Below are 72,089 nucleotides of genomic sequence, written 5' to 3'. Positions count from 1 at the left end.
TCTCATTCCGCATTGCACTACACAAGTTATTTATTTGTTTTTTATTCATTTAATATTGTTTTTTTTTATTCTCAAGTCCAATCTCTGAAACTCTATAATGGATTAACTTTCATACTGTGTCCCAGGGATAACAAGATACAATTTTTTTTTTTTTTCTCTAAAACAACCTTCATACAATTCACTTTATTGTTTTAGGGTTCCTGCACTTATCCTTTCTCAACACCAGCCACGCTCGTCTCTGTAACCTAATCACACTCAAGTTATAGTCAAGGAGTGGACAGCACCTCTTGCTCCACCAGAGTCTATTTTGTCACACAACCACAGCCAGTAACACAGACACTTACATTAAAACATAGATAAATACAGAGTACTCTACACTCCTTCTGAATGACCTGTCAGCTCTACTCGCTCTTTCACTGATGCACTTCCACAACACAGTAAAAAAGCAGGATTTCTTGCAGGATTTCTGCCTTCCCGTTTCAGACCTCTGTATCTTACGACATATACAGAGCGGTATCCAAAGGATTTTACCACTGTTTCTATACTACATCTGTTTCACGTTTATTGCTGTCCCTTTTAGGCCCAGTCTACAATGAACACAGACCATTGCATGCGATGTATTTCTGCTTACACTATCCAGATTAACATTAGGCCTTTTTCAAAGATCTTTCAGTAAACCAAATATGTGCATGCAGATTTTCTTCTGGAAACAAAACCCCACATTTTTATTTATTTAATTAGTTCTAAATTTGGAAGAGCAGATTTTAAGTGACCTTACCGCTCAGAACTGACCAGTCAACAACACACACTAATTATATAAGCAAAAATGCTTACCTAATTCTATGGTGGCCACCACTGTGTGTGTGTTGCTCATCAGTCAGCTCAAAAGTGGTCGTCCACTCTGCTGCTCCTTTCAAGTCCCTGTTCGGGCGCCAAATGTAGTGTATTTTCGTCTGCCATGGATCTGAGGATTCTTGGGGTTTTGTTTCCAGAAGATAGACTTTATTTCAGAGAGAAACTAAGCCGAATGTTCTCTGTGACAATATCTCCCGATTACTCGGTGGCATGTCATTATATACCGTATACAGGGCGTTCCAAATAGTCAGACTTTTCCTTATGCTTACAATTTTGATACGTCCCTAGGGAGAAGGGGCCCCCTACTTGTTTTTGAATAGATAAAGGCCCTCTCTGTATGTCTGACCAGATGTTTCTCATCTAGTCTATACAATCTGGCGACATAGACAAATTCCTTTCTATACTTAACCTATGGGATTATAATGGACTAATAATTAGCAACAAAAATGGCTAGATTCACATTGATTATACTTGATTGATTAAAATCTTATTAATAAAAATCTTCCACAAACCGACCACCTGGTACCTTTTTTAGTACCACTTCAGTTGCAACACAAACACAACAGAACCACTAAATTTATATCAGCACAGACAACGAAGGAGCGGACACAACTGTTTTGAACGAGCGCACCTTTTTTAATAACCAAAAAATAGCTTTTTCATTGTCTGTTGAGGAAGTACAGACATTCCTCTCATTGATAGCAGAGGAAAGGATCCAGCGAGAGCTTGATGGGGTGACGTGGAATGAAAACGTTTTTCAGAAGTCACGGCAGTAGAGCCAGCACAACAATAACAACATGTGAATAACCTCACCCACTCTAAAGCAAGACTAAATTTCAGTGGAATACAAAAACCAAGCCAATTCAAGCCGTGCAATGCCGTACTGTACTGAGCTGTACTGAGCCGAGTCGTACCATGTTGTGGAAAAGCACCATAAAGTGCTTAAGAAAATTACACACACACAAACACATACACAAACAAAACATACAACTCTGAAAGGTCCTGTAAAATTTTTGCTTGCAAAGATTCTGCACAATCCTCTTTTTCTAAGGATGATCCAATAAGCAGAGAATACTTAACACTTATGTATTGAAGCACAATAATAAACACAGTATGAGTCGAACAGCTCCAGACCAGCTCTGAACTAGGGGGAGACAGGAAAATGGTCACACAGACAAGTGTCCGAGTCCAAGGCAGTCCACCAGCTTCCAAATCCAGTATGTAGAATGAGAATCAAAGAGTGCAGCTTGCAGTCCTCTGTAAAATTTACAGCGAGCGGGACTCATGCTAGTGGCATGGATTTATCTTTGGATTTAGAAAAATTAGTTTGGCCGAATGGATACAACGTATTGATCATGAGCCCAATATTCAATCTACCTGAAGGAAGACGATGTCTTTCACTATTGTAATTTAATGCTGTTAATAAGCAATAAAAAAATACAATAAAAATAACTTCCAGCATATTCTTAAACTTGGACATTATTATTAAAGAACAAATTCAAAATTTTTAAATAATATGCATTTTTATTTATTCATAGGCTATATAACGGTTGCAATAAAAGTTTAGTTCAATTGCTTTCAATGTTCATGCCATTTGTTTGTCATTTTATAGTTTCTAAAAACTTGTGCAATCACAGTTCTATAATGGTACAATTTACAAAACAAAAAAAAATTCTGAATAACTTTTTATCCTCAGGCAGGCATACACTGCAGTACAAATATTTTGAGAGTTCCTTATTATGTCCCGTATTTGTTAAAAAAAATTACATACATCAACAACTGGTGAATGGAGGCCACCATGATCGGAGCTATTTTTGTTGTGTGTTTTGGGTTTCATGATAATGGAGATGGAATGTAAATGCACAATTTACTTAACTAATGGAACACAGCTGGAGGAAAACAAAACTAGAAGTATTTCGTATTGCTTGGCTGGAAAGTAACCTATCCTACAGAAAAGCATTAAAAACTGCTAGATTCGATTACTTTTCTTCTCTTTTAGAAGAAAACGAACATAACCCCAGGTATTTATTCAACACAGTGGCTAAATTAACGAAAAATAAAGCCTCAACAAGTGTTGACATTTTCCAACATCACAGCTATAATGACTTTATGAACTACTTTACTTCTAAAATCGATACTATTAGAGATTAAATTGTAACCATTCAGCCGTCAGCTACAGTATCACATCAGACAGTGCACCCCTGAGGAACAGTTCCACTCATTCTATACTATAGGAGAGGGAGAATAATATAAACTTGTTAGAGATCTAAACCAACAACATGTATGTTAGACCCTATTCCATCTAAGCTCCTAAAAGAGGTGCTTCCAAAAGCCATATATCCTCTTCTGACTATTAATAATTCCTCATTGTCATTAGGATATGTCCCCTTCCAACTGGCTGTTATTAAACCCCTCATCAAAAGACCACAACTTGACCCCAAAGAACTAGTTAATTATAGACCAATCTCGAATCTCCCTTTTCTGTCCAAGATACTAGAAAAGGTGGTAACCTCACAATTATATTCCTTCTTAGAGAAACATGGTATTTGTGAGGATTTCCAGTCAGGATTTAGACCGTATCATAGTACGAGAGACTGCTCTCCTTAAAGTTACAAATGACCTGCTCTTATCATCTGATCGTGGTTTTATCTCTCTATTAGTTTTATTGGATCTTAGTGCTGCGTTTGACACAATTGACCACAACATTATTTTGCATAGACTTGAACACTTTGTTGGCATTAATGGCAGTGCATTAGCATGGTTTAAATCATACTTATATGACCGCCATCAGTTCGTAGCAGTGAATGAAGATGTATCATATCGATCACAAGTACAGTACTGAGTACCTCAAGGCTCAGTACTAGGGCCACTACTCTTCATGCTTTATATGTTACCCTTGGGAGATATCATCAGGAAACATGGTGTTAGCTTTCACTGTTATGTTGATGATACTCAGCTCTATATTTCTTCGTGGCCCGGTGAAACACACCAATTTGAAAAACTAATGGAATGCATAGTCTATATAAAAAAGTGGATGATGAGTAATTTCTAACAGCTAAATTCTGAAAGAACAGAGGTGTTAATTATAGGACCTAAAAACTCTGTATGTAATAACCTAGAACACTAAGGCTTGATGGCTGCTCTGTCAATTCTTCGTCATCAGTTAGGAACCTAGGTGTGCTATTTGATCACAATCTTTCCGCAATATTTCTAGCATTTGTAAAACTGCATTTTTCCATCTCAAAAATATATCTAAATTACCCTATGCTGTCAATGTCAAATGCAGGAATGTCAATCCATGCATTTATGACCTCAAGGTTAGATTATTGTAATGCTTTATTGGGTGGTTGTTCTGCACGCTTAGTAAACAAACTACAACTAGTCCAAAATGCAGCAGCAATAGTTCTTACTAGATTCAGGAAGTATGTCCATATTAGTCAGCACTGCACTGGCTCCCTATCAAACATTGTATAGATTTTAAAATATTGCTTATTACTTATAAAGCCCTGAATGGTTTAGCACCTCAGTATTTGAATGAGCTCCTTTTACATTATAATCCTCTACATCCGCTACGTTCTCAAAACTCGGGCAATTTGATAATACCTAGAATATTAAAATCAACTGCGGGCGGCAGATCCTTTTCCTATTTGGCGCCTAAACTCTGGAATGACCTACCTAACATTTTTCGGGAGGCAGACACACTCTTGCAGTTTAAATCTAGATTTAAGACCCATCTCTTTAACCTGGCTTATTACTGTGACAAGTGGGGTGGGACCGAGGGCCGTGGGAACGAGGCCCGAGGCCAGTGTAGTGATTGGAGATGAGCGACACCTGCTCGACCAACCGGTCTCGAGTCCCACGGAGGAGATGGAAGGATATAAAACTGGAGCGACGACAGTGAAGGACGAGAGAGGTCCAGGCCTGGGCTTTTAGTTGTGTTTGCTATTTATTTGTGCGCATCAGTCGTCCGTGAGGGGCTGATTGTGACGATTCGCTAAGGGGAAGTTAGCCCACTAGTAGACACCCAGGGAAACAGAGACTAGACAGCGTGACATTACCCTCTCCTCCACAGAGCAGCTGCCAGATGCTCCACCCAAAACCAAGGGAAAACCAAACAGACAAAGAGACTAGGAGGGAGGTGGAGCGGCGGAGGACTAGGGGGAGGAACGGAGGGCCAGATAACATGGTAAAACTGAGACAAGAGGACCAGGTAGAATGGGGAAACAGAGACAAGACAACCAGGTAAAATGGGGAAACAGAGACAAGAAAAGTGCAACACAGTCCAGGACGCTGGTGGATCGGCAGAGGATCAGGGGGAGGAGTGGAGGGCCAGGTCCTAGAGGGAAACGGAACGACAGACACAGACTAGAAACCCAGGAGGGAGGTGGACCGGCGGAAGATCAGGGGGAGGGACGGAGGGCCAGGTCCATAGGAGGAAACAGAACAGAAAAAACAAAAACACAAAAACATAAGTCCATGAAGGACATCACGTGACACCCACCAGGGTGGAGCAGAAGACCACCACAACCATGTGGTCAGGGCGGAAGCCCCCCAGGGCAGAGCAGAAGACCACCACCTCCGTGTGGTTGGGATGGATGCCCCCCAGGGCGGAACAGAAGACCACCACATCCTTTTGGTCGAGGCCGGAGTCCCCCAAGGCAGAGCAGAAGGCCACCACAACCGTGTGGTCAGGGCGGAAGCCCCCCAGGGCGGAGCAGAAGACCACCACATCCTTGTGGTCGAGGCCGAAGGCCCCCAGGGCGGAGCAGAAGACCACCATGTCCGTGTGGTCGAACCAGATGCCCCCCAGGGCAGAGCAGACGACCACCACATCCTTGTGGTCGAGACCGAAGGCCCCCAGGGCGGAGCAGAAGACCACCACATCCGTGTGACCGGACCAATGGGAGGACAAAACTCTGGTAATCCCATGGTGTTTATTCTGGATTCCAGAAGATCGATGCTGACTTGACTCTGCTCATGAAGATTATTGGTGACTTGCATTTGTTCATGAAGATCATTGGTGACTTGTATTTGTTCATGAAGATCAATGGTGACTTGCCTTTGTTCATGAAGAACAGTGGTGAGTTGCCTTTGTTCATGTAGATCAGTGGTGACTTGCCTTTGTTCATGAAGATCAGTGGTGACTTGCCTTTGTTCATGAAGATCACCGGTGACTTGACTCTGTCCTTGAAGATCACCAGTGACTTGACTCAGTCCTTGAAGATCACCAGTGACTTGACTCTGTCCTTGAAGATCACAAGTGACTTGACTCTGTCCTTGAAGATCACCAGTGACTTGACTCTATCCTTGAAGATCACCAGTGACTTTACTCTGTCCTTGAAGATCACCAGTGACTTGTGTAACATTATGAGCTGATGGTATTTCAGCCATCTGTTCCATACTAGGTAATCCTGACTCTTAACTCATTCGGAACTCAAAAGACCAGAACTTGAGTAAACAAGGACCTTCGTTGTTTACATAATTCACCATTTTGGCCACCCTGAAGTCGGCCACATCCTGTCTTAAGTGACAGTTATTTACGACAAGAAATTCCAGAGTCACGTGGGCGAGCCTCAAAGGAGACACTAAACCAACCACATTCCAACATACACAAAAGGAAACCTTTCGTAAAGTTCCTTACTTTTGTAAGTCCTTATTAATATGTATTTTTAATGTGTGTGTATTGCATAAAAATGGTTAATCCTGGGTAAATGGTTAAAGTGCTGACTTATAAGTGGAAATGTTCTCCTCAGCCTAACTCTTTCTCAAATAGTCATGTGTATGTAACCCCCACCTTTGCAGGTCGTAAAACTTTACGACCACCCTGGACAACAGGAGAGGAGAGAAGCCAAATCACTGTTTTTTTTCCCCAATCCCCAATCGTTTTGTCAGCAATCAATCTGTGTATATGTTTTTTAATAATTTCTGCACGTGTGCGATGAAATTATGTAACGTTACTTGTGAGATAAGTCGCAAGACGCGAACTCACTCAACTGACTGAGGCAAAAAGCTGGTCAGTCAGCGCGCTAGGTATTCGTGGTAAACCACATGATATTAAAAAAAATAAACGATAAAAACTCCTGGTCTAAAATTGGCTTATTTTGATAAATGTTTATTGGAGTCAACAGTTGGAAAATTCCTGTTTTTGTTACATTTGTGATTTGGAAGTGAATGGGTCCTTCCTTCACCCTATGTTTAATATAGCACCTCAGAGATTAAAACCTTTGGTTTGTTACTTGTGATTTTTGATGCAGAAAATCAGCCTGACAAACGATCAGATAATTTCTAATTCATATTGAAATTGTAATTCCGCTATCTAAACACCAGAGGGAACACATGGGTTAGAAATTTCAGGGTACGCCCTGCTTTCTGATTCCAGCTTGCATGAGTGCAAAGCTGCCATCCTGTGGCCGTTTCAGATAATGCACTCTGATTGCTAATTTATAATCCCCTGTGATGTATTTGAATTAGATGTCTAAATTCTCGATAATTATTTGCACTTACAGCTTTGCTCGTGCGAATATTATTACAGGGAAACAAAAGAATGTTCCCTGCTTTTGACTGTTTACATTTACTTTGAGTTTGGTTCAAACATGATTTGAATTAAAATGTAATTGTTTAAAAGTGGAAATCTAGATGTTTCAGGTCAACTACTGTTTGACCTACTTAGAAGGTAAGCCATCTAGTGGCAGTCTCCTGTTAAATCGACTAACAGACCTCTGTCTTTTCAATTCTGTTTTGAATTGCATGTCCACTTTTACCCTTTTTGATCAATCTCAAGTTTGATTAATTTCATAACTATTAATGATAACTTACAAGCTATTATCGGTTATTATAGGATATTATTCAGATTTTCCTTTTAATTCACATGCTTATTTTAAATTTTGATTTAAACCAGTTTTGAATGTTTAATTTGAATTAAGTTTTCTGCTCAGCAGGTTAAAGACAGAGAAGCAGTACTCAATCCCCCCCCACCCCCCCTTGTGGTGAAAACCAGCTACTCCTACTCCCTTGTTTCATTCCTGTCTTTTAATTTGATGTTTATTATTTTTCTTCTCTCTTTTGACTTAGGTTATTTTGATAATTACCATTATTATCATAATTCCTTTGTTTTGTTTTATTATTATTATTAGGTAAAGCTGTTACCTTTCCTCTATACATACATAGTTACTCAATTGATGTTAAACAAACCAAACCTTAATTAACTTTAAGTTTCCTTTGTTCATCCTTTGTGTATTTGATTGTAGAACTCCCTTGGTGATTGGACAGTCATCTCAGGTTTCCAGTGAGCAAGGCTGCCCGACCGGTGTTACCGATACTGGCTGCGAGTGAAACTCGGTTCCTCTTGTCTCAAGAGACATCAGCAATTTTGGCACTCCAAAGGTTGTGCTAAAAGTCACAAGCCGTTCGAGACGGCGCCACGCCAGAGTAACGGAGGACCGGGGACACTGCGGTTGAGTGTTTGGGGAGCACCGGAGAGGTTGACCAAGCCACTGGTTCCCACCTGAATGACTTCAATTCAACCAGGTGAACCAAAAGTGATAAAACCTATCCACTTATTATAAGCCACAGAATATTAGATATTCCCCCGGATATATTTTAAGTGTTTGACCCTTTTGCTTCTTTAAGCCACACCATATCTCTTGGTTTCCTACCCAGATAGCCCACTCACCTGTTGGCCCTATCTTAAAACCTAGCAGTAGGCTTAGGCCTCCTCATTCTCACTAACACATTGTGTTTCTATTGTTTTTATCTCATTTCAAGTGTTGTTTCACTTTGATCTTTTTCTATCCTCTGTTCTGTTATGATTTGTTTCTTTCATTTCACATAGAGACAGTAACCTGTGAGCCACCAACACAAATTTAAATAGTAGAGCGACCACCAGCAGCCGGTGTCATCACACGACCCGCTAGGCTACTGCCTGTCAAATCTCCATTCCAGGTCCTTCGTTGACCCAAGCTAATTGGCTACTTAACTGTCTGACTGTTTGCATCAGTTAGCCCAAAATTCTCATAAACGGCACAGCCCATATGAATATAGCTCGTTAAATGTAGAACGAACTTGCATTGGTCTTTTTGTGTGTGTGTGCTGTGCTTCTCTCACCGACAGAGAATCAACTTCACAAGCTAGCCAGAAGCATCTCTACATTCAATCCAGATCCTGCAGGAGGACATGGCGTTCATGCTTCTTTACAAGCCATTGACTTTCATTTGCAAACTGTCGCCAACGTGACAGATGTGAACACATTGTACCTGTTAAAAATCACGTCCAGCCGTGATGTGCATTGCTTTCTGGATCGTCAACCAGAGACTGTCAAAGCATACTACCAGCAACTGCTACAGACTTTGATTCTTGAATTCTCTGATCCAAACTCAGACCATGGGCTCCTTATTGCTATGGACCTCAAACAGGGCCGATTTGAAAACCCACAAACTTTCTGTAGTCAGCTACGAAAAGCCTACGTCGGAGCATGCAACGAACCAGGTATGGAACAGGATGTCAACTTAAAAACTCTGTTCCTCCTAAACCTACATGCCATTTGGAGTTTTCATCTCAGAGTCCTAGCGTGTCCACGTAACAGGACTACACAAGAGTTACAGAACTTAGCCCACAAAGCTTGCACCAACAAAAGACTATTTGTGAAAAGACTGTGGAAAACCCCAAAGTCTCTGTCTCTGAGCACTGCTTGGAGTTAACCCTAGATGGCGCCCTACAACGCCACAGTCACAGACATTTTCACAGAGAGTTAATACCGTTCCAAGCCAGCAGAGGGCAACACAATCGTAATGGTGCTCATCCAACGCACCAGAGCGAGCGATTCCTACCATCCAGGACACAAAGCCCCAACATCCGGCAGTGGAACCACACTCGACTCGACACTGGTAAGCTCAGTCCTGAGCCCACGTCAGAAAAACACAGTGCAGCCACGTCTAAGACAGCAGAGATCCTGAGGGCGCTGAAAGATCTTCTTCACATGAAAACTAGCAAGGAAGATGAACCAAGCACCCAGAACACTGCCCATCATCTACAGACCACAGAGCTAACTGTCACAGCACAAAGTGACAACAACACCCAAGCTCCACAGTCAACAGCTGCACACCCTGAACGAGACAGCACAGGTCCTCACACCAGGTACCACAAACACAAGGTACCAGAAAATGCTGTTTTGACTACCTGCCTTCGCAGCGAGCTACACAAGACAGGTCCTTACCACCCACCGATCATCACACCTGCCCTGATGCCAACATTCCTGGGCAGCCTTGTCAAAAAGGGGGTGGGCCGAAAAGGAGTCAACAGGGAAGACCTGATCGACACAGGATTAAACCTGACGGTGATCTCATCTCACCTTTTCAAAAGACTCCAATTTGAAGCTAAAAGACAAGATCGAACTCTTACACCTCAAACTTATGAACTGAATGTACAGGTGTACAGACAGGATGACATCCAGTTTGAACAGGTTGTTTCCATTCACCTGACAATCGTTCCGATGAGTCTAATACATCCCATGTTTGTCCCACCAATGAACACTCATACATTGCTCATCGACAAAGACCTGCTAGAACACTTTGACCCTTTTCTGAACTTCAAACAGCTAAAAGACTTTGCTCAAGTACGAGAACCTTTTTCTCTCCAGCCACACAGGTTGCTAGAGCCAGACTGTCAGGTTGCAGAGGTCACGGGAACTGCCACAGAGCCAGACGGTCAGGTCACAGAGGTCACGGGAACCCCAGCAGCCAGCCATGAGTACAAAGCCCTAACGACAGGCCCAAGTTCAAGCCTCTGTACCTTAGTCAACAAACAGGGTACGGTGGTACCAGCTTACACCAAAGGGGTCGCTGTTCGGCTCAACCTGCAATGTGGTCAAACCTTACACCACACGCTGGGTTTCTTCCAATCCTCACCTGAATGTGTGGAACTCGGACTCACACTTGCAAACAACAAGCATGTCAAACACCAACACCTGTTCCAGCAAGGTGATAACATCACAAAAACACACAATGTGATCGTGTACTGGAAGAAGGTAAAAGGACACTCGAAGCTACTAAGTCTAGACAAGGACTTTAAAGATCACACTGACACCCTTGCCAAAACTGGCACACTAAACAACATTCTGTGGTCACTCCCAACCCACCCACCCACATTCAAGGTTGAAGTGATTACACACAGCATAAGAACTTTGCTAGCTAAACTGCCTACCTCAGAATCGCTTACGCTGGCTCCGTTGTCTACACAGACCACCATAGCGGACATGCGTGCTTCTGAAAACTCGATAATGACTTTGCTTTACCACCTCTCAGACCCCTCCATCCACCCTGGCAACCAGTCTACAGTCACTGACAACCAAAGCCCCAGACCACTGCATGATACACAAACCATGCTGCGTGCACAGAACAATATTGTGGGTTGTGCATCGTCTGACATCACAATGCCAGGGCTTGTAATGCCACGGAGCAAAAGGGGGATAAGGCCAATATATTTCCATGACGCAGCATGTGCTGCACCACGAAGCACCAGAGCCACTGACAAAACACTGAGGCAAGCGTCATGCCAGCAGCAAGATGTGGCAAAACATGGGCGAGGGCGAGCTAAACCCAGTCGCCGCCCACTAAGCAAAGAGGCTGCCCTGTCCAACCAAAGACAGCCCTCGTTTGTTTCTTTCTCCCCTTTCTCTCTCTCTCTCCCTATTATCTGTACCAGGATGCTGCTGTAGTTTGCCGTGCCGTGCTGTCAGCCAAAGAGAGGACAGCTGACACCGAGAAAACCGCTGAGACTCCTGACTACCGATGACTGGGCACACTACCCCAGCACTGTAACCGAATACAGCTGTTCAAGGTTCCGATGGAGAGAGGACTCCCTCACTCACACTGAGGCCGATGTAAAACACATGTTCAGCCAACATGAGAAAGTGACTGTTACACAAATGCAGTTAAGTGGACACCACCACCGCTCCAAACAGTTCCCGGGTGCTTTGCTTTGAGCCGCTGCTGCCGCCAGAATGTTTAACATTGTTATGTCCAGTGTCAATGCAGAGAACCAGACCGTAAACTCCTTGAAACTACTGTTTACTGTCTTCCAGAAGGACTTTACCCAGACTCAGCTGTTTACAGCGTTAGCAACAGATATGCTGTGGGAGGTTAGCTCCTCCAATGACAGCCTAAAACCCCACCATACGTGACACCGTTAAGCCTTGTGTTAACTGTGCTGTCTTACACCATCACCATGCCAGCTGACCTGCTACAAATACACCTGGCCAACTCTCTGGATAGCGCCTTCCTACGGCACGTCAACCCCAAACAGGGAGAAGTGAACGTCCTCCTGAACCAACCCATCAGCGAGTCAAGCCAAGTCTTCAGACCTAAAGACATTGTCAGTGTCAGGATGTAGAAAAGCAACACCCACACCAAAACACACATTGCAAATGTGGTGGCCTACCACGACAGCGACACACAGCTGTACCTGGCCCCAAACATGCACATGTGTGCTTTGTCCAAAGACATTCATTATCTCTGCCTTAGCAAACCCTTCCTCAGACACAACTCTGAAGGAATCTGCGAGCTGCAACCCTGGGTCAGCGATACGCGCTGCCCTGCCGAAGCCAAGCCTCGTACACAAGTCACAGAAACGCAAGCAGAGATTGTGGGTAACAGATGGCTCGTCAACACTCCTGTGCGCTCAGCTACGCTGACCTATGACCAGCATGACACCGCCACCCGTGCCAACCTGCTTGACCAAGCACTGAAAGGTACCACCCAACACATTGACATTACTCCTGTCGACACAGCCCTCCAAGCACAGCCTCGACAGCCCGTTCTGAACCCGTCATCTGCGGTCCGAGCCTGGACTGCTGCCGACACTGCACGGGGAATCTCCACTGTCATTGGTCACACCCTGACTCTTGGCGTGACCTTCATCCTATACAGGATACTCAACGAGATGCAAACCTCTACAGCCAAACTCACGAAAACTGTGGCTGGAGGTCTCCGATGGAATCCCCGGAAAGGGGGTGCCAAGTCAAAAACAACACCGTACCTCACCAAGCTGAATCCTCAGCTCCATGAACCACCTGCCATCTTGAACCACCTGCCGTCATGATCCACCTTTCATCTGCCCACAGTGAGGATTGCCGTCCGATGATGTCCACACAGGGTCTTCATCCGACGGAAAAGGGGGAGATGTAACACTAATGAGCTGATGGTATTTCAGCCATCTGTTCCATACTAGTGAATCCTGACTCTTAACACATTCGGAACTCAAAAGACCAGAACGTGAGTAAACAAGGACCTTCGGCCACATCCTGCCTTAAGTGACAGTTATTTACGACAAGAAATTCCAGAGTCACGTGGGCGAGCCTCAAAGGAGACACTAAACCAACCACATTCCAACATACACAAAAGGAAACCTTTCGTAAAGTTCCTTACTTTTGTAAGTCCTTATTAATATGTATTTTTAATGTTTGTGTATTGCATAAAAATGGTTAATCCTGCGTAAATGGTTAAAGTACTAACTTATAAGTGGAAATGTTCTCCTCATCCTAACTCTTTCTCAAATAGTCATGTGTATGTAACCCCCACCTTTGCAGGTTGTAAAACTTTACGACCACCCTGGAAAACAGGAGAGGAGAGAAGCCAAATCACTGGTTTCTTTTCCCCAATGCATTCTATGGAATGTATTCATTACCTTTTTGTTTTTATGTTTTATAAATGTATTACGTATTCCTTTTTGGTACATTAGATGTTTCCCATATAAATTGGGACTATCTGCAATTTAGCAGTGTGTGTTAATCTTTAATGTGTGTAATTCTGCATTTAAATGTACCTTCGTGTTTCTACCAGTTATATATATATATGTACTGTTTGGTGTTCTTAGAATCGTCATGCTGTGACAGACCCACTTATCTAGGGCAAAGTAATGAAAAATGTATGTAATCTGGAATTACAAACTTGCTAGAAATATCCCTGAGGAAATCTGACAAGCCCTAGATCACCAGGGGGTTGTTTTCTACAGGGACAAAGGAACTTTTTCCCGCTGCAGATCGCGGACGTTCATTGGATGTTCCCTCGAAAAGGGGTGTGAACCATTTCAAGCTATAAGAATCGACCGAACAAGGTCCGCCCGCTCTTCTTCTCGTTCTTCGTCCTCGGACACGCTGCTCTCCTGTGCGACCAACGTTGCTTCCGCCAATCTCACGCCACGCACACTGGGCCATGCAAGTATCTTTCTCTATGGAGATTTAAATGCTGCTTTAAATTGTTGCTATGATCTGATTGTTGTTGGCTTCCAAAAGTTACTGACTATGATTTCCATACCTGAGCTCCTTATGTGATCTCATTCTATTTTCTCTCTCTCTCTCTCTCTCTCTCTCTCTCTCTCTCTCTCTCTCTCTTTTATTTGGATTCCGTTATGTCTTGTATAAAGCTTACTGTTTGTAGTGTCGTACGCATATTTACTCTGTGTGATCATATGGAGCAAGTTTCCTGTATCTCCGCTGGTTCCGCCCAGCCCTGAGTTTCCTGTATCTCCGCTGGTTCCGCCCAGCTCTGAATCTTCTGTTTCTCCGCTGGTTCCGCCCAGCCCTGAGTTTTCTGTTTCTCCGCTAGTTCCGCCCAGCCCTGAGTTTTCTGTTTCTCCGCTAGTTCCGCCCAGCCCTGAATTTTCTGTTTCTCCGCTGGTTCCGCCCAGCCCTGAGTTTTCTGTGTCTCCGCTGGTTCCGCCCAGCCCTGAGTTTCCTGTTTCTCAGCTGGTTCCGCCCAGCCCTGAGTTTTCTGTGTCTCCGCTGGTTCCGCCCAGCTCTGAATTTTCTGTGTCTCCGCTGGTTCCGCCCAGCCATGATTTTTCTGTTTCACCACTGGTTCTGCCCAGCCCTGAATCATCTGTGTCTCCGCTGGTTCCACCCAGCCCTGAATCTTCTGTGTCTCCTGTATTCCCTCCCAGCCTCCCTCTCCCGCCTCCTCCCAAACCTGCTGGTCCCTCTACTCCTCTTTCGCTGGTTCCGTCCAGTCCTGATCCTCCTGTCCTTCCTCCCATCCTTCTCCTCTCTCCTCCTCCTAGACCAGCCAGTTCCTCGCCATCCCTGCTGGTGCCAGTCAGTCCCGCAGCTCACCCTCAGTCCGCGCCATCGGGGCGCGATGGTTCGCCGCTGGACTGCCAGTCTCCAGCTCCGCCTTGGCGCGTTAAGGCCCTGTCTCCGCCTCCAGCCTCCGAGCCCTGGACTCCTCCTCGGTCCTTCGACCCAGCGGCTCCGCCTTGGCTCTTAGCTCCCTCGTCTCCACCGTGGCCTGTCATCCCACCTGCTCCACCGGGCTCCCTCGTCCCTCGGACTCCACCTTGGTCAGTCGTCGACCATCCGCCGCCTCGGGACTCCACTCCTCTGGTTCCACCTCGTCACTCCATCCCTCCGGCTCTGTCAGGCTCCTCCTTCCCTCCGGTTCCACCTCCATCCTCGGTCACTCCGGCTCCACAGCGGTCTGCCAGGACCCCGCCTCCACCTTGGTCGCCTGAGCCTTCAGCTCCACCTAGGCCCTCCGGATCCTCGTCGTCACCCTGGCTCTGCGGCTGTGCTGCTCCATCTTGGGCTCCTCACCCACCGGTGCAGTCTCCGCCTGTCGGCCCCCTGATGTCGTCAACCCTTCCTTCACCATGGCTCCTCCCGCCGTCGACTCCACCTTGGATCTCCGTCCTGGCTGGTCTCTGGTGGACCATCTGGCTCCTCCTGCTCCTGTCTCCTCCCTGGCTCCTTCCTCCGTCTCCTCCCTGGCTCCTCCTTCTGTGGTCCCTGTCTGCTGGCCCCCTGCTGGGAGTCCGTCCTCCACCGGAACCTCCTCCCAAGTTCCCACCCACGCCTCCCCCTGTTGTTTCTACGGTGCGAGGACGCACCTACCGGGAGGGGGGAGTACTGTCACACCTGGACTCATTTAGTGTGTTTTTGCCCGTGACCCAGTTTCTGTCTTTCCGTGTTTTGGTTTGATTAGTTCCCAGGTGTGTCTATTCTCTTCCTCATGTGTGTTAATTTAGTGATTCCATCCACCTGTGTTTCCCCATTATCCGCTGTACATAAGCCTTGTCCTTTCAGTTCTGTTTGGTCGGGTCTCTTCATTTGCTACTAACGTGTGCCTACCTCTGTGCTCCATGTTGGATATCTCCTGTGTTGGATATATGAAAGCCTTATTTCGTTTATCCTCGGCTCCGTGTTCCTTCAGGCAGCGAAAACCGTTACAGCGGGCAATTTACTCAGCAAAGATCAGAGGGTTTAGCCATAAATAAAGACCTTTGACCTCACAGGTGTGAAGATAATAAAAGCCCAGGGGGATAGTGTGGAAGATTTTTATTAATTAGATTTTAATCAATCAAGAATAATCAATGTGAATATAGCCATTTTTGTTGCTAGTTGTTTTTCCATTATAATCATATAGGTAATGGATAGAAAGGAATATGCTTACATGCTGGAATGTTCAGAACTAAGGAGAAACATATGGTCAGACAAGGGCCTTTCCTTATACCAAAACAAGTAGGGGCCTCTCCTCCCTAGGGAGGGATCAAAATTGCAAGCATAAGGAAAAGTTTGACTATTTGGAAACGCCCTGTATAGGGTATATAATGAGACGCAACCTAGCATTTCGGGAGATCTCCTTGCAAGGACCTCTCGGCTTTGTTTTGCTTAAAATACAGTCTTTTCTTCTGAGAGAAAAATCCCTGACTGAGTTCGATTCTTTGGAGAACCGGCAAAATACACCACAGATTTGGCGACCCAGATGGGACTGGAAAGGAGCAGAGTGGACGACTGCTTTTGAGCTGACTGATGAGCAACACACACACAGTGGTGGCCACCATAGAATAAGGTAAGCATTTTTGCTTATATAATTAGTGTGTGTTGTTGACTGGTCAGTTCTGAGTGGTAAGGACACTTAAAATCTGCTCTTCCAAATTTAGAAAAATAATAGGATATCTAAATTGAAAAAGGGGTTTTACTCCAGAAGAAATAACTGCATGCACATATTTGGTTTATTAATAGGAAAGCCTTGGAAAGCAAACTTGATTTAAAACAAATATGGTGTAGGCAGAAAGACATAGTATGCTGTGATCTGTGTTTATTGGATAGCTGTTGCCAGGTAGGACAGTGATAAACGGATAAGCAGATTAGTTAAGGAATCGCGAGGAAAAGTCCCACGGATACCGCTTTGAGAAAGTATAAGTGAAATTCTCGGAGGACAGAATAGGTGGGCCCTTAAGGAGCTCTAGGTGAGCTGTGTTTTGTTGTGTGGATGTATCTGTGTCCGGACTAATTAATGTGTAAACAAATAAATTCTGTGTTGGGTGGGTAAAAGTTGCGCACCATTCTTGGACCGTCACTTCAGGGTGGCTGGGTGGAGTTGGACGCAACTAGTATCCACTTGAGAGGGATGAATGTTTGATGAGCCTTGATAATAAAAGGACAATTAATGACTGATTATCCCTTAGATAAAGGGAAAAAGTATGCAAGAATAAGCACTCTGGCTCAATAAAGAGTGCAGAAAGTGTGAATGGAAAATAGTATCAATAAAGTTTGAACCAAGATCTATAATCGATTTTTGCATTTTGGATGTCTGTGTGAAAGGGGGAGAAAATTTTCTGAGCCCAGCGCAGTGGGAGTGAGAGCAAGGGAGGAAGTTTCCACTTTAAAGTTGTATTACATGGGTGGAGCAAGAGGTGCTCTCCCCTCCTGGACCATCACTTGGGAGTGATCAGGTTACAGAGACGGGGGTGGCTGGTGTTTAGAAAGGAGTGCAGGAGCCCTAAAACAATAAAGTTAACTGTATGAAGGTTGTTTTAGAGAAAAATAAATACAAATGTTCCAAGACATGGACTAATATAGAGATGGCAGATATGGTGGAATATAGAAATAATAATAAATTAATTAAAATAAGATATGCATTTATTATTTAATAACTTGTCTGAATAGATTAATTTAAAAGATGCACGTGCTTAAAACTTTATATCTAATATGTGAAGACATCTAAAAATTTGTATCTTGTTATCCCTGGGACACAGTATGAAAGTTAATCCATTACAGAGTTTCAGAGATTGGGCTTGTGTAAATGTAAAAAATAAAAGAAATAAATTGTGCAATGTGGAATGAAAGCAAGATTGGGTGACCAAGTTAATAGACACTTTGATTTAAAAGCCATAGGCATTTATAATAGGAAGGGAACTAGTTGCTTAAAGAATTAGATTTAATTATTTTATTTACAATAATAGGAATTATTTTATGTTGGTTAGGAAACATTAATTCACAAATACCAGATTATTCTGAATCATGTATGCAAATTTAGAAGAAAAATGATGATTGAAGTCCTTATTTTACCATATGCATGTCTGACTGTAATAAAAGGAAGGTTTATTTTATTTTATTGCAGTATACGTAGATAATAAAAGGTAGCTGATTTCTGCCTTATATGCGCAGCGTATAACATGGGAAGGCAGAGCAAAGCAAGCTTGCTCTGTCCACCCCACATCTAACTTTCTTTTCAGCATATCATGATGGAGCTGATTGTGTCAAAAGGATGAAATATTATCTTTCTGACTGTTAAAATAAATACAGTGGGTTGAGTGTTTTCCAGGTCAAAAGACCTATGCTACTGAGCAAGATAGGACTAGATAAAATATCCAGTGATATAGTGGAACTCAGTTTACAAAACAAAGAGATAACTAAATAAACAAATTGTTGAGAATAAAATTGAGAAAAAAAAAAAATAGTAACTGGAATTGTGAAAACTCAAAAAGGGGCCAAGAAAACCCTCAACCCACATTACATTTCCACAGGTCACACCAAGAAGGACGACTGGCAAGATGAACAAATTAGCATGCTTGATAACACTAACAAAAAATTCTTAAGTTTTCCATTTACAGGTGACAGCAGTTCCAGTAAGACCAAGGAATGCTTCGCTCCATCAAAGAGAACCAGTGAGGGTGCAGAAATGATCTCAAGAGCCTTGCATGAATCAGAAAAAACGGTTACAGAGTGACACCTGAGTTCACATCTCTAACCTTAAAATACGCCAACCAGCTTCAACAACTCCACACAAAATGAAGTGAGGGATGAAGGGCGTGCTAGTAACGACCCACCCTTGCCAACGAGGGAAAGACCATTGCAACGACTCGCAAAGAGTCTCCCTGGTGAAGATGGAATGAGAGAATGATGGGACTGCTACTGAGATCAAAACACTTGGGAGCAGATATGAGCCAACAAATAGAAAAGAAAAAGTGGAAAGAGAATTTTAGGTAATGGTAGATGAGGAATTTGAAGGTTATGAGAAGGGAAATATGGATGTAGGAAGATTTGAAGGGAGAACAGAATGAAAGGAGAAAAATAGAAAAGCTCAAGATTTGTGAATTGAAGAAGGAAAAGTATGTGTTATGTTTGGTGGACAATGCTGTATTTATAGAAGGAGCATTTAATGAAGAACTGATCAAATTGAAAAGGCTAAGAATGGTAGATAAAGAAAATGTTGGAAAAGATAATAAATGGGGAGCATAGTTTATAACTAAATAGGGAAAGTTTTTAGGAATTGCATTATTGACAGGAGATTTACTATTTTACTGTATACTTCCTATATTGAGGTCACTAGTCAAAGTCACAACTAAGCAAGTTAAATTCAAAGATGTCAAGATAATGGGAAATTGATACATAAGGTATCTAAGCTGAAGTTCAACTCTTATAATCTTGTGATATTCAATGTGTGATGTGATTTGTATTTGTATGTGTATGTATTTTTATGCCTTTTATACATAACTGTGAGAACCAGGCAAATGCTGAACCAATTGCACATTCGTGCTTTTAACAATGTTTACTATTAAAGAGGGGTTAGGGAGACTGGATCTTTTACTCACTCCATGTCAAATTAGGAGAGAGATGTTTGGTCCAGTAATCCCTCAGAGTGGAATTTCATAATCTAGTCACTGGTGATAATACAATGTGACTTATTTAGTCACTAGGTAGTGTAAATAATATGACTGGATTATGGAGTAGCACTCTGGATAAGAATAATCAAATGTGAGACTTATTAAGTCTCAAAGGGGAGAATATGTGGAAGATTTTTATTAGTAAGATTTTAATTAATCAAGAATATAATCAATGTGAATCAAGCCATTTTTGTTGCTAGTTGTTTTTCCATTATAATCCTATAGGTAATGGATAGAAAGTTGCTTACGTGCTGGAATGTTCAGAACTAAGGAGAAACATATGGTCAATTATACAGAAAGGGCCTTTCCTTATACCAAAACAAGTAGGGGCCTCTCCTCCCTAGGGAGGGATCAAAATTGCAAGCATAAGGAAAAGTTTGACTATTTGGAAACGCCCTGTATAGGGTATATAATGAGATGCAACCTAGCATTTCGAGAGATCTCCTTGCAAGAACCTCTCGGCTTTGTTTTGCTTAAAATAAAGTATTTTCTTCTGAGAGAAAAATCCCTGACTGAGTTCGATTCTTTGGAGAACCGGCAAAATACACCACAATAGGAGGACCATTGTGTTTTCTGAAAACAGCTAGTTTTGGTTTACAAGGCTAAGTGGAAATTAACAGTATAATAAGGCTGTCTGTTTTCAGTGTGATTCAGGTTTGTTGTTTCAGGGTAGCTGCTGAAACAGTGAACGCACCTCTTTAAGGAAAATAAACTTCTTTCCTTCAATATAATTTGATTCCTTGTCTCTTACACTGAGCTGCTATTTGTTGGTAATTGTTTTTGCCACAACACGCCTCTGGCTTGCTTAGTAGGGGTCATTTCATCTACAGCGATATCATTGACTTGATTGCAAATAAATGCACAGACACTATTTAGACTGAACAGAGTACATCACTGAATTCAAAGATGAACTGCCTTTAACTGTCATTTTGCATTATTAACACACTGTTTTGCTAATGCATGTTGTTCAGTTGCTTTGAAACAATATATTTTGTTTAAAGCGCTATATAAATAAAGGGGACTTGACTTTACTTGACTAAAGAAGAGCAAAACGTTCAGCTAAGAGACAAAATCTCCTATGACAACTTGTAGTGTTACATATCAAGGCTGAGAAAAGAACACAACAGGTAAATGCTGTTATTGCTACTTTGCTTCCTTCTGGAGCATCATTCATTCAAGTTTATTTATAAAGCACTTTTTACAATACAAATCGTTAGAAAGCAACTTTGCAGAAAATTATGTTTCTACAATATTTAGTAGTAGCTTATAAGTGGTGACTGTCAGTTTGTGCACGTATGACAGTATTTTTCAGAATTTTTTTTTTTTTTATACAATACAAGTCGTAGTCAGCACGATGATGATCATTACTAACACCAATTATTATATGATGTAGTCACACTTGTAGCAATGTTTGTTAGTTATGTTTGTTTATTCACGTTTAGCATCATCTGGGGTCCTCTGAGGGTCAGCATCATCTCTTCTCAGGTGTTCTGGATCCAGACTGGAGCTTGTGTAAATTCTAGATGTAAATCCCATGGCAAAACAGAGAAACACATAGAGACATCATTAGCGTAGCTGCTGTTCCAACAAAGTTACTAATTAATTTAACCCAAGCTAAAGAATAAAAATGAACATTTGATCAGATGCAACTACACTCACAATTTAAAAGATACATTATTCGAATGCTTGGCGAAAGAGATGTGTTTTTAATCTAGATTTAAACAGAGAGAGTGTGTCTGAACCCCGAACATTATCAGGAAGGCTATTCCAGAGTTTGGGAGGCAAATGTGAGAAAGCTCTACCTCCTTTAGTGGACTTTGCTATCCTAGGAACGACCAAAAGTCCAGTGTTTTGTGACCTTAGGGTGCGTGATGGGTTGTAGCGTGGTAGAAGGCTAGTTAGGTATGCAGGAGCTAAACCATTTAGGGCCTTACAGGTAAGTAATGATAATTTGTAACTGATACAGAACTTAATAGGTAGCCAGTGCAGAGACTGTAAAATTGGAGTAATATGATCATATTTTCTTGACCTCGTAAGGACTCTAGCTGCTGCATTTTGGACGACCTGTAGCTTGTTTATTGAAGAAGCAGGACACCCACCTAGAAGTGCATTACAATAGTCCAGTCTAGAGGTCATGAATGCATGAACTAGCTTTTCTGCATCAGAAACAGATAACATGTTTCGTAGCTTGGCAATGTTTCTAAGATGGAAGAATGCAGTTTTTGTAACATGGGAAATATGATTTTCAAAAGACAAATTGCTGTCTAATATAACACCCAGATTTCTGACTGTAGAGGAAGTAACAGTACATCCGTCTAGTTGCAGATTGTAATCTACAAGTTTCTGTGTACTGTTTTTTGGTTCAATAATTAATATCTCTGTCTTATTTGAATTTAATAAGAGAAAATTATTGGTCATCCAATCTTTTAAATTTTTAAAACACTATGTTAGCTTGGATAATTAAGAAGTTTCATCTGGTCTCGTTGAGATATATAGCTGATGATATATATCATCAGCATAACAGTGGAAACAAAAAAAAGGCTTTCGTCAGCCTTCAGGATCGTGGGTATCTGTGCGGAAACATCAAGAACACAAGCACCAGGGAAACAATGAGTGTGCACTTTACCTTCGGCTAACGTAGCATGGACGTGTCGAACGATGGAGTCTCCCATGATCACAGCATCGCGTCCTGTGGCGTCCTCTCCCGTCGTGTCCCATCTCGTGGAGGGGAGCGAAGCGGTTCCGGGTGAAGATCTTGAAGAACGGAGGGGGAGAATTCGTCACCGGAGCCGGGCTCGCGTCCGCCGCTGTTGATGCACCCAGGGTCTGTCGTGTCCCGGCGCCAGAGAGAAGTACATCTGGGAAGATCGTGTCCTGGGTGCACTGGGCCTGTGCAGAGAAACACACGGAGTAGACGTGGTGGGACTGTTAGCAGCGTATACACTGTATACTTACCCCGGACTTGTGAGCGTCAGCCCGGGATGATTCCAGCGCGGATCTCCGCTCTCTCAGCTGGGCCTGCCTCACCTCCAGGCAGAGATGTATAAAGTACTAGATACCCATACTTGAGTAAAAGTACAAGTGCTCTATCAAAAAAAGTGACTTGAGTAGAAGTTGAAGTGCTCTTTAAGCACCACACTTAAGTAGAAGTACTAAAGTATTCAACATTTTTTGTACTTAAGTATTGCAAGTAGTCTATTTTAAAATTTACTACTCAAGTACTGAAAGTAAAAGTACAAGTATTGTGTTATGTAGCTATTAAAGAAAGTAGTCAAAAGTTTGAACATATTGTTTTTACTATTTAAAATGATTAACCTAAAGGACAATCACAATTCCTTTTGACTGTAACTTTTTGTAAAAAAAAAAACATATTAAAGGGTTATTTCACCCAATTTGCAAAATTATGTAATTAATAACTTACCCTCATGTTGTTTCAAACATGTAAGACCCCCGTTTATCTTTGGAACACAGTTTAAGATATTTTAGATTTTAAGTCCGAGAGCTCAGTCCCTCCATTGAAGCTCGGTCTACTGTCCATGTCCAGAAAGGTAAGAAAAACATCTTCAAAGTAATCCATGTGACAATTTTTTGAAGCATCAAAAGTACATTTTGGTCCAAAAACAGCAAAAACTACGAATTTATTCATCATTGTCTTCTCTTCCGTGTCTGTTGTTAGTTCAAAACAAAGCATTTTGTGATATCCGTTTCGTGAACGAATCATTAGATGTAACCGGATCTTTTTGAAACAGTTCACCAAATCGAACTGAATCGTTTTAAACGGTTCGCGTCTCCAATACGCATTAATCCACAAATTACTTAAGCTGTTAACTTTTTTTAATGTGGCTGACACTCTCTCTGAGTTCAAACAAGCCAATATCCCGGAGTAATTCATGTACTCAAACAGTACACTGACTGAACTGATGTGAACAGAGAACTGAAGATGAACCCCGAGCCAGATAATGAACGAAAGACTGACTTGTTCACGAGTCAAGAACCGCTTACGAATTCGTGTCCGATTCGAGAACCGATGAGCTGATGATACTGCGCATGTGTGATTCAGCGTGAAGCAAACCGACACACAGCGCTGGACCGAACTGATTCTTTTGGTGACTGATTCTGAACTGATTATGTGCTAATGTTATGAGCGCGGGCAAACCGAAGGCTTGCAATCATCGCCAATGACGCCATTACGTCGAGCGCAAAAGAACCGGTGAACTGTTTTCTTCAACAGGGCTGCGTTCAGCCCCGACAAAACGTTGCACAACGTTTTTTAAACAGAAACGGTGCTGCGTTGAACACACTGTTCTGATAACGCAAGAGTTGCAACTATGGCAGCTGAGAATGCCATTATTTGTGATCTTTGTGAAGAATTTTCGGAGCCATCTATTTAGCCTCACATTCTGACTTTATTTGTAGTTTATACGGTTTTAATACCCTGTATTTTCTTTCTCATTTTTAGGAAAAGCACTTAATTACCATTGTTTATTTATATACCAAATTTAATTCACTTGCAATGAAGCAAAAAATATAAACAACTACATCATTATGTTGATATCCTATATTTTTACAATAAAACTTATTATCCTCAATATCCTCAGTTGTTGCGTTTACCGAGCTGCAACGAACACATTTGTACATCATTTTCTTTGAAGCCATTGTGCGAGTTCACTTTAATACCGTGCTCTATATATACATGTTGCTGCTGATTGGACTGCAGTTCTGACACACCCACCAAACAAGAGAAAACGCATATCAAACCCCGTTGCACACCGGTGCAAACCGTTTCCAGGAAACATGACGTTCAACACGGAAATCGTAGCAAAACGTTGCGCACCATTTTGAACTTGAACATGCCCCCGGTTTATTGAATCGAACTGTCAGAAAGAACTACTGGTGATCCGGAAACCGATGCAACCGGTTCTTGACTCGTGAACGAGTCATTATCTGGCTCGGCTCGGTGTTCGTTTCTCTCTTCACAGCAGTTCAGTCAGCACGCGCAGTCTTCTTAATCGCTTGATTCGCTCAATGATGTGCCAGCTTCATCAAACCTGCCATCTACAGTTCTGGCAGTGGTAATGTGGGTAACGAGTAACGATGCAGCACATAACAAAAATAACGGAGTAAAAGTATTAAACTCATCGAAAATATGTACTGAAGTAAAAGTGGAAGTAGGGGAAAAAAATAATGCTCTAATAAAGTACAGATACCGCCTTTTAGTACTTAAGTACAGTAGTGAAGTAGTTCTACTTCGTTACTATACATCTCTGCCTCCAGGTCACAAATCTGCTTCTCCACTGCCTCGAGCTCAAGCTGCACCAAATGCATTTTGAACGTGTCCTCACCTGCAATCAAAGGTAGACATTCATCCGCCATTAAAGCAAGTAACAGTGAGTACAGCAGTGGTAATGTGTGCATAGAGTATTAGCAATGTAAGCATGTAAGCAGCAACCAGACTGCTGGTGCTAATGGGCTATAAGCTAATAGCGGACCCAGGTGATCAAAATAAAACTACTGATAATGAGGCGCTCTGATTGGTTTTGTTGTAGAATACGATAGGGGATATATTCACATGTTATAGAAACAGAAACAATGGTGTATAAAATAGATTTTTAAGATAAAAAATAGTAGATAAAAAGAATATAGTGACGGAGCTCAAACACAGTGCAAACGCCAACAAAGCATCAGAGAGCATTTTAAACTTTTGTAATAGTTGCATTTCAGTCCTTCAGTTGTCCTCAGTGTGAAAGGATGGATCTTAAAATCACACAATTATTGTTGGAAAAGGTTCAAATACACAAAGATGCTGGAAAACCAGAGAATTTGTGGGAGCTGAATGATTTTTCTGAAGAATAGCAGGCAGTTTAACTGTTCAGGACTCATGAAGAACTATCACTAAAAAAAAAAGCAAAAAAACACAGCTGTGTTCATTCAGCTACCAACAGTATTGAGAATCAAAGGGATGTAAACTTTGGAACAGAGTTATATTTATATATATACAAAAGTATTATTTTTTCTTGTGGACTATATGTAAACATATTTTATGTGAAATATCTTATTCAGGTCAGTACTAAATAAACAATAACATGCCTTTTGTATGATCCCTCTTGTATTGGTAAAATAACTAACATTTTGCAGATTCAGCCAGGTGTATGTAAATGTTTTAGTTCAACTGTATATGTATTGTTGGTGTAAATTTGCTAATGTTAATCAAGTTAAGTTCAAATCAAAAATGTTAACGTTAATTGATTACATTTCTAAATTAAAATATCCTTGTGATGGAAAAGGGAGGTTGTTATGCTTTTTTTATATATCTTCTTCCATTCAGTGTGTAAGCTGTTTGTAAATGTAAAAGGTCAGCACAATAAATTAAGTTATTGTTTCCCAAAAGAAATAATCCATTCTGAATCTGAACAGCTGAAATGAGTCGTCAGTAATTCACAGTAACAAACTTCAGGACCTCAAGTGGCGTACAAATCTCTTTCTATTAAAGGGATATTCCATCCCAAAATGAAAATGTTGTCATTAATCACTTTACCCCCATGTCATTCCAAACCTGTAAAAGCTTTGTTCATCTTCAGAACACAATTTAAGATATTTTTGATGAAAACCGGGAGGCAACTGACGTCCCCTGAATGCAAGCGGCATACACTCTTCTGTGTCAGCCTGTCAGGAATGTGAAGGGAGAGAACTCAAACGCAGAGGATTCCTGCAACAGTTTATTTTGCCACAATAGAAAATCCAATAAACATCCAAAGTGTAGTGACTCACACACACAAATAGAAACTTGGTGTAACAACTCCAGAGTCGTCTGTACAGACACCTGCGGACACAGGCTGTGGAGACCACCTCAGGTGTAATGCCCAACGCCGTAGAAACGAGACTGAGGATATAGGGCACACGGCCAGCAGAAAGACATCCAGAACACCGCTGCCAGGGATTCTGACTAGAACCAGAAAATCTGAGCATATCACTCCAGTCCTCAGGTCCTTTCCAGAAGAGATCAGATGTGCTAAAATATTAGCTACTTTTAAATCTAGACTCAAAACTCATCTGTTTAGCTGTGCATTTATTGAATGAGCACTGTGCGATGTCCGAACTGATTGCACTGTATTTTACGTATTCACTTTATTTTATGTCAAATAATTTTCTATTTTTAACCTTTTTAAATTCATTTTTAAAAAGTAATAAAAAATATGTTTTTAACTTTTTAAATTGCTTGTTTTATTTTTGTGATTATTTTTCTTCATTATTATTTAACTTTCTTTTATGTAAAGCACTTTGAAATACCAATGTGCAATATACATAAACTTGCCTTGCGTAAGCGATCGCGTCTGGAGCCACTTGTGAGAAATATTTGCATTTGAGCTGAATGAGAGATGTATAGATGTGTTTACGTTTATTTTTAAATTCATTTTAGCCAGACTCTTATATATTGTTTTTAATGAATGCAATCACATCCAGAAAGGTAAGAAAAACATCATCAGATTAGTCCATGTGACATCAGAGGGTCAGTTAGAATTTGTTGAAGCATCGGAAAATACATTTTTGGTCTAAAAATAGCATAGTTGTCTTCTCTTCAGGGTCTGTTATGAGTGCGTTCAGAAGACTGCAGTGACGCTGCTGACGTGTTTTGTGGTGCACCCAATAACAAAAATAACACGTCAGCAGAGCATTGTGAACGCACTCGGACACGGAAGAGAAGACAATGCTGAATAAAGTCATCGTTTCTGCAATTTTTGGATCAAAATGTATTTTCGATGCTTCAACAAATTCTAACGGACCCTCTGATGTCACATGGACTACTTTGATGATGTTTTTCTTATCTTTCTGGACATGGACAGTAGACCGTACACACAGCTTCAATGGAGGGACTGAGAGCTCTCGGACTAAATCTAAAATATCTTAAACTGTGTTCTGAAGATAAACGGAGGTCTCACGGGTTTGGAAAGACATGAGTTATTAATGACATAATTTTCATTTTTGGCTGAACTAACCCTTTAAGTGAATTTCTCCCTAAAGACAGAAACAGCTAGCAGTACTCCATAAGACTAGATGTAAGCTAGACACGATCTTCAGCGTGGTGCAAGTTCATCACTAAAAACAAACTAAATAATTTGGAGGTGATACTCTCTTCATAAAGCTGGGTGTGTCTCAAAGCAAGTCAAATTCATGGAAATCCAGTGAGTTGTGAGCATATGATGTTCTGCTTTGACTCACAGCTGTTCTTCTACAACACAAGAAATCTGGTATTTAACATCTAAACCTGGAAATAACAAACTACTACCATTGTTGAACACTAGATATATTTTTTTTATTAATCATAAGAAATGTTATAGGAAGTATTATTTTATTACAATTATTTAGTAATAATAATAATAATTATTATTATTTATTAATTAAACAATATTAAGATATTGTGCTATGACTGAGTTACTAAGCAGATATATCTTTGCCATATGGGCCTGCTTAGTAACTTACCTGTGACACTGACTAGATCTTCAGAATTTCTTTTTGTTTTTGTTTTTTTGCTCCCTTTGTAGCAATCTAATGCAAATGGTTTGGTCTTTCCCATACTGTAACATATATTAAATTTCCCTATATGAACTGTTATCATATAAAGTAGAAATGTGTGAATGTATGAAAACAATTAGAATCTGGAAACACTTGACATTTTATATAAAGAGAATGTATGTGTGTGATAATATATCACCTTACAGGTAAACATGGCAAAATCACTCTTAATACAGGGAAAATCTAAAGTTCGCATTTACATAGGATTTAGCAAATAGTAAGTATATTTTGCATGCTGTCCTGAAGGTGGGCTCCGAGCTCTGAATATAGCCCCAACCCAGAGAACTCCCCCCATCCCTAGTATGGGATGAGAATAGTTTAAGAGTGAGGCACTGGACAGAGGTGAGTTGGCTGTGTGTGTGTGTGTGTGTGTGTGTATATATGCTACATTTCATGCTAATTAAATTGATATCATTCATTGTCATGTTACATTTCCAAAACTAACAGTTTCTTTACTGCCATTCCTTGAATGTGCATTCACAATTAAGGCATCCAAAAGACCATTTTGTAGTAGTTAAGCTCTATTTGAGCATTTTAAACTTTAAGTTGAAATCCAAAGTCAGTGTTTAACTTTGAAGGTCAAAGACTAGATGTCCTGTTGAAAAGAGAGAAACACGCAGGAATTTGCCAGGCTTATTTGTAGTTATTCAAATATTTCCATTGCTATGTAAAGGCAGACACACGCTCCCACACTTACACACACGTTCAAACCATTAACTACCTGAACGTCAGGACTCACTGATGAGATCTAATCTATGCTACTGAAAGAAAGATTAATAATGAAACACTTGAGATGCGCATCTGTACTTCTGCTCTCCACATCTGCACAGGTGGGTTGAAACGCAAAGCTTTATTTACACAATTAAGCAAATCAAAGATTAGGGATTCTGATCAAAGATGTTCAACCTTTTTACAAGACAGTTACTATAGGTAAAGTCATTTTGAATGACAGCAGTTTTTAGTTGCTGGAATACTGTTATTTATTCCTATATTGGTTTGATCAGCAATTCTGGGGGACAAATTTACAAATGTAACCTGAACTGTTATAACTTTAAAAGTTCAAACAATATAGCTTGCTGTTTTAGCATGCCTGGGGCAAGTACTGTGATAAGAATATTATATATACATACTTACTCTTATTACTAAAATACTTTTCTCGCTGAAGGGCTCAAGAGATGTGTAAAAGATGCTGTGCTCTGGGGCCAAAAGAACCCGAAACATCATCTTAAGTGTGAGTGTGGTCATCTGTGTCTTTATATTCTCCCGAGCTTCTGTACAAAGACTTCTCTTTGGAGCGTGTGCATGTAGTCCGTGTGTGTCAGACATCGCTCATGACACCTGGTTCCAGCAGCGCTACGACCCCTACGCCCAACCCTTACTGACTAAGGACAACTGCATACTCAGCAATGCCCTTTATTGGTGGTGGCAAGTAAGTGTCTTAGCCGATATAACCACAATTTTAGGATTCTTTATGCTGTGTCTTCACTGGCATTAATTGTTACTGCCAAATTAAGTGTGTGATACCTCGAAAGAAAAACAGCCTAGTTGCTTGTTCTACTGGAAACCATTGGTTTAAACTTGTAGTATAGCAGAGAAGACAGCTCTGTTACTCATGAGCGTTCTTCCGTAATATTTGAACAGAAGCTACAATACAAGAGTAGAGTGAACTACGAAGCAGTAGCTGAGATGTTATTTGGCATCTTCCCGAATGAAGAAGATTACTCTGATGCTAGCCCAGGTCGCTGCAGAACATGTGCTGTAGTGGGGAATTCTGGGAACCTCAATGGATCCCACTACGGTGTGCTCATTGATGACCATGATCTTGTCATTAGGTGAGTGAGAGAGCTGTTCACTGAATAACCTTTCCCTGCATTGTCTTACCTGTCTTCTCTCTACATATAGACTCCATAGTCCTATAATGTTAAGTTCATCTAAGGCTTGTGTTGTATATTATGTGTTACTAGCATAGCCAGTTGCATATTAAAACAAATGCTAAATCAGCCACAATATAATTGTAATGGTAAAGTGGTCCAGGTGTTGTTGTAAGCACAATGTAACAAAAGTTTATGTTTTACTGTGGAGTCAATGTCTCTGGGCAGTTCTAACTTTGCATAGAGATATTTGCATTAAAAAGTACATTTAAATAGGAGCCATGGGGTGTATGCTTCTAAAATACAATATGTTTCCAAAACTCCTGAAATATCTCACAAGAATGCCTCTGCAAACAGAAACAGGGCATGTCAGAGCATGCACTAAGGTCCAGAAGAACCAACATGTAGAAGACACAGTCCTCAAAAGACTGCGAAGTGCTCAGAAGAACTGGACTTACTGACCAAATCAGATACAGAATATGAATTTGTTTGTGTGAAGACAGCCAGGATTACTATAAAAGTCCTGACAAATCGTATGTTAGACATACAGTATTGTTCAAAATAATAGCAGTACAATGTGACTAACCAGAATAATCAAGGTTTTTAGTATATTTTTTATTGCTACGTGGCAAACAAGTTACCAGTAGGTTCAGTAGATTGTCAGAAAACAAACAAGACCCAGCATTCATGATATGCACGCTCTTAAGGCTGTGCAATTGGGCAATTAGTTGAAAGGGGTGTGTTCAAAAAAATAGCAGTGTCTACCTTTGACTGTACAAACTCAAAACTATTTTGTACAAACATTTTTTTTTTTTCTGGGATTTAGCAATCCTGTGAATCACTAAACTAATATTTAGTTGTATGACCACAGTTTTTTAAAACTGCTTGACATCTGTGTGGCATGGAGTCAACCAACTTGTGGCACCTCTCAGCTGTTATTCCACTCCATGATTCTTTAACAACATTCCACAATTCATTCACATTTCTTGGTTTTGCTTCAGAAACAGCATTTTTGATATCACCCCACAAGTTCTCAATTGGATTAAGGTCTGGAGATTGGGCTGGCCACTCCATAACATTAATTTTGTTGGTTTGGAACCAAGACTTTGCCCGTTTACTAGTGTGTTTTGGGTCATTGTCTTGTTGAAACAACCATTTCAAGGGCATGTCCTCTTCAGCATAGGGCAACATGACCTCTTCAAGTATTTTAACATATGCAAACTGATCCATGATCCCTGGTATGCGATAAATAGGCCCAACACCATAGTAGGAGAAACATGCCCATATCATGATGCTTGCACCTCCATGCTTCACTGTCTTCACTGTGTACTGTGGCTTGAATTCAGAGTTTGGGGGTCGTCTCACAAACTGCCTGTGGCCCTTGGACCCAAAAAGAACAATTTTACTCTCATCAGTCCACAAAATGTTCCTCCATTTCTCTTTAGGCCAGTTGATGTGTTCTTTGGCAAATTGTAACCTCTTCTGCACATGCCTTTTTTTTAACAGAGGGACTTTGCGGGGGATTCTTGAAAATAGATTAGCTTCACACAGACGTCTTCTAACTGTCACAGTACTTACAGGTAACTCCAGACTGTCTTTGATCATCCTGGAGGTGATCATTGGCTGAGCCTTTGCCATTCTGGTTATTCTTCTATCCATTTTGATGGTTGTCTTCCGTTTTCTTCCACGTCTCTCTGGTTTTGCTCTCCATTTTAAGGCATTGGAGATCATTTTAGCTGAACAGCCTATCATTTTTTGCACCTCTTTATAGGTTTTCCCCTCTCTAATCAACTTTTTAATCAAAGTACGCTGTTCTTCTGAACAATGTCTTGAACGACCCATTTTCCTCAGCTTTCAAATGCATGTTCAACAAGTGTTGGCTTCATCCTTAAATAGGGGCCACCTGATTCACACCTGTTTCTTCACAAAATTGATGACCTCAGTGATTGAATGCCACACTGCTATTTTTTTGAACACACCCCTTTCAACTAATTGCCCAATTGCACAGCCTTAAGAGCGTGCATATCATGAATGCTGGGTCTTGTTTGTTTTATGAGAATCTACTGAACCTACTGGTAACTTGTTTGCCACGTAGCAATAAAAAAATATACGAAAAACCTTGATTATTCTGGTTAGTCACATTGTACTGCTATTATTTTGAACAATACTGTATAGCACATACACACAAAATGCGGAATGAATTAGACTTGAATTAGTGAATGAATAAAAAGGAAAACAGGTGTACTGCATTAAAGGGCACATGAAACATTTGCCTTCATCATTTGTTCAGGATAAATAAGGGCCCAACCGAGGGCTTTGAGCGGGATGTGGGGACTAAGACCACTCACCGTATCATCTACCCTGAGAGCGCCGTGGACATGGACAACTCCACTCACCTGGTGCTGATCCCTTTCAAGACTGTGGATCTGCAGTGGCTCATCAGCGTCTTCACGACCAAACACATCAGTCGGTGAGACCACTTCAACAAATGAGCACACATGACCACGCTCTTGTGAATTCAGTTTTGTGTAAAATTTGTCATTACTTTTACTTTGAAGCATGCTTCATCAGTTATACCATAAAGACATCACTTTATTTCATCAGTGCCTACTCTCCTGCTTCAGCCTGTAGGTTTATTCTTATTTCTTTATGTTGACCACTATTCACCTTTACATACCGTAAATACATTTTGCCCTAGAAGCACCGCATTTGTTCAAAATATGCCATAACAGCATTATTTCCTTTCTCTTTAGAACGTATGTTCCAGTGAAACCCAGTATAAAAGCAAACAGGGATAAGGTAGCCAGTGTTTCAACATATAAAACAACCTATCATACATTCACCCAGAAGAGTGACTGTTCGATGTGAATAATACTTATATATCTGATTTTGGTCTGATTTCTTTTTTCGGCATCAGGTGATGATCCTCCATCCTGGCTTTCTGAAATATATTCAAGAGCGCTGGCTGCAGAAACACGGCCGATACCCATCCACTGGTTTTATTACACTCGTATTTGCCTTGCACATCTGTGACCAGGTAAAAATGATAGAGTATTAACTTGTAGATTATTAAAAGACTAGGGCCCAATGTAGAGTTTGATAAGCATCATGGGACTGAATGCTGATGTCCACTATGGTTTCAGACACCACAAATAGTTTACTATAGAAGGCTTTAGGGTGTGATTTCAGAAAGGGCAGGGTATATTGAAGTGAAAGAAATCTTATTACACACAATCTCTTTTATATGTCGGTGATGATATACTATAATGTGTCTTAGAAATACAATATTCTGTGTAGAAATAAAATGGTTCGGAAGCACAGTGTGATCTGATACGAATCGCACATGAAGCATGCTAGTCAAATGACACAGCTTTATCATGTTGCATTTATTCATTTATATTTAGGATTTAGGGGACTTAATTTAGGAATTTAGAGATGCTTCATGTTCTAAAAGGTATTATTAGTACCCCCTTGAAAGGATACTGCCTTTTTTACTGATTTAGCCAAGTAAGACATGTTCCTGGATCAACATCTTCTGATGATCCTGGATCAACATTATTGTCCAAAAATATAGACTAAAGCCAATCCCTAAACCTAAACCTGTTGTACCTTCTTTGTTTCTGAGAGTGTACGGCTAAACACGTTCATGTTATTAGTGACTAATTGGAGAAAATTGTAAATTCTACCATACAAAAACTCTCTTTTCTTTAAATATCACCTGGATTTCTCAAATCATCTCAAGCTATGACAAAATCATTATACTCTGTATGAGGGATGGTAATGGTATGATATACCAACAGTATAATATCCCTATTAAAATTAACAATCTTAATATTGCCAAGAATTGATATGTTATGTTATGTTATGTTATGCAAACAGGTCCATCTAGCACACATAGCGATTCCATTGGCTTATATGTCTTTCAACGTGAAGAAAAATGATAATCATAAAAAAATAAATAACCAATCAACTTTACCCTATAGAGTAATATATGTCTTTGTGTTATGTTACCAGTGGTAAATAAACGGTGCTATAGATGGTAAAACCTATGATGTTTGCTATGCTATATTAGCTATGCCCTAGGTCCTAGTGCGGAGTCTGCAGACACAGTGTTCATGACACCAGGTCACAGGTTCGATTCCCAGGGAATAAAAACAATAGATTGAATTAAAAGTGTCCCGCAAATGCATAAAGGCACATACTGAAAACAAAATGAGGGAAATCTGCCAGAGCTTGTTTTATATTTTTCTGAGCAATGTTTTAGATTTCTCTGAAGCCCCATGTACAGTTCCTCGATCTCTTCACACAGGTGCTCTGCTCTGACGCCCCACTGCACACGTGACCTTCGTTCTTGGTTGAACTAATCCTTAAAGTTTATGTTAAACGTATACAAATGAAAATGAAGGCTAAGAACTGCTTTGCACTGCTGCCTAGACCAAGTGCTTCCCCAAACCTGCATCTTTTGTATTTCTCACTCATCTAACACACCTGATGTTACTCATCAGCTCTTTAATGGAGACTGCAAGAACTAAACTGGGTCTGTCTGATTAAAGAGACATACAAAATGTGCAGAGCAGGGTCCTCCAGGACAGGTTTGGGAAGCACTGGCCTAGACAACTGCACAGAAAACAATTACTCCAAAGCACCTCCCAGCGTCCAGCCAGTGCTGATAACGGTTGAATCGATTTGCATGCCCTGTGAAAATTATGATATTGTGGCAAGTAAAGATTAACCTCTAGCACTTTCAAAAAGGTTCCATGACCAATTTACATACAAATGTCTATGAATACTAATGAGTTCAAACTGATATTTAGGACAAAAGTTTGGATGTTATGTATTTATTTGCTTGTTTATTTCTCTTTCTTTCTTTCTTTCTTTCTTTCTTTCTTTCCCAGGTTAGTGTGTTTGGGTTTGGAGCAGATGAACATGGAAACTGGCATCATTACTTTGAGCAAAATAAGCATCATCATAATGCTGGCAATCATGGAGGAAGCTATGAATATAGTATTGTACTTAAGCTTCATGAGAAAAAAAGAATTAATTTGTATAAAGGATGGTGACAATTGCAGTGAATTTCTCATTTATTAAGAAATGTATAACATTATGTATGTTCAAGATATCATGTCACAAACAAATCAAAGGCTATGTACATTAATGCTCAGTACTAAGAACCTCCTAGATCAATACATTTTTCTCAAATGCATTTACAGACTTACTGATCCAAAGTCATGTTCTTACGTGAAACGACTTTCATTAACTGAAATGTACATTTTTTATTTTTTTTTATTTTTTTTTACCCCAAGTTTGGGGTTTTTGTTAGGGTCCTTGTCATTACTAGATATTATCTGCAACTCAATAAGGTTGCACAGGTGATCCAGTTCCTCAAGGATGGCACCCATTGCAAGGGGATTCAGGTGCATGTTGGAAACACAGAGAGACAAGGACTGTAGAAGGGTAACAAGCAGCTGAACCGGAATCTGCTCCTTCCCATAGGAAATCAAAAAATAAGAGCTCTTTAACATCTCAAATATTTCTCCTAGACAGAAATGAGGTTCTTTTAAGATCGAATTGTGATTTTTGCTTGAGTCTCCTGCTGATCAAACTTGTCTCCGGAGACAAAAACTCTCGCACATGCGTCTCCTTTAAAGCGGTCATATGATGTATTTTCAAGTTTCCCTTTCTCTTTGGAGTGTTACAAGCTCTTGGTGCATAGATATGCAAGATATGGAAAACGTCCATGCAAAGAAAGAAGGCTTAACTTTAAATCGCTGCTGCTGCCATGTTGTGGAGACGCTGTTTGGTTGTGAAAGCAAAGCTACTTTATTTGGTCTCACAAAAGAGGACAATATTCACTTTGTCATGGCTACAGCTGATCCGTGCTGGCTGCTGAGGAAATACATCAACTTTGCGCTGTGAATCGCTGGATTGGCTTTTTTTTCTTTTACTAGGAGAAATATTTGAAATGGTAAAGAGATATCGCTTTTGTTTTATTTTTCTTCCATGTGGTTAGCTTCAATATTATTTATCTACACCATTTCAATCAAAGACAATACATGCATTGTCAAATTTGAAGTTGTTTTATTTTGACAGTGATTTATTGTACAGTGATTTAACAGAGAAAACCATAACCTATATTTACATACATGCAAAATGGGTAGCACTAGTGTTACATTTGTAAAAAAATAAAAAAATAAAAATAAGTATTGCTCTTAAACTAAACATCTTGCACTTGTAAGTGGTGGTGTTTACAATGCTATAATTTGAAGATAAGTTTAAAGATTTAAACTAGTAATCCTTGATATTTTGAAATGTTTAATGCTATTTAAATCATACTTTTAGTATTTTCAATATTAACGTTTCTCCTAAAATAAAACTGAAGATATCTTAAGACAAAGCTGATATCTCAATGAGACATAAGAGAATGGGCCCTTAGTCTCCTGAGCCTAAAGCACCCTCTGTCAGAGCCGTGGCCTGGTGGGAGCACATCACCTCAAACAGCACGGGTTGAGTCCCAGCTGAAGGTTCTTACCTGACCATTAAAGGAGAAAAACCCCATTGCAATAAAATATCAACAGCAATCTCTGAGCAGTAAAACATTTTCATAGTGGAGTCTTGCTAGAGATTACAGCAAGACACTAAAGATATCTTCCATGTTTCTCACACGTTCCTCTCTCATTGTCATTTTGGATTCCTTTCTTTCAGAACTTTCTCATGTCTCAGTTGTGTCTACTTTTATTTAATCTGAAATGCTGTGGATACTAAAATGGGAGATATATGAGAATCTCATCTAAGTCTCCTGAGCTGAGGGAAAACAACCACAAGCAATGCATTTTCCCCATGGGTTTGTACAAAGAGGAACAGGAGCTCCAGTGGTCCAAACGGTCAGAAACAGACTCCATGAGGGTGGCGTGAGGGTCTGACTTCCTGTAGTGGGACCTGTGTTCACATCACATCACAGCATGGGTTCCTCAACTTGAGTCTGAGGCCTTTCCAGCTCAAATGAATGTCTTAGACACTTGTGCAAGGCAGAATATTTTCATGATGTAGTTAGGACATTGTCCAATGCTATTTGCAGCATTATGTATAGGTATGCACAGTGATTTTTGGGTTATTCATCAGTCCAGTGGTGGTCTTCTCTTTGCATCACAAAAGTGCAGAGCATTAAAGCAGGAAGAGACTGCCGTTGTTCAACAAGTACAGGTAGAGAGAGAGGATGAAGATGGCATGTGTTTCACCATCTACAGGGCATGGGATCTTACCTCATCTCTGACACAAGGGTTTACACTTTTTTCCTATCGTGAAGGTTTCCTGCCATTTACCATTTTTAATTTTCCAAAACACAAAAAAAAAATCTTTTTCAAACTCCGGCCAGACTGCTGCTCTCATTTTCACAGAAACTAAACCAGAACATTAGATCTTGCCAACAAAAACTTATGGGATTCAAGCTGATTGGTCAATCCATTCTCAATGAACATGAGCATATCTCCGAAACGCCTTAGTGTATACAACATCTCAAGCTACATTTTCTACATATTTGTATATCCGATGGAATTAAACCTTTTGTTTACATTTATTCTCAGGACATACATGTGAATAAATATGTGAAACCATCAATGAAAGCAGACAGGAATAAGGTGACAGTCAGCACACACACAAACACTGATTTTATTTCAGTGAAGAGATGGAAACCTTAACTATTCCTAAGAAACATTTTCCTCCATCCATCTGCATTTATGAAATATGTCCACTGGCTTCATATTCGCCCTGCACATCTGAGATGAGGTGCATTCAAATTATATTTGCCCCGCACCAACTCTTCCATAACTACATTACATACATCAAGAAACAAGATTTAATCATGCAAATCTTCATTTAAATTGAACTAATTAACTGATTACACGGCTCTGTGGAATACATGATTCTGATTGGTCAGTCGCAACATTCTGAGGTAAAAGCTGATGACACAGGCTCATCCGGGCTACAGCAGTCAGCCCTGTACCAATCACCTTCAGCTCAACCTTTTTTGTGTAATAAGTGGTTTGAGTGCACGGGGTGTTTCCTCGCGTCAGGGTTTATTCTGAGAGAACAACTGGCTGGATGTACATTGTCCCTTACTTAACTTACCTGGGTCATGCTTTTATTTCACTCTGATTTAACATAACTGAGGTATGATTTTAACACAAATGCAAATAATAGCATTATAGAATATCTGTAACAAACATTAATGTGTGTGCATGAGGCTTTATTTAAAGCAGTGATTCCTGTGTCTTAGGTCAGTGTGCTCTGATGGATGGAGACTTCTCTAAACTCCTTAACACACACACAATTACCATGTAGAAAGATTAAGCTTCAAATAGAAGTGTGGTCATACTAAAATACACATTTATTTGATTATAATGTTGTATTTAGCGGTTAGCAAAGTTAAAGCAAATTCTGTAAAGTAATTTGCAACACTTAATTTAGAAAATGGTCAACATCTGCACTCCTAAATGAAGACTCAATAAATGAGCAATAAATGCTTAGGTTTAAAGGTTTAAAGAACATAAACTTCCACAGCTAGATACAAGTGGCCCCTTATAATAATTAGCTTTTTTTGTAATCTGTTGTAAATTTTAATTTTAACTTTAATTTTATGTTTTGCTTTAATGGATTGACAAAACGATGGGAACATTTTCAGGGACTTTCAATCTGATATCTTTTATTTCAAGACATGGAATGCTTTTCTTTGTTATAACTTAAATACAGCAACAGTGCACACGTTCAGAGATGTGTGTGAAAAACCAAAAGACACCAGTTCATACACAAAAACACTTAGAGAAGCTGCAACTGAATTTACAGAGGAAACATTGAAAGAAATCAAATCATATTAAATATGAAATTACAAATGCATCTAATGAAAAAAGAGCCGATATCCAGCAACCAAAAACAAAAGACTGACCAAATAAAAAGAGTAGTGCTCCAAATAAACAGAAAATAAACCTTCACTACAAAATATCATACTTTTAATGTTTTCAGAAGAAACAAACATTTCTAAGCTACTTTTACCTGATAAGAAAAACAGGTTTAGATTGTAAGATCATTTCCAGTGTTATCCAGAAGTGGATAATAACAAGACTAATGCCACTCAACTGAGAACAGATTTTCTTCATTTCATACAGTCCCTAGTTTTGTTCATCAGGAAACTGTCTGATGTTCTCTGACTGCGTGCACAGATTCTCAGCTTCAGAAGTTTGGCTTGTGTTTCTTGACTTCCACCATCAGATGATGGAGGTTTATGAGCTCGGAGCGCACTGCCAGACTGCGGAAGGTGGGCTGCGAGAGGACCTTGTGGAAACCATGATAGTACTGGATGAGCTGGGTCAGCGCTCCCTGAGAAGACAGACATTCATGAGTGTGACAGCAGGTTTATGGGCTGTGAGATCATTTGCAGAGACTGTACCTGAATGATGCTGGTTCCGTTCTTGAAGTTGGTGAAGGAGCGCATGACGTCTTGACTCAAGGCCTCCACAGACTGCTTCCACGAGCTGGAGAAGCCCCGCACCAGCTGCGTGATACGAGCTACAAGGCAAGGCAAGGCAAGGCTAGTTTATTTATAAAGCACATTTCGTACACAATGCAATGCAAAGTGCTTTACATAAAATAAAGTAAAATAATCATGAAGAAAAATAATAACAAAATTAAAACAAGCAATTTTAAAACTTTTAAAAACTTTTTAAAAACAGCTAGAAAATGATTTTAAAATAAAATAAAATAAAAAACAGTGAAAATACATTGCAATCAGTTCGGACATAGCACAGTGCTCATTCAATAAATGCACAGCTAAAAGATGAGTTTTGAGTCTAGATTTAAATGTAACTAGTGTTTTAGCACATCTGATCTCTTCTGGAAGCTGATTCCAACTGCGGGCAGAATAGTAACTAAAGGCAGACTCCCCTTGTTTTGTGTGAACCCTTGGTATTTCTAACTGACTTGATGCTAGAGATCTGAGTGCTCTGTTAGGTTTATATTCAGTGAACATATCTGCAATATATTTCGGTCCTAGGTAATTTAGTGACTTATATACGAGTAAAAGTACTTTAAAATCAATCCTAAATGTAACTGGAAGCCAGTGTAAGGACCTGAGGACTGGTGTGACATGCTCAGATCTTCTGGTTCTAGTCAGAATCCTGACAGCAGTGTTCTGGATGAGCTGCAGCTGTCTAATGGTCTTTTTGGGAAGAACCCATTATGCTGATTTAGTTACTGCTTTGACATGACTACTGAAACTAAGGTCTGTCTCCAGAATCACACCAAGATTCCTGACTTGATTTTTAGTTGTTTGACCCCTAGAGTCAAGGTATGCATTCACCTTGAACACTTCATCTTTGTTTCCAAATGCAATGACTTCAGTTTTTTCCTTGTTTAACTGAAGAAAGTTCTGGCTCATCCAACTATTAATTTCATCAATGCATTTGCAGAGGGAGTCAATGGGGCTGTAGTCCTTTGGAGATAAGGCTAGGTAAATCTGGGTATTATCAGCATAGCTGTGATAGGCAATTTGGTTCTTTCTCATTATTTGACTTAGTGGAAGCAGATACAGGCTAAACAAGAGCGGTGCAAGAATTGAGCCTTGTGGGACTCCGCATGTCATGGACGTCCACTTAGACTTATGCTCTCTTATACTCACATAATAGCCTCTCCCTTCTAAGTATGATCTGAACCATTTGAGATCCATCCCAGAAAGCCCGTCCCAGTTTTCCAGTCTCTCTAGTAGTATGTTGTGATCGACAGTGTCAAACGCAGCACTGAGATCTAGCAATACCAGCACCGATATTTTGCCAGAGTCACAATTTAAGCGAATATCATTTATTATCTTAATGAGTGCTGTCTCTGTGCTGTGATGTGGTCGGAAACCAGATTAAAAATTGTCCAGGTATCCATTTGAGTTTAAGTATTTGTACAGCTGATTAAAAACTACCTTTTCTATAATTTTCCCTATAAAAGGAAGATTAGATATTGGTCTAAAATTGCTCAAAATGGTGTTATCAAGATTGGTCTTTTTCAGGAGGGGCTTAACAACTGCAGTTTTTAGGGAGTTTGGAAATGTCCCAGAAAGAAGTGAGGCATTCACCACTTCTAAGAGATCTGCTTTTAAGCAGTCAAGCACACTTTTGAAAAAAGATGTGGGAAGTGTGTCAAGACAACAGGTTGACGATTTTAGGTGCTGCACTATTTCTTCCCAAATTTTGCTATAAATTGCTTCAAAAATAGACATAGTATCTTTTTGATATTTTGGCCGAATCTGTCTGACCTCTGCATTACTTGAGGATGTGCTAATCGCCTTCCTGATATTGATGATCTTCTCAGAAAAGAAGCAAACTCATTGCATTTGCTGTCTGATAGCATATCTGATAGTATCAGTCTCTCAACAGTGACAAAAAGAGTACGAGTGTTATTTAAGTTACTGTTTATAAGGGTTGAGAAGAAGTTCTGTCTAGCTGTGGCTAGTTTCACATTAAAAGCATGAAGGATGTCTTTATTGATGCTATAGTGAATTTCAAGTTTAGTCTTCCTCCACATCCGCTCGGCTTTTCTGCATTGTCTTTTCATAGTCTGAACTGTTGTTGATCTTCTCCAAACTGATTTCTGTCTGTTTGTTTTCTTACTGACTATTATTGGTGCAATATCATCAATAACATTCTTAACTTTTGAGTTGAAGGAATCAAGGAGAATATCAACAGAGTCTGCAGAAATGCTTGGTGTTAAAGATATAGCCTCCATAAATAGTACACTTGTGTTCTCATTTATGCATCTCCTTCTGACAGAGACAGATCTAGATTCACTGGTAGCAGAGATCAGTATATCAAAGAAAATACAGAAGTGATCAGATAGTGCTACGTCCTTAATAACAATGGATGAAATGTTTAGACCCCTACTGATGATTAGATCCAGAGTGTGTCCACCTTTGTGTGTGGGTCCATGCACATGCTTTATCAGGTCAAAAGTGTTTAGAACCGTTATCATTTCTTTTGTAGTTTTGTTTTCTGCATTATCTATGTGAATATTAAAATCCCCAGACACAGCACACGCAGAAGTGTCACGGAGCTCTTCTCATGGAAACATGGCCACAGGGCTCCAAAGCTTGGGTCCGTAAGGTTAACATTTTAACAAGGCTTATTTGATCAAAAACACAGCACAACCTGTAATATTGGGAGCATCCACCAACATCAAGAAGTGTGAGAACAAATCTCACTGCAAACGTGTTTGAGCATCTGTTGGCCAGATCCGATGCGCTCTACATTAAAGCACAGAAATCTTAAAAAACTGCTGCGTCTCTATAGAGAACTCTGACTGAACCACGCCATTCAAGTGGATTTCTTCATGACATTTTGAAGCATGAGAATTTAGATGAACAAAATCTATATATATATAAGAAAGAATACTATCCAACGATGAATGAAAGTTTGTAAGAGACGCAAGAGAAGCAGTCTGACATAAACCTGGACAGTGAACACACAGCTCCAGCACTCACCTTCATCGTTTCGGAGCTTGTCCAGCTGCCCTTTCTCCATTAGTGCCTCGCTCTCCTTCACGAACGCAATCATCCCTCCGAACGGAGGAGAGAGAATCTCCTCTATGAACTCCTGTTCCAGAGCGACACACAGTTACTCTCAGTTACTCACTCAGTGACGCTGGTGTGAGCTGCTCCTGCAGACCTGTGTTCTGGCCAGCAGCAGCTGCTGGAAGCCCTCCACCTCCTTACTGTCGTCCGCCGCTCTCTCCTGCACACACACACACACACGTCACCGGGCCGTCTGGGCTAGAACACAGCGCAGCGGTCAGCAGCGAGCAGCCTCACCGTGAGCACGCCGAGCATCATGTCGTAGTTGTTGATGAGGAAGATGAGCTGGTCTCGTCTAGAGGGAAACTCAGCCGCCATCTTCAGCACAAAGTTCTCCACCTCCACCTGAAACACCAGGCCGTATCCACAGGTTCAAACATTCAAAGAGAGGGTCACGAATACACAAAGCATGTGTTCTAAAGCTAATTGTCAGCCTTTTACATGAGCTTCTCCTAAACAATTCGTGGATATGAATATAAACGGCCTTTTTATTAACAGAGAAGAATAATCATGACATGCAAACCAAACTGCACACAAGCACAGCTGTGGATATAATCAGAGGGATAACCTCCAAAACCACCGCTGATCCGGTCCCATTATAAACACACAGCTCTTTCTATAATGTTGAGGTTCAGAGGAAGAGTTTGTGGCTTGGTCTCAGTGACTATCCTAACCTCTCACAGATTCAGGAGCTAGTTTTAAAGCTAGCACAACTTTGTGAAATACTCACCTGCAGCTGTCCCAGAAGAGCATTGGTCCTCTCGTTGGGGAAGGTTTGGTTTATACTGACCACAGCAGAGGAGAATTCAGCATAGCGGCGTGTGATCTACACAGACAGCAGGAAAACACACCAGTTACCCTGCTTACACTCCATCACAACCAGTGTGAGTCTCTACACAAGCCTGGCTTCTTATGACCTGAACCCTTCTCAAACTACCAGCCTACAACAGCCAATCACAGTGTCAATACAAATAGAATGTGTGAGTGTGTGTGTGTGTGTGTGTGTACACACATAGTGCGGTCTGGTGTCCAGCACACCCAGTTTCTGAGGATCAGTGTTTCGAATGCTCTGGATGTTCATCTCTAAAATCAGCTCGAATCTGGGCCACAGCAGCTCCAGCACAGCCTCCCAGTACCTGCACACACACACACACACACACACACACACACACACACACACATTATTGAAACAAACAAACGTTGTTGACTGTATTTGGATGTGGCAATATTCTCATCGACTCATAAACAGCATTTGTTTTGTTGTAGCTCAGTCTGGAATGAGTATTGAAAGCTAAGCGTGCTGAAGGACAGGCCGTCTCCTCACAACACACTCCACCAGACATCTATTAAAATAAACCCTGAATGTGTTTGACACATGCTAAAGGACATGCCTGACGTCTGCGAGGTCAAAGCGTCTTGGACGTGTCTGTAGGGAGTGTCTCGTGCCTCTCGTCTCATCTCCAGTGTAATGGAGCGTCACGTTTTGTTTTGCTAATGTCAGGACTGGCTCTGATGGCATGCAAGCTAACACAACATTGTTTAAGATTGTTAAACCGCCAAACAGGCTTGTGAGCTGCCAGCACTACGCAGCAAGGTTCACAGATGAAGTGGGTTGTGTTAAGGTAAAAAGAAAAACAACATGTTGCCAATAGTCTCACAGACTCTGCTCCTAATAAAAACCAAAAAAGGCCTAAAAAGGTCAAAAATCTGCAACTATAATAGAAATGAAAGCTATGCATGGATGAACGGTTAAAAAGACCAATAGCATGTATCCAGAGAACAGGTGAATGATGTGACAGATGTGCTGTGGTGAACGAGGACTCACTTGTGGAGCGCGGGGATGTTCCTCTTGACTGTGACGGCTCTGAAGCGCAGGATGATGTGAATGCAGAGAAACACGGCAATACTGTCGTAACAGTCTGACAGGTACGTGGACAGACTCTTCTGCAGACCGAGGAGAGACACAAAGATCAATAAATCAACTGTTACGAGTGGAGTAACACAGAGAGATGGCTGGCATATTCTAGAGCGTAACAGTACCAGGAACATGCTGAGTGTCTTTCCCATAATGCTGTTGAACAAATCCAGAGCAGAGTTTCCGGCCACCATGAAGAAGTCAGACAGGAAGAGGAACTCTCGACAGCCGTTGTCCAGCAGAGCGTAGTGCTGACTGCGGAAGAGCGTTTCATACGGGTACTGAGACAGAGACAGAGAGAGAGACCGCTTCAGAACACAACAGATGTGTGTGTGTGTGTGGGTGTGTGTGTGTGTGAGAGAGAGAGAGAGAGAGAGAGAGAGAGAAAGAGAGACAGAGAGACCGCTTCAGAACACAACAGATGTGTGTGTGTGTGTGTGTGTGTGTGTCTGTGTCTGTGACAGAGAGAGACTGCTTCAGTGATGAACACAAACACAAGATGTCTTGTTAGGCTGCAAACATCAGCCACTAGTATTTACACCTACACAACATTTGTTTTGCTGTACTGTCAGTAGTACTTATCAGTTTAATTTCCAAACATTAATAGTAATAATCAGTGAGATGAGATCTGATCATCATCATCAGTCTGAGATCACATGAAGAAACAGAACAAACTGAGACAGACTCAATCCAGAAGAACTGTGTCTCAAGACACTTCAGCAAACCTGCAGAGCTCCTCAAGAACACTGCTCAAGTGCACCGAGGACAAACACTGTTTAACACAGTGTGTGTCACACCAAATGTTGATTTCATTTAGTTAAATGAATAGAAGTGAATTAATCAAATCTATGTGTGTCTAACACTTCTCTCAGTACTGCAGCTCTGCAGGTTTGCTGAAGTGTCTTGAGACACAGTTCTTCTGGATTGAGTCTGTCTCAGTTTGTTCTGTTTCTTCATGTGATCTCAGACTGATGATGATGATCAGATCTCATCTCACTGATTATTACTATTAATGTTTGGAAATTAAACTGATATTAACACACTGCAGCAAAACATAGGAATAACTGACTTAAACCCTTTTTTTGTTGGTGAAAATACTAGTGGCCTAAGACTTTTGCCCAGTACTGTAAGTCTACAGGAAGTTTTGTTGTTCATATTGAACTATGATTGGTTCCCAGCGCGCACCCATCGCTAGAGTTAGCCAGGGTTGAATAGTTAGGCTAGCAGTGTAAAGCAGAAGATGAGCGTCTCACTCTGGAGTCTCCTCTCTGAGCGGCGTGTGGGATCAGTATGGGCCCCTCCAGCTCCCCAGGACTCAAGACTGCCCCCCTCTGGCCGAGAGTGAAGATTGTGTTCCTACTCTTGAGAGAAGGCTTGGAGAAAAAGCCTGATAGCAGTTAAAGAAATCAACCACATTATACCGCTACACTGAAAGGCGAATGCCTTTCTCTGCCAAACTCAAGAGGAAATATGTTTACAGTCAACCTAATCATCTTGAAATAAGTCTCTACTAATTCTCTAGTTTGAAGGATATCTTTCTTGGCTGTGTCCTCCACCCCCATCAGATCATCCTTGTCTGCAACATCTTCATACTGACAACAACACAGAGAATCAAACATTATTATGCATTGCACACCAGTGTTAATTTTGACACTAAATTTTAATTTAGTTTTAGTCTTAGTCTTTTGACTATAATTCTTTTTAGTTTTAGTCAAGTTTTAGTCATCTGATTTGTTTTAATTTTAGTCTTATTTTAGTCGACTAAAATTGCTTGGTATTTTAGTCGACTAAAATGAGACTAAAATCAATAACAGATTTACTAGACAATCTTTTATAGCTGGTATAGGAAACAAACTTAACCAAAATATATAAAACACAAATTCAACTTTATTTCAACACAACTGTGTCTTTATTTCGATTCAAAAGCTTTTATGCAGCAACAAACACTGTCATGATAATGTAAACAATAACTAGCTGCCAATTGACCATCAATAAAAGAAAAATAACGTTAGGTCCAGGACCTTAAAGCTTACAGCTGAGCTGAACAATAAGTGCATACATTTAAAGTAAATATTTAATAAGTTGGCAGCTAGGTGGATAAAAAAAGTAACAAGATTTTATAAGGTATTCATTTGTCTAGCAATATTGTATGTTTTAAATACTACAATATTGCTAGATTTGTATGTATAATGATAGGATGTGAACATTCATGTTTCACATGACTAATATAGAAATATTTGTGATATTGTCAACAAGTAGAACATTATAAAATATACTAAACATTAGTATTAAATCAAATGTATTTATCATGATATTACGTATTAGTATTGTGCTCGCATCTAATTTGAAGAAGGGGCTATTTTACAGTACTTTTCAGTTCGTAATATTTAATGCTACAACATCTACGCACTGCAGTCTTCCAGTTTTGCTTAGCTCAATAAACAAAAGAACATCGTTGTGAAATTACATTTGAGAAAATGTCCAGGTGGCTCGTCTGTAAATGTATTTTCAAATTGGCTGTGTTCTTGCCACGAATGAGCGCTCTGCGTGCTTTACACTTTGTTTTGTTTTGTTCGTTGTCAAACGTGAAGTGAGCTGTGGACATTTTGTCGCTCTTTTAGACATCACCTCTTCGAATGCCGTCTTCCCGGGAGCTCATTTAAAAACTGAAAACCTTCGCTTCACGTCTCAATAAGTCAGGCTCGGATTGGTTCTCTTCTCTCATGCAGTCTGTTCTGTTTTGCCGGTTCTTTTGTTCATTCCTCGTTCATTCATCTCTCCCGTCTGCTGATTTGATTTTCGTCACAGTCTATTTTCGTCTCGTCCTTTATTCGTTGACGATAATGTCAATCAATTTAGTCATAGTTTTAGTCTCTATCAGTGCCTTCTATTTTAGTTTTCGTTTCGTTTTCGTCTGCAAAAATATATTCGTGACGAAAATAATGACGAAAATATTTAGTCAACGAAATTAACACTGTTGCACACACATACATTCTGCAGGATTTTACATTTAAGACCTTTTTAAGACCTGCACAAGTAAAATTAATACCATATGACCGGGGTGGGGCAATGTCTATAGTACCATATTAAACTGTAGCATAATTTACAGTTCAGATACAAGTTTCCACAAAAACTAAATGTTTTATAAAATGCTAAACTTAACATTTGAACCTTTAAACCATTTTTACCATTAGAGCTGCTCCACTGCAGTGCATTAGTGCTGTAATCACGCGCTTTGCTCTGATAATGCAGGGAACCACTCGTGAACACCAAACATCACACAACAGGAGACTGCTTGTCTGGATGTCTGCTCTGTTTTTACACTGCTACACGCTCTTAATCTGCCACCAAACACATTCACATTCACCAGCTCTTACACTTCAGATGAGGACTGCTCCTTTAACAAGACTAGTAAGTCGATCAAACCCTTGAGTAACTTGTGCATTGTTTTACTTGTTTTTGACAGATCCGAGCGAACTCTAAACTCTCCAGTGATGAAAGGTATATTCACTCAATCCTCTCTTCATCAGCTTGTGCACCTCAGCTATACAGCCCTTAACACTGAATGTTTCAAGCTTCATAGACATCCTTGATCTCTAATAATCTCTAATCATTCTGGTCTGAATATGGCACTCATCACCTGCTGTGTGGTATCAGCGCTCGCTGTCGGGACACTTTAATGAGTTGGAGTAAAGGAGCTCAGTATGGGGCCTGATACAGAGTGCATCCCTAGTAGAAACGAGTCGTAATCTCACTGAATGATGAGACCAGTGCCGTTCACACCCCTGTGTTGTTCTTGAGGTTAGAGATGTCTCAGTCTAAACGGATCCAGTCAGTGTTTCATACGGTCACCTGCACTTTCAGCAGTCTGCTGTTGTAGGACTTAAAGTAACTGAGGTAGATCTTGCTCATGGTGTCCACGTACTCGTCCCGGACCTCCTTAGCGACTGTCCTCTCATTGGCTAACAGGAACTGATAGAAAAACCTGCAGATGAGCAGAAACACAGCCATAATCAGCACCAGAAACAGGAACGATAGGATTACGGTGTTTCCATTAGATCAACTGTACTCCAGTCTCCATTCATTTTAGTTACTATTTTATTTCAGAAAGGCTCTGTTAATCACAGGATCAGGGCTGTCTACCAAAGAGGCATCACGCCTGACCCAAAACATTCAGAACAGTGGACAACAAATATTACACTGACGATTATTAAGAAATAATAATAACTCATCATTTTTCTCTTTCAAGAGTCTTTTTGAGGCAACCTTTACATTCATGTTATTTTGATGTTAAACAATCCTTTAAAGGGGTCCTTGAACTCCCTCACCCAGCTACACACACACACACACACACACACACACACTCTCTCTCTCACACACACACACACACACACACACACACACACACACTCACACTCTCTCTCACACACACACACACACACACAAATATATATATAAAAACTATAGGGATCCCTTTTACATTACCAAGAGCCCAAACTTAAATTGAATTAGCTAACAGATATTTTTAACTGTAAAATTGCAGTCATGTAAATTGCACTCAATGTTTTTTTTAGTTTAACTTCTAAATTATATATCTATAATATATTTTCGCAAAACACTGATACTGCGATTACCTTATAGCTTAAAAACAGCTTATTTTAACAATAGTAAAGATGAAGAGCTCACTGCGCTGCAGTTTGAGATGTCGTGTCTATACAGAGATCACCACATCCCAGAGCTCCCGTACAGCATACCGTGTGTGAATGTCCTGTTACTCCACACGCTAGAGCGCCGTGTACCTGTACTTCAGCAGCGTGTTCTGAGGGATCTGGTAGTTGGTCATGGGCTTTCTGAAGGAGTAGATCTTCTGCAGGATGAACTCACGGATCTTTGAGACGGCCTGTGAACACAATCAGAGCCTGATGCATCTCTTCCATCGAGAGCGATGGGATCGTCACATTAGTCAAGGGTGACGTGCTCTCACTTTAACTTTGAGGCGATCTACGATGTCCTGTACGTCGGAGCAGGCGAGGGTTTCTCTGAAGCTGAGCTCTTTAGCATAGTTGATCTTGCTGTTGAGCTCGTGAAGCTGCTCCAGAAACTCCTGCTCCGTCACAGGACTGTCCAGAATCACACTGAAACACACACACACACACACACACAGAGCTCCTAACTGAATGATTGAGACGCTACAGCGCTGCCTGTGATGAGCGTGTCCTTACGAGATCATGGTGCTGGGGACGACCAGCTCATCCACCAGCTGGCTGAGATGACTGCGCACGGCCTGCCGGTTCTTCAGCCTCAGGTTCATGCTGACCGACTGCTGCTGGAGCGTCTGGATCTCACTGCTGATGGACGACAGGTCGCTCTGGAAGCTGCTCAACATGCCCTCCATGCGCTGCACAAAGAGGAACTTTTTTTGTAATTTGATGCAATGGTGATATAATTCAAAGTCTAGTGTTAAAAACATACATACAAATTAATCGTATTATTGTCTGCACATTTTCATTCAAAAGTAGTCCTACATCTATATGAGCAAAGGTGTAAAAACATTTGGTTTGCAAACACTTTAAACAAATAAGGTGCTTTTTACAGCATTGTTCCTTTTACATAGTAGCAGTTAACATATCTATTGTAGCCTAAATCTCAACCTATAACATTAATGTAATTAAATTAAATATAAAACAAGCTATTTGTCAATGCCAGGACATTATGTTTTTATAGAAAATATTTTATAGTTTGTTATAGAAAATCAAGTTATGCTCAGAGTCCAGAGCCTGGATCGTAACATTATACCAGGCATCTTCCTGTTAAGAGACCTGCAGGATCACTGCACCCATCGCAGCAGAGGTGTGTGCGGGATGAGGGAGAATAATTAGGCAATCTGAACCATGCTGGAGCACATTTGAGCCCCAAAGCCTGGTTCAGTTGACTAGTGTGATCGTTCCATCTATCAGTCCCTGGCTCTGTATATAACGGTTCAGTTATATATACATCAGAAAGTATGAGCGCTCATAACGTCATGATTACAAGCTGGTTGCATTCTTTTCTGTTAAAAATAACAGTGGACACTCATTTGTGAACACTGATGGTTAGCCTAAATTTGATAAGGAGCACACCCTCCTGTGACCCATGATTTGTCTGTAAATGTATTCTCAGTCAGTGAGCAACGGACTTTCAGAGTAATAAAAAAACTTTGTTAATGCGCTTTAAAACAACTGCCTGCATTAATCAATTAATGTATTAAAGCGATAATAGCGCGTTAACTTGCCCAGCACTAATATAAATATAAAAACTTTCAAGGATTTAAAATGCTGATGACCGTTAAACATGTCATTTGGGTACATTGTAGTTTTTGTGAATATTTTAAATTGTATGTTAAGATTTCATCTTAATGTTCAGGTTTTTGTCATATTTATTTATTTATTTTTTTCATTTTTAGTTATATTCAAACTTAAATTTAAAATGTAGCTGCACGCAGTGATGGCGGGCCCAAGCCATCAGTGGAGAAGCCTCCCTGGTGGCATCAGGAAAACTGTGCACACACTCACTCACACACACAAAGATTTATTTCTTTTTTATTTTCATTGTTAGTTAATGCATTATCTAATGTTAACAAATGAGAGCTTATTGAAAAGTGTAACCAAAACCTTTATTTATAATCATTTTTAAATGATTTTAAGGATCTATAAGCATTTGTAAAATAGATTCACCTGCATTACAGCTAGTATTACAGACAAAATCACAGAAATAAATGACTTTTAAACCAAAATTGTAATAGAGATTCTCTTTCTATTTTTTTTTCTTCTTTTTTTTTTTTTTACTGTTACTTTAATAAATCGCCCTGGCAACACTGTTCAAGATATTCAAAATTTGTTTGCAGTTTAGGTTTGTGTAGGTTTGTGTAATCACGTTGACATATTCTGGTGTGAATTCCATGATTTTCATACGAGTAGTATTGATTATTCATACAGCCATATTCTTCCAAAAATCCGCATGCAAATCAAAATAGCCAACTTCCTGTCGGTCATAGCTAATGACTGTAGATTATAAAGTTGTCCAGCTTGAAGAGAACAATATATTTACCGAGTTAACCCTAATGCGTTGTTAGGGACGTTTTCGTCCACTAGGGGGTAAAGTTGAGTCTTATTTTGGCCACAACTTTCTCTGTGTTTGAGCTAATGGAATGATTTTTGCCGATAAATCTTATTTTGACCCATATTTTGGGAAAATGCTTTGAAATTTTTCAAAAAATCAACGGTACACTGTGGGCAAATTCACTACCCTTTCGAGTTGTTCGTGGATGAAAACATCCACTAAATTAAACTCCTGTAAAAATTTATCAGATAAATATTTTTTTCAATTTTTTTTGCATAAATCTATTAAATCAACCTCAGTCCTGATCAAAACTACCAAATTTTTACAAAAATTCCAAGAATTTAACTTTTTAATTATCAAGTTCATGAATGATGTCACTGATTTGGGAAAAAAAAACATACAAAATTACATATTTTCAATATAAAAAGTGATTGTGGACTTTTTTACCTTTTATCACAGTCTTGGGCATGTCAAAGATTAGTAACATGATTGGCTTTGATGTATTGTTAGTTTTTGTGCAGCATTAGATTTATTTCTTTCTCCCTAATTTGTTGTTGGTGGCTGTTTTTGCCCCATTGACTTCCATTATAACGACATTTTTTGATAGCAAAGCCATGACACCATATAATCATGCATTCTTGATTGTTTGTGGTTTTCCCTTTTGGGAAGTGTTATGTGAAGGGGTTGGGATGAACTGACATAATCAGGATGTAACAGACACAGGGTTTATTAATACAAAAAGGGGAAAACAAAACCCACGAGGGGGAAAACAATGACTAGGGAAGACATTAAATAACTCTACAAAACACCATAAATAAGGTAAACAAAGACTCTGAACACTAACTACTAACAAACACTCACGGTAGTACAAAGACTTCTTGGAGGGGTTACAAGGACACGATATCTCAGGAGGCTGACAGGGAGAAACACATATGTGGAACAGTTTGAGCAAACAGTCACAAATGATGAACAATGAACCGACGAAAGACAGAGCACACTGGGAGATCTAAATAGGGGAACTAATCAAGACACAACAGGTGGCACAGATAGGACAATCACGACAAGAATATGATAACAAGGGGGGCGGGGCAAGGGAACGAGACAACACAAGCACATGGCCCAAAGACAAGGCCATGTGCTTGTACACAAAACACGGGTCTGTCATGATCCTGCCTCTAGACTAGAGAAAAGTCAGGACATGATGGCAGGACCATGACAGAAAGAGGTAACATTTGTTATTTTTTACAGTTGATCACTAGGTGGGACCATTAACCCTTTAGATAGGCCTGTGCAAAAAAAGGCTTAGTTTCTGGCTTGTATATGGAGTTATATGGAGTATAACAGCAAATTATAGTGTGTGTGTGGGTGTGACAGAGTGGGAGAGAGAAGAGGAAGAGAGAGAGAGAGAGTGAGAGAGAGAGAGAGAGAAAGAGAATAGAGGAAGAGAGAGAGGGGGGGGGTGAGAGAGACCTTTGTGCACTTACCTTGATGTACAGTATCTGAAAAAATCCAAATATGCACCTCATGCTCTCAGAACTACTTGGAGTAAACAATAAAAAAAGAAGTGTGTTTATTCACCTGCTGCCCTTTGATGGTGAAAAGTACAGATGGCCTATATGTGAAATGCTCCTCTTTTCTTGATGGTAAAGCCAGTTTAAAACCTTAAAATCCTTTAAAAAAATCTACTTCGCATCAAATTTATGAACATAATGTATTATTAACCAAAATGCAATACCAACTTCAAATAAGCTGCAGCTCGCTGGAGGGGTGACGATACATGATCATTTCTAAAACTTTGGTACAAGTCAAGCCCTTTCTCGTGTTGCTTGCTGCTCTTCTCACCATTAAATATCCAGCAGGATGGCATGCAAGTGTTTAAATCAACGTTTTTTTGCTTTTGTTTAGTCTTTAAGTCTGACGTCACGTAGCAGCGTTTCCGTGTCTAAATGCTCTATCAGTTACCACGAGAAAACAACAAAAGGTGCTAATATAAACTCACAATGTGATAGAATACTAGCGAAAGCTATAATCTTAACCTTTAAAGCTGCGGTAGGGAACTTTTGATGCTCTAGCGGTTAATAAACAGAACTGCTTGCGTCTTGCGGAAGAACATCGTAGCCAGAACTACTTCTCTCTGTTTATGTCTATGAAGAATCACAAAGGTACTGGGTTACTCCGCCGCGGTACCCCCGAAGCAATCTAAAATAGTCCAAATATAAACACTTATTATAGGTGCACCCTAGTGATTCAGGACAAGCTAAAAACACGGTTTGGAAAATGGATTCATGGTGTACTCGCTTATTATATACATTTTTCTACATTTGAACACAAACAAAGTTAATGGACCGCAGCTCTGATTGGTTGTTTCTTAACGGGAGCGATGTATTCCTGCAAATGGTAATAGGACACTGGGAGGAACCAGAGGAGCTTGATTTTTTTTTTTTTTTTCACAGATTATCTGTCTCATATTCTACTGTCAGGACATAATGACAGGTTTAACAAATATGTAAAAAATATTGTTTTACAAATGTTCCCTACAGCACCTTTAACTCCATACCGAAGTCCCAGATTGCCAGACATATATGACAGAAATATAAAAAATATATAAAACTTATTTGTGTTTGGGACGCTGTGAGCACGGAGACTGTAGTGTATATCGTAAGTTTGAAAGCATTTAGCTTAAATTATTAATATGAATAAACAGTGCTCATAAACGGCTGCTGAGGTCGTATTCTCAAGTGAAGCGAGTTGAGGCCTGGACCCGGAAGCAGCGCTTCTTACGTCATCACTTAACAACTGAATACTTTCACCACCATTAAAAGGCAGCAGGTGCATAAATACACTTTTGTTTACTCCATGTAGTTCTGAGAGCTGAGGTGTACATTGTGATTTTCTGAAATACATCAAGGTAAGTGCGCAAAGGTCTTACACACTCTCTCTCTTTCTCACACACATACAATATAATATGCTGTTATACACCATATAGCTTCATATACAAGTCAGAAACTAAGCTTTTGCACAGGACTATCTAAATGGTTAATGGTCCCACCTATTGATCAACTGTAAAATATAACAAATGCTACCTCTTCCCAACAGGGAAAACCAATAACAATCAAGAATCTCACACACACACACACACACACACACACACACACACTATAATTTGCTGTTATACTCCATATACAAGCCAGAGACTAAGCCTTTTTTTGCACAGGCCTATCTAAAGGGTAAAAATAACAAATTTTACCTCTTCCCAAAAGGGAAAACCACAAACAATCAAGAATGCATGATTATATAGTGTCTTGGCTATGCAATCAAAAAAATTTGTTATAATGGAAGTCAATGGGGCAAAAACAGCCACCAACAACAAATTAGGGAGAACATTTTTTAATCTAATGCTGCACAAAAACAAAAAATGCATCAAAGCCAATCTTGTTACTAATCTCTGACTTGCCCAACACTGATTATAAAAAGTAAAAAAAAAATCCAGCCACAATTACTTTTATAATGAAAATAAGTCATTTTGTGTGTTTTTTGTCCCCTATTTCAGTGACATCATTTATGAACTTTGCAATTAAAGAGTTAAAATCTTGAATTTTTAAAAAACATTTGGTAGTTTTGTTTAGGAATGAAGTTGATTAACAGATTTATGCAAAACAAATTGAAAAAAAAAATATGAATCTGCTACATTTTTACAGCAGTTTAATTGAATGGATGTTTTCATCCAAAAACATACCGAAAGGGTAGTGAATTTGAACAATCCATAAGGGTTAAATTAGTAGAAATAACAATTAACTGAAAATTAGTTATAACAAAACAGATGTAATTTCCCACTTTGTTTATTTAAATGATCATTTGAGAGTTATTTTTAAAGTATTTGTTATTTGTGGGCGGCAGTGGCTCAGTGGTTCATGTAGGTTGTCCACAAACCAGAAGGTGTTGAGGTGTTCTTGAGCAAGACACCAAACCCCAGCTGCTCCCGAAGAGCTGGATGTGCCTTGCTTGGCTGACACCACAGTCGGTGTGTGAATGAGTGTGTGAATGAGTGTGTGAATGAGTGTGTGAATGGGTGTGTGAATGGGTGTGTGAATGGGTGTGTGAATGGGTGTGTGAATGAGTGTGTGAATGAGTGTGTGAATGAGTGTGTGAATGGGTGTGTGAATGGGTGTGTGAATGGGTGTGTGAATGGGTGTGTGAATGGGTGTGTGAATGGGTGTGTGAATGGGTGTGTGAATGGGTGTGTGAATGAGTGTGTGAATGAGTGTGTGAATGGGTGTGTGAATGGGTGTGTGAATGGGTGTGTGAATGGGTGTGTGAATGGGTGTGTGAATGGGTGTGTGAATGGGTGTGTGAATGGGTGTGTGAATGAGTGTGTGAATGGGTGTGTGAATGAGTGTGTGAATGGGTGTGTGAATGGGTGTGTGAATGGGTGTGTGAATGGGTGTGTGAATGAGTGTGTGAATGGGTGTGTGAATGGGTGTGTGAATGAGTGTGTGAATGAGTGTGTGAATGAGTGTGTGAATGGGTGTGTGAATGGGTGTGTGAATGAGTGTGTGAATGGGTGTGTGAATGGGTGTGTGAATGGGTGTGTGAATGGGTGTGTGAATGGGTGTGTGAATGAGTGTGTGAATGGGTGAATGTGAGGCAAGTTGTAAAGCGCTTTGGATGGCCATGGGGTCTGTTGAAAGCGCTATATATGCAGACCATTTACCAAGTAAGAAACATCTGTAACTTAGTCCAGATTGGGGTAAACTGTAATGTTTAATAATTTGTTTATGTAAATAATTTTGGGAAAAAAAACATAGGAAAAATAAAGTATTGATTTTTGTTTGTCAATTATTTCTTAGAAAGAAAACCGGAAATGGCAAGAATCGGTATCAGCAGGTCACACTTACACCGAGAAATCGCCAAGAAAATTACCATCAGAGCATCTCTTATTAAGATATATGTCAAGAATAAAAACGAAAACTGTGCTTGTCAATTGATTTCATAGGTCCTTTACTGTGCAAAATCATTTATGAAGCAACAGCAAATGCTTTATAACTTCTGTCATGAGTAAATACATTCAAAATATGGACACAACATAAATAAAAATACAACTAATAAATAATAATTAGTGCTGTCAATTTGATTTAATTTTTAAAAAGAATTTTAAAAAAATCTGAGATTAATTGCAATTAATCCCGATTAATCCCATCTCAAAGAGGTGAGTATACTAGCAGTATTGGGGGAAAAGCTCTAAATGTGATCAGATTTCAATTAGATTTGCACAAAAATCAGATTTGTGCTGACAGTCTGAACAAAGCTTTAAAACAATCTTCACATAAACCCATTATAATAGATGGCATATTTACCTGTGTCCTTCAGTGGAAATATACAGAAATTGAAGTTTCCATACGGTCATCCAATATAGATGAATCCTTAAAACTATAAAAGTTACTGATTTCCTAATTTTTAATTGTCCTTTGACGAACAGATATCATGCAGCTGGTTATTAGCCTTATTTTGGCTGCTTTCTCTTTAACCGCTGCCGCTGGTTTATTTTGTGCTTTGATTTTCAGTTATACAGGGTAAAGAGTACATGCTACAAAGTACGTGCTGAAGCCCTCACCTCCAGGATGGAGTCGCAGGCCGTGATCTGGTTGTGTAGAGACGCAATGTTCTGACTCTCTTTGATATCTGCAGCGCTACTGTTAAGAGTCTCTATAAACACCCGTCACACGTTTGGATTACTGAAACATAAACATGTTCCCTGACAGAAACACCTGTTTTGGTGTGACTGAGTTATAAATGCACTGAAGTGAGGATACAGTCCTTGATCGATGCTTGCTCGATGTGCTGCAGCTCGGTCTCCACCTGTTTAGAGTACTGCCTCAGATCCACACCCTGATCACCACAGACACACATCTTCATCAGCATCGTCATCACCACCACACACACACACACACACACACCAGCACACCGGCTTCATCTCACCGTCTTGAGCGCCTCCTTCACCAGATCATCCTCCAGATTCGCCTGAATGTGAGCTGAACACAGGGATTGATTAGTGACCTGCGCTTCTCTTACTCAGCCGATGAGAGACAATACACAACTCACTGTCCACTTCGTCCAGGATGAACTCGTCTGTGGTGATGTCCAGATCGCCCAGATTCAGTGCAGGGACCGCGTCACAGTCAGACTACTCCAGACACATCAGAGACAGAAGACAGTCAGCTCAGACAACACTTCAGCAAACCTCCTCAAGAACACTGCTCAAGTGCACCGAGGACGAAAACTGTTTAACACAGTGTGTGTCACACCAAATGTTGATTTCATTTAGTTAAATGAATAGAAGTGAATTAATCAAATCTATGTGTGTCTAACACTTCTCACAGTACTACAGCTCTGCAGGTTTGCTGAAGTGTCTCAGTTTGTTCTGTTTCTTCAAGTGATCTCAGACTGATGATGATGATCAGATCTCATCTCACTGATTATTACTATTAATGTTTGGAAATTAAACTGATATTTCCCTCTAACACACTGCAGCAAAACATAGGAATAACTGACTTAAACCCTTTTTTTGTTGGTGAAAATACTAGTGGCCTACGACTTTTGCACAGAACTGACTGTGTGTGTGTGTGTGTGTGTGTGTGTGTGTGTGTGTGTGTGTGTGTGACACATCATTACACTGTCACGTGATCTTAATAACAGGACATCCGAAAATATGTTATCTTTAGATGTTGACCCAAACAACGAGCTGCACAGGACTACATCGGTGGAGATCAGTAAACAACCTTCACAGCAACCATAATAACTGTCATATTTCATACAATAGCCCCGCAGGTCCGCGTCACATCTCCGCGTACAAGCTGTGAGAGAGCTCTAGCGAGTGTGAACGGATGTGGACGCGATCAATGAAGCTGATAAACCCGAGAGAAAGCCCTCCTCACCTCCATGACTCCAGCAGCAGCTGCAGAATCAGCGCCCGGCTTCGAGAACCCCACAGCGGGGATCAGCGGCTCCGCCATGGCGTCTGTAGTCCACAAAAACTACAAGTCCCTTCAGTACTGTAGTCCCGCGGAAATGCGTGACACACTGTAAAATCACCCGAAATCATTTTTTTAAGTAAAAGCTCTGGAATATATACTACAATGATATATACTGCTCTTTATAATTTCAAAGACCATCTATTTTAATGTTGTTTTGGCCCGACCGGACGTTTTCATCGTGACGGAACTTGTTCCTGTCGACTTCGCACATCCATTGGTGAAATTATCGCGAGATCGCGGTCACTTCCTTTTTGCACGGAACCAGCGAACAAGATGGTAGGCATGAAATGAAATCCTCAAGATTTTAGTGAGAATCTCTCAACATCGAACTTATTTGTGTGTGTATGACAGCACTGCTTTAACATCTTATGATTTTAGCAGATATAGAATATATCTGGGTGGAAATTGCAGGTTTACAGTATATAGCTAAAGTTGAATGAGTGACAGAAAGCCCGTGCTCAGTGTATTGTAACATGTAAACATATTACTGAACGGTGTTCTAGTTAGTGTGTAGTTGTAGTCAGTAAGTTGCTTACTCGCTACCATCTATTGGTATGTTACAGTAGCGTTCCGTGTGTTTAACCGGTGCTGTCTGTGTGTGTGTCTGTCACTTTCTCAGTCGCTCGTCATTCCAGAGAAGTTCCAGCATATCCTGCGTGTCCTGAACACCAACATCGACGGAAGACGCAAAATTGCGTTTGCCATCACCGCCATCAAAGTGAGTGCATTCCAATGTGTGTTTTTAACAATCTGTGCTCAGCTGTGTGTTCCCTGCTGTATGTGTTCTGAATGCTCTCTGTGCTCCGCTGTGTGTGTGTGTGTGTGTGTGTGTGTTCTGAATGCTCTCTGTGCTCCGCTGTGTGTGTGTGTTCTGAACAATCTCTGTGCTCCGCTGTGTGTGTGTGTTCTGAACAATCTCTGTGCTCCGCTGTGTGTGTGTGTGTTCTGAACAATCTCTGTGCTCCACTGTGTGTGTGTGTTCTGAACAATCTCTGTGCTCAGCTGTGTGTGTGTGTTCTGAACAATCTCTGTGCTCCGCTGTGTGTGTTTTGAACAATCTCTGTGCTCTGCTGTGTGTGTGTGTGTTCTGAACAATATCTGTGCTCCGCTGTGTGTGTGTGTGTTCTGAACAATATCTGTGCTCCGCTGTGTGTGTGTGTTCTGAAAAATATCTGTGCTCCGCTGTGTGTGTGTGTGTGTGTGTGTTCTGAACAATCTCTGTGCTCCGCTGTGTGTGTGTGTGTTCTGAACAATCTCTGTGCTCCGCTGTGTGTGTGTTCTGAACAATCTCTGTGCTCTGCTGTGTGTGTGTGTGTGTTCTCAACAATATCTGTGCTCCGCTGTGTGTGTGTTCTGAACAATCTCTGTGCTCCGCTGTGTGTGTGTTCTGAACAATCTGTGCGCTCCGCTGTGTGTGTGTGTGTGTTCTGAACAATCTGTGCGCTCCGCTGTGTGTGTGTTCTGAACAATCTCTGTGCTCCGCTGTGTGTGTGTGTTCTGAACAATCTCTGTGCTCCGCTGTGTGTGTGTGTTCTGAACAATCTCTGTGCTCCGCTGTGTGTGTGTGTTCTGAACAATCTCTGTGCTCCGCTGTGTGTGTGTGTTCTGAACAATCTCTGTGCTCCGCTGTGTGTGTGTGTGTTCTGAACAATCTCTGTGCTCCGCTGTGTGTGTGTTCTGAACAATCTCTGTGCTCCGCTGTGTGTGTGTGTTCTGAACAATCTCTGTGCTCCGCTGTGTGTGTGTGTGTGTGTTCTGAACAATCTCTGTGCTCCGCTGTGTGTGTGTGTGTGTTCTGAACAATCTCTGTGCTCCGCTGTGTGTGTGTTCTGAACAATCTCTGTGCTCCGCTGTGTGTGTGTGTGTGTGTGTTCTGAACAATCTCTGTGCTCCGCTGTGTGTGTGTGTGTTCTGAACAATCTCTGTGCTCCGCTGTGTGTGTTCTGAACAATCTCTGCTCCGCTGTGTGTGTGTGTGTGTTCTGAACAATCTCTGTGCTCCGCTGTGTGTGTGTGTGTTCTGAACAATCTCTGTGCTCCGCTGTGTGTGTTCTGAACAATCTCTGCTCCGCTGTGTGTGTGTGTGTGTGTGTGTTCTGAACAATCTCTGTGCTCCGCTGTGTGTGTGTGTGTGTGTGTGTTCTGAACAATCTCTGTGCTCCGCTGTGTGTGTTCTGAACAATCTCTGTGCTCCGCTGTGTGTGTGTGTGTGTGTTCTGAACAATCTCTGTGCTCCGCTGTGTGTGTGTGTGTGTTCTGAACAATCTCTGTGCTCCGCTGTGTGTGTTCTGAACAATCTCTGCTCCGCTGTGTGTGTGTGTGTGTTCTGAACAATCTCTGTGCTCCGCTGTGTGTGTGTTCTGAACAATCTCTGCTCCGCTGTGTGTGTGTGTTCTGAACAATCTCTGTGCTCCGCTGTGTGTGTGTGTTCTGAACAATCTCTGTGCTCCGCTGTGTGTGTGTGTTCTGAACAATCTCTGTGCTCCGCTGTGTGTGTGTGTTCTGAACAATCTCTGTGCTCCGCTGTGTGTGTGTGTTCTGAACAATCTCTGTGCTCCGCTGTGTGTGTGTTCTGAACAATCTCTGCTCCGCTGTGTGTGTGTGTGTGTTCTGAACAATCTCTGTGCTCCGCTGTGTGTGTGTGTGTGTGTGTGTTCTGAACAATCTCTGTGCTCCGCTGTGTGTGTGTTCTGAACAATCTCTGTGCTCCGCTGTGTGTGTGTGTGTGTGTTCTGAACAATCTCTGCTCCGCTGTGTGTGTGTGTGTTCTGAACAATCTCTGTGCTCCGCTGTGTGTGTGTTCTGAACAATCTCTGCTCTGCTGTGTGTGTTCTGAACAATCTCTGCTCTGCTGTGTGTTCTGAACAATCTCTGCTCCGCTGTGTGTGTGTGTGTTCTGAACAATCTCTGTGCTCCGCTGTGTGTGTTCTGAACAATCTCTGCTCCGCTGTGTGTGTGTGTGTTCTGAACAATCTCTGTGCTCTGCTGTGTGTGTGTGTGTGTGTGTGTGTGTGTGTGTGTGTTCTGAACAATCTCTGTGCTCTGCTGTGTGTGTGTGTGTGTGTGTGTGTGTGTTCTGAACAATCTCTGTGCTCCGCTGTGTGTGTTCTGAACTCTCTCTGTGCTCCGCTGTGTGTGTGTGTGTGTGTGTGTGTGTGTTCTGAACAATCTCTGTGCTCTGCTGTGTGTGTGTGTGTGTGTGTGTGTTCTGAACTCTCTCTGTGCTCCGCTGTGTGTGTGTGTCTGTGTGTTTTCTGAACAATCTCTGTGCTCCGCTGTGTGTGTTCTGAACAATCTCTGCTCCGCTGTGTGTGTGTGTGTGTGTGTGTGTGTGTGTTCTGAACAATCTCTGTGCTCCGCTGTGTGTGTGTGTGTGTGTGTTCTGAACAATCTCTGTGCTCCGCTGTGTGTGTGTTCTGAACAATCTCTGTGCTCCGCTGTGTGTGTGTGTGTTCTCAACAATCTCTGTGCTCCGCTGTGTGTGTTCTCAACAATCTCTGTGCTCCGCTGTGTGTGTGTGTGTTCTGAACAATCTCTGTGCTCCGCTGTGTGTGTTCTGAACAATCTCTGCTCCGCTGTGTGTGTGTGTGTGTGTGTGTTCTGAACAATCTCTGTGCTCCGCTGTGTGTGTGTGTTCTGAACAATCTCTGCTCCGCTGTGTGTGTGTGTGTGTTCTGAACAATCTCTGCTCCGCTGTGTGTGTTCTGAACAATCTCTGCTCCGCTGTGTGTGTGTTCTGAACAATCTCTGTGCTCTGCTGTGTGTGTGTGTGTGTGTTCTGAACAATATCTGTGCTCCGCTGTGTGTGTTCTGAACAATCTCTGTGCTCCGCTGTGTGTGTGTGTGTTCTGAACAATCTCTGTGCTCTGCTGTGTGTGTTCTGAACAATATCTGTGCTCCGCTGTGTGTGTTCTGAACTCTCTCTGTGCTCCGCTGTGTGTGTGTGTTCTGAACAATCTCTGTGCTCTGCTGTGTGTGTGTGTGTGTGTGTGTGTGTGTGTGTGTTCTGAACTCTCTCTGTGCTCCGCTGTGTGTGTCTGTGTTCTGAACAATCTCTGTGCTCTGCTGTGTGTGTGTGTGTGTTCTGAACAATCTCTGTGCTCCGCTGTGTGTGTTCTGAACTCTCTCTGTGCTCCGCTGTGTGTGTGTGTTCTGAACAATCTCTGTGCTCTGCTGTGTGTGTTCTGAACTCTCTCTGTGCTCCGCTGTGTGTGTGTGTTCTGAACAATCTGTGCTCCGCTGTGTGTGTGTGTGTGTGTGTGTGTGTTCTGAAGTCTCTCTGTGTGTTCTGCAGGGAGTGGGTCGGCGGTACGCTCATGTGGTTCTTAGGAAAGCAGACATTGATCTGACGAAGCGAGCTGGAGAACTCACTGATGATGAGGTGAGCTCACTCTTCATTTTCAGCAGGAAAATACTTCTAAAACACACATTAGCTGTGTTTCCACCGTCGGGCCTGAAAACACACCCTTTACACACTCTCAGAACAATGTCACACAACCCCATCGTTTCACCAAAGAGAAGTTATCAGAAAACTAAGAAACAAATCACTGGAACATGCGCGATCACAAAATGAACATGATAAAAGTGGCCGTTTGTTTGCATGTTTTCTTAAATATTTAAGTTAATATTTAGTTAAACCCAAAAGCATCAATGTTTTACTATTGTTATTTCAACAGCTGACTGAAAGTAAGTTTTGAGCTCAAGTTATTTTAAGTCTCTAATGCTGAAGTCTGAAATGATCCGCGGTGCTGACGCTCTCCAGATGCGGAGAAACTCCTCCTTTGTTCATAACCCCTCCTCTAGCTTTGGCCCAGGGTTTCATTGTTGTCCCTGAGGAAGCCCTGATGAGGCACGATCAAGCACCAGAAGTGACGGTGGAAACACAGATATTCACAGTCCAGCAGACAGCTTTTAGCTTTAGTCAGGTCACCTTTATAAGTGCTTTACAGCGAGGGTCAGTTCAGTGATGTCATCGTCCATTTCAGCTCTCTTTCAGGAGCGTCTGCTATCAAACTAACAATATTAAAGTTAACTTGATTCTTGTTCTTTATAGAAACTGAAGAAGAATCATAAAATTAGTAGAGCCCGACCCATATGGATTTTTGGGGGCCGATGCCGATATTAACTCGAAAAGATCCGATTTATAAGCCGATATTTTGAACTGGATATTAGACCCATTTCCTATAAACTGCACTTACACAACATTCAATAGCAAAATATCTGCCTGTTCTATGTATGTGGGCTGTATAAACCATTTTCCAGAAGGGATTTATGTTAAAAAAAGCCGTAGATTACAGTCTCCATGACTAAACAATTGCACATCAAAAGAATATATTTATTAATGATCAAAAAACAGTCTGGTTTTAAACATTTAACACTTTTACTTTCTTCCAGTTGAAGCTGGTTTTAACAGTCTGTGTGTACTGTAAATAAATTATAATACTAAAGTTAAAGTATTTGCAGAAGTAGTCCCACACTTCAGGATTCACCTTTCTCAGGTATCTGTAGGCAGAAAGAGAGACAGAGAAAGAATAAGCATGTGTATTAATAATATCACCATGTATCATTACTCATGTCATCATTAGAATTAGAATAGACAGGGATCTCCTACATAGGTAAACATTTGAAATATATATTTTGTCAAGCAATAGGTATTACCAACTTATATTTAACCATATTATTTCAACATTTTCCAGTTATGTCTGTAAAGCTGCTTTGAAACAATCTGTAAAAAAGAAAAAAGCGCGTGTTCAGCTCACATTTATTTACATGTTCCCTCTGGTTTAATCATTTCTGATGCACCTACTGTAGTTACTATATTTGCTCTCACAGACACATTCACAACGGACCCGTATATCTTCTCCTCTTCTCTTTGTGCAGTCTGAATCAAAACCGCGTCTTGCCTACTGTTACCGGAAGATTACCGAATCAATTCGAAGTTGAATGGTTAACGTTAGTGTCATGAACACACCGCTGTCAATTTTGAGAAGAACCACCTTCAAACAAGTTAATGCACGCTGTACATAACTTCATAACTTCTAGTCATTGACTGATTACGCGGTCATTATGTGGGAAACACTGCAGATATATTTAGAATAAGATAAATGCTAACGTTATAGTTTGACCTCTTATTAACGTTTGCGCTCTTCCACTGATAAACATGGTATTAGCTTTGTTGCTAATCTAATATAGCAATGCATTAGCGGCTGTAAGTGATGTTACAGAATATTTAGAAGTGATGATAGGACCGTTATCTAGAACTAGCACACCATTTTTATATACAGTGTATGAACTAAATCTACAATCATTTCACATGACGAACGACAGACTCACTGTCAAAACGGTACATCTCCGTCCGTGGCTTGGCTGATCGCTTTCTTCGCTAGTGGATTTCTGGCGCTGTTGTCACCTCTGGAGATCCAGAGCTCCCTCTGGTGTGTTTCCAGTAATGTTGATCTGAGCTGCTGTTGATGACAGGTGGAGAGGGTGGTGACCATCATGCAGAATCCTCGCCAGTACAAGATCCCTGACTGGTTCCTGAACAGACAGAAGGACATCAAAGATGGCAAATACAGTCAGGTACAGTCAGTGCAAACCTGCAAACGATTCCTGATCTCACCAGGGGTCTCGTTTATAAAAGTGTACATACGGACAAAACCTGATCGTACATGCATCTCCTCCCAGAAATCACCATATATGAGTTATCATGCACATTCCCTCATGTTTAACACGGTCTGAGGTACAAGATACGAGCTAAATGCCATTTCTGCCTCATTTTTATTGGAAAAATCATCCTGTGTCCTTGGTTTTAGAATAAATATATCTAAATATCCATAAAAACAGAACTTGTTCTCAGATAAAAAGCGTACTTCAGAATCTAGCTGAGCTCAGTCTTTTCCTCCTGACGTGTTTAACTTGTGTGTACTGACTGATGCAGGTGCTCGCTAACGGTCTGGACAACAAACTGAGAGAAGATCTGGAGCGTCTGAAGAAGATCCGAGCTCACCGCGGCCTGCGTCACTTCTGGGGGTGAGTGCACTGTTAGGATCACACACACACACACACGTGTGACGGGATGGTGATTGACTCTCTTCTCTTCTCTCCTCCAGTCTGCGTGTGCGCGGTCAGCACACCAAGACCACCGGTCGCCGCGGCCGTACGGTGGGAGTGTCCAAGAAGAAGTAAAGCTTGAATAAAAGACACCTGTTTGATCACTCTGTGTGCTGCTGTCTTCACTGATCCTAAGACCATACTGGTCCTTCATGAGACCCCTGACCCCTGACCCCCGGGGATGCTTCATAATGGGCTCATGATGTTTCTGTGAAACTAATATTTCATTACAGTGGTGTAAATTAGGGACTATGTTCTGTGTAAAAAGTAAACAAATATATAAAAATATTCAATTAATGCAGTCTGTAAGTTAAAATAGAGCAGAAGTATTTCATCCATAGAGTTGAGGCAGATTGTTTCACCTTGTAAGAAAATCAAGCGTAATGCCACGGTGTAGCCGTTAGATGCCTGGATGGCCACTTACTCTTACATTTAGCAGACGCTTTTTTTTTTTCAAGCTATCATGCCTTCCCTGGGAAGTGAACCCAAACCTTTGTGCTGTTAACACGATGCTCTACCACTGAGCCACAGGAACACTACAAAGTAAGGAACACTTTATAAAATAAAAAAAAATCACATAACATGCATAGACATACACACTATTCAATTCAAAAGTCTTCCTGGTGGGACTATGACAGAATATTGCCAAAGCTTAATGTACACAAAGATGATAAATGAAAATCATACTAGAAGAATGGAACGGTATAATGGATATTAAACTAACAAATTCTAGTGTGTGAACATTTGGTACCACAGTCTTTTACAGAAACACACTAATGACCACTGATGGACAGGAGAGCAACACTGAGGTCACACACACTCTCAGCTCTTTCTGTGTCTGCCCGTCTTGATGGCTAGACTGTGCTCTCTCTCTCTCACACACACACACACCAGACTGTGCTCACTGAGCCTGTATTTGGTCAGGATCCGTCTCTGACACTATGAAGATAATCTTCACATTCATAATCTGATTTTAGAGCTCGATAGAATTGTAATTTACTTTGTGTTTTAGTTTCTTGATCCCAATCTTCCAGATGTGTATTTGCCGATTGTTTAATAATTAGATTTGTTCAGATGTTTGGATGAGAAGCAGTGCTGGTCTGAGACTGGTTAGTGTTAGTAGAGTTAGTCAGGTTAGTGAGTCTCAGAACTAGCTGACTGAGCGGACTCAGGGTTTGGTTCTTGGGTTTGAAGTGCTTTTAAATGTAGTGATTCTGTGGGGCTTGATTTAAGACGCGTCCAGAATCATCCCTGTACCACATCAGAGTCTCGTCCACGATGCACTGTACTTAATTTAACTGAGGGCACAATCACTTCAGAGCAGCCTGGGGGACAGTATAAGAGCATCATTTCCACACCAGGTCTCAGAGGGAATGAGAAAGTTTTCCTTTCTCTTTGGAGTGTTTGAAGATCTGTAAAGCTGCAAAGACTAAAGTCTCAAATCCAAAGAGATATGATTTATCGAAGTTAAGAGTCAACCTCAAAGGCGTCCCACATCTCTACATCACTGTGTGGGAAGAGTTGCATAACGCCGTCCAGATGTTCACCCAAAGAAAGGAGTAACACTTATCCTCACTGTAGCCACCGCTGCCATGTCATGGAGACACTGTGTTTCATTGTGAAAGCGAAGATACTAAGTTTGGTCTTCAAAACGAGGACACAACTACAAATCAGTGGTTATGTTGTATTTACAACACTGTTCCAGAACAGTTCAACCCAAATGTACAGATGTGTGTATGTCTGTATTTAATCCTTGGAGAGAAGACTGTAATAAGATCTGTTTCTATAAAGTGGGATATGGTTTCATATTACACAGTGCAATCCACAACACAAAGCACAAAGAGACAGTACAGGTCATTTTAATCAGTGATGATGTCCCCTCTGGATGCAACAAATGCCTCGTTTTAATGGGTTTGATTGTTTTTGTCTTCTTGTGCCAGGACACACAGCATCACAATATGGTGAGGGGTGTATCACTTCTATCACAGGCATGAGGTATTCAGCCAACAACACACTGGATATCTGGCCAATCAGAGCACACCTCACTTTTCAGAACGATGAACTTTCTAAAAATTGACTGTTTCTTAAAGCAGGGCATAGAGGAGAAACAAAAATGTACAGTATATCGGAAAAAGTTTATTTATATAAAACATTTCGTACAAAATGGTAATTCAAAGTGCTTTACATAAAAGAAAGTAAAAATCATGAATTAAACTAATTTCTAAAATAAAACAAGCAATATAAAAACTTTGAAAATGATTTAAATAAAAATACATATTTAAAATGAATTTAAAATAGTATATATACAAAAATACAGTGATTATGTAAAATACAGTGCAATCAGTTCGGATCACACAGTGCTCATTCAATAAATGCACAGCTAAACATGGGTTTTGAGGCGTTCACCACTTCTAAGAGTTCTGCTTCTTAACAGTTAAACACCGTTTTGAAAAAAAAGATGTGGGAAGTGTGTCAAGATATCAGGTTGATGATTTGAGGTGCTGCACTATTTCTTCCAAAATTTTGCTATCAATTGCTTCAAAAATAGACATAGTATCTTTTTGAATTTTTTTTTAATCTGTCTGACTACTGCTTTACTGGAGGATGTGCTAATTTCCTTTCTGATATTAATAATCTTCTCAGAAAAGAAGGAAGCAAACTCATTGCATTTGCTGTCTGAGAGCATTTCACTGGAAATCTGGGTGTTTGTCAGTCTCTCAACAGTGACAAAAAGAGTACGAGTGTTGTTTAAGTTACTGTTTATAAGGTTTGAGAAGAAATTCTGTCTAGCTGTGGCTAGTCAAGGCAAGTCAAGTCACCTTTATTTATATAGTGCTTTAAACAAAATTGTGGCGAGTGGGGCGGGGCCGAGAGACGTGGGAACGAGGAGTGAGGCCAGGTGTAGTGATTGGAGATGAGCTGCACCTGCGCCCCACCGCCAGTATCGAGTCCCACGTAGGAGATGGAAGGATATAAAACTGGAGCGACTATAGTGAAGGACGAGAGAGGACCAGGCCTGGGACATTATTTTATGTTTTGGTTTTTATTTATGTTTTGTATTTATTTTGAATATTAAAATGTTTTGATTGTGCGCCGGTTCCCGCCTCCTTATTACGAGTAGTTTAATTCCAGGCTGCAGCAAAGTCAGATTGTGCAGAAGAATCATCTGTTTCCTGTGGTCTTGTCCTGGTGCTCCTCTGAGACAAGGTCTTTACAGGGGATCTGTATCTGGGGCTCTAGTTGTCCTGGTCTCCGCTGTCTTTCAGGGCAGTAGAGGTCCTTTCTAGGTGCTGATCCACCATCTGGTCTGGATACGTACTGGATCCGGGTGACTGCAGTGACCCTCTGATCTGGATACAGACTGGATCTGGTGGCTACGGTGACCTCGGAATAAGAGAGAAACAGACAAATATTAGCATAGATGCCATTCTTCTAATGATGTAGAAAGTACATAGGGTGTTATGTGAAGTGTTTCCGGTTCCGGTTTACCTAATTAATGCAGCCTAAATATCCTTTAACGGATTTGGATATTAAAAGCATATTAGTATGTTATGTGTAAGCCAGGTTAAAGAGATGGGTCTTTAATCTAGATTTAAACTGCAAGAGTGTGTCTGCCTCCCGAACAATGTTAGGTAGGTTATTCCAGAGTTTAGGCGCCAAATAGGAAAAGGATCTGACGCCCGCAGTTGATTTTGATATTCTAGGTATTATCAAATTGCCTGAGTTTTGAGAACGTAGCGGACGTAGAGGATTATAATGTAAAAGGAGCTCATTCAAATACTGAGGTGCTAAACCATTCATGGCTTTATAAGTAATGAGCAATATTTTAAAATCTATACGATGTTTGATAGGGAGCCAGTGCAGTGTGGACAGGACCGGGCTAATATGGTCATACTTCCTGGTTCTAGTAAGAACTCTTGCTGCTGCATTTTGGACTAGCTGTAGTTTGTTTACTAAGCGTGCAGAAAAACCACCCAATAAAGCATTACAATAATCTAACCTTGAGGTCATAAATGCATGGATTAACATTTCTGCATTTAACATTGAGAGAATAGGCTGTAATTTAGATATATTTTTGAGATGGAAAAATGCAGTTTTACAAATGTTAGAAACGTGGCTTTCTAAGGAAAGATTGCGATCAAGTAGCACACCTAGGTTCCTAACTGATGACGAAGAATCGACAGAGCAACCATCAAGTCTTAGACAGTGTTCTAGGTTATTACAAGCAGAGTTTTTAGGCCCTATGATTAACACCTCTGTTTTTTTGTTTGTTTTTTACAGAATTTAGCAGTAAGAAATTACTCGTCATCCAGTTTTTTATATCGACTATGCATTCCATTAGTTTTTCAAATTGGTGTGTTTCACCAGGCTGCGAGGAAATATAGAGCTGCGTATCATCAGCATAACAGTGAAAGCTAACACCATGTTTCCTGATGATATCTCCCAAGGGTAACATATAAAGCGTGAAGAATAGCGGCCCTAGTACCGAGCCTTGAGGTACTCCATACTGCACTTGTGATCGATATGATACATCTTCATTCACTGCTAAGAACTGATGGCGGTCATATAAGTACGATTTAAACCATGCTAATGCACTTCCACTGATGCCAACAAAGTGTTCAAGTCTATGAAAAAGAATGTTGTGGTCAATTTTATCAAACGCAGCACTAAGATCCAATAACACTAATAGAGAGATACACCCACGATCAGATGATAAGAGCAGATCATTTGTAACTCTAAAGAGAGCAGTCTCAGTACGATGATACGGTCTAAATCCTGACTGGAAATCCTCACATATACCATTTTCCTCTAAGAAGGAATATAATTGTGAGGATACCACTTTTTCTATTATCTTGGACAGAAATTCAAGATCGGTCTATAATTAACTAGTTCTTTGGGGTCAAGTCGTGGTTTTTTGATGAGAGGCTTAATAACAGCCAGTTTGAAGGTTTTGGGGACATATCCTAATGACAATGAGGAATTAATAATAGTCAGAAGAGGATCTATGACTTCTGGAAGCACCTCTTTTAGGAGCTTACATGGTGTAGGGTCTAACATACATGTTGTTGGTTTAGATGATTTAACAAGTTTATACAATTCTTCCTCTCCTATAGTAGAGAATGAGTGGAACTGTTCCTCAGGGGGTCTATAGTGCACTGTCTGATGTGATACTGTAGCTGACGGCTGAATGGTTGCAATTTTATCTCTAATAGTATCGATTTTAGAAGTAAAGTAGTTCATAAAGTCATTACTGTTGTGGTGTTGGGAAATGTCAACACTTGTTGAGGCTTTATTTTTCGTTAATTTATCAACTGTATTGAATAAATACCTGGGGTTATGTTTGTTTTCTTCTAAAAGAGAAGAAAAGTAATCGGATCTAGCAGTTTTTAATGCTTTTCTGTAGGATAGGTTACTAGGTTACTAGGGTAGGTTTCCCGCCAAGAAATACGAAATATAATAATTTGTTTTCCTCCAGCTGCGCTCCATTTTTTGGGCTGCTCTCTTTAGGGTGCAAGTATGCTCATTATACCATGGTGTCAAACTGGTTTCCTTAACCTTCCTTAAGCGTAAAGGAGCAGCTGTATTTAAAGTGCTAGAAAAGAGAGAGTCCATAGTTTCTGTTACATCAAAGTTGTTCTGAGGTTTTGGATATGCTAAGGAATTCGGCTACATCAGGAAGATAACTTAAAAAGCAGTCTTTTGTGGTAGAAGTGATGGTTCTTCGATACTTGTAACAAGTTGTACAATTTACAATTTTGGCTATATGAAGTTTGCACAGAACTAAATAATGATCTGAGATATCATCACTTGGATGAATAATTTCAACACTATCAACATCAATTCCATGTGACAGTATTAAATCTAGAGTATGATTTCATCAATGAGTAGGTCCTGAAACATGTTGTCTAACACCAATAGTGTTCAGAATGTCTATAAATGCTGATCCCAATGCATCTTTTTCATTATCGACATGGATATTAAAATCACCAACTATTAAGACTTTATCTGCAGCCAGAACTAACTCGGATGTAAAATCACCAAACTCTTTAATAAAGTCTGTATGGTGCCCTGGTGGCCTGTATACAGTAGCCAGTACAAACA

General features: G+C 40.7%; 3 protein-coding genes across 4 annotated transcripts; 2 read left to right on the top strand and 1 right to left on the bottom strand.

Annotated features, from left to right (window-relative positions):
- Positions 1-29,425: 29,425 nt before the first annotated feature.
- st3gal1l3 (ST3 beta-galactoside alpha-2,3-sialyltransferase 1, like 3) lies at positions 29,426-35,633 on the top strand. 2 transcript variants are annotated; one of them, XM_026290165.1, is made up of 7 exons: positions 29,426-29,791; positions 30,004-30,194; positions 32,524-32,703; positions 32,792-32,860; positions 32,987-33,032; positions 33,151-33,270; positions 35,129-35,633. In XM_026290165.1, the coding sequence occupies exons 1-7, from the start codon at positions 29,549-29,551 to the stop codon at positions 35,291-35,293; spliced, it is 1,014 nt and encodes a 337-aa protein (XP_026145950.1). In that variant the 5' UTR covers positions 29,426-29,548; the 3' UTR covers positions 35,294-35,633. The 2 variants fall into 2 exon arrangements, with proteins under 2 accessions (XP_026145950.1, XP_026145951.1); XM_026290166.1 differs by lacking the exon at positions 32,792-32,860.
- Positions 35,634-38,903: 3,270 nt separating this feature from the next.
- On the bottom strand, positions 38,904-58,936 carry vps52 (VPS52 subunit of GARP complex). Its single transcript, XM_026288340.1, has 20 exons — positions 58,780-58,936; positions 57,947-58,028; positions 57,824-57,876; positions 57,658-57,733; positions 57,459-57,526; positions 49,972-50,147; positions 49,734-49,884; positions 49,549-49,649; positions 48,602-48,734; positions 46,284-46,341; positions 46,003-46,136; positions 44,875-45,030; positions 44,660-44,778; positions 43,847-43,970; positions 43,565-43,660; positions 43,072-43,179; positions 42,929-42,994; positions 42,745-42,856; positions 39,673-39,791; positions 38,904-39,602 (listed from the first exon to the last, which is right to left on the bottom strand). Exons 1-20 carry the CDS (start codon positions 58,855-58,857, stop codon positions 39,456-39,458), a joined length of 2,157 nt encoding a protein of 718 aa, XP_026144125.1. The 5' UTR covers positions 58,858-58,936; the 3' UTR covers positions 38,904-39,455.
- A 35-nt stretch (positions 58,937-58,971) lies between these two features.
- Positions 58,972-66,091, top strand: rps18 (ribosomal protein S18). Its single transcript, XM_026288341.1, has 6 exons — positions 58,972-59,154; positions 59,498-59,596; positions 63,172-63,258; positions 65,355-65,456; positions 65,815-65,906; positions 65,987-66,091. Exons 1-6 carry the CDS (start codon positions 59,152-59,154, stop codon positions 66,060-66,062), a joined length of 459 nt encoding a protein of 152 aa, XP_026144126.1. The 5' UTR covers positions 58,972-59,151; the 3' UTR covers positions 66,063-66,091.
- The last annotated feature ends 5,998 nt before the right edge of the window (positions 66,092-72,089 follow it).

The sequence above is a fragment of the Carassius auratus genome, chromosome 19 (assembly GCF_003368295.1).
Source record: "Carassius auratus strain Wakin chromosome 19, ASM336829v1, whole genome shotgun sequence".
In the NCBI taxonomy this organism is placed as follows: Eukaryota; Metazoa; Chordata; class Actinopteri; order Cypriniformes; family Cyprinidae; genus Carassius; species Carassius auratus.
The sequence above is the reverse complement of the archived record's forward strand: the minus strand, read 5'-3'. Positions and strand labels throughout refer to the sequence as shown.

Excerpts from the sequence above, each read along its gene's own strand:
- vps52 (XM_026288340.1), bottom strand. The coding sequence starts at position 58,857 with ATGGCGGAGCCGCTGATCCCCGCTGTGGGGTTCTCGAAGCCGGGCGCT. Across the intron at positions 57,734-57,823 it reads TGAAGGAGGCGCTCAAGACG|GGTGTGGATCTGAGGCAGTA; the intron begins GTGAGATGAAGC and ends TGTGGTGATCAG. Across the intron at positions 43,971-44,659 it reads AACATCCCCGCGCTCCACAA|GTACTGGGAGGCTGTGCTGG; the intron begins GTGAGTCCTCGT and ends GTGTGTGTGCAG.
- rps18 (XM_026288341.1), top strand. Across the intron at positions 59,597-63,171 it reads TTGCCATCACCGCCATCAAA|GGAGTGGGTCGGCGGTACGC; the intron begins GTGAGTGCATTC and ends TGTGTTCTGCAG. Across the intron at positions 65,457-65,814 it reads AAGATGGCAAATACAGTCAG|GTGCTCGCTAACGGTCTGGA; the intron begins GTACAGTCAGTG and ends TGACTGATGCAG.
- st3gal1l3 (XM_026290165.1), top strand. The coding sequence starts at position 29,549 with ATGCTGTGCTCTGGGGCCAAAAGAACCCGAAACATCATCTTAAGTGTG. Across the intron at positions 32,704-32,791 it reads ACGACCAAACACATCAGTCG|CATGCTTCATCAGTTATACC; the intron begins GTGAGACCACTT and ends TTTACTTTGAAG. Across the intron at positions 33,271-35,128 it reads CCTTGCACATCTGTGACCAG|GTTAGTGTGTTTGGGTTTGG; the intron begins GTAAAAATGATA and ends TTTCTTTCCCAG.